Genomic DNA, 72089 nt, shown 5'->3' with positions numbered 1-72089 from the left:
CCTCCAGTCCTCTATCCAAAGTCATATAGAGCTCAAAACTCCTGGATTCTCACACTGAGAATACCAAGGTAGCCTCGTGTTGGTGTCGAATTCTATTCGAGGGTCGAGGACCGAGTTGTACTCGATTGTGATCGAGGATTTTCCAATTCGTGATGTTGGATGCATTGTTGAATGATCGAGGGATACGTGAAGAAAGGGTTCTTCAAAAATATTGTTTACTCGATCCCTTGTTTGTTCTTTAAGAAGCATGCTGTAATTTATTCTTTATGCATAATTGTTTCTATATGACTAAAAACGTTTGAATTCTTTCACAATGGAGTTTAGAACAATCTACTCGCTCACTGGTTCTTTAGTTTTAGAGTTTCTTCATCCAGGATGCATCATTGCCTTATAAGAAAAAGCTAAGGTCTTCATTGTTGACTACGTTAATTGGGGGAGCTGGGAGGAATATGTTGTAACAACATTTGATGTGTATATCAAACATATCTGGATCGATATTTAGTCGTTGATGTAGAATACTCACTAGTTCACTACACTTTATATCATTTATGACTTTCAGAGCTTTCATATGACTTCCAACATAATTGATTCTGAACTGATTCCATTCCCCAATAAATCGTACAAAGATGCGAATTAGCGTCATTGATCTGCAATCAAAAAATTGACAATTGGATTCAAATTGTTATTAAAATAAGCGATAACCCAGTAAGTTACAATAGATCACCCAGTAAGTCATATACGATCCCCAGTAAATTATAAAAGATCGCTCAGTAACTAATAAGTGATCGTCCATATTAATGTAAGTGATTGTTTAGTTGTATATAACGATTGAGAATATAATACTAAGCGATCACTGACATTATGTTTTTGTGATCTCAAATCTTTATGAAAGCGATATTGGAAGAAAAATACTTCGTAAACACTTACATTCTCTCCGTTTCTAGTTCTGACGAATGATCTTGCTCTATACCTAAAGACAAAATAAATTGTACAAAGATGAAAGCGATCGACGGGTGAGAATATTGGACTAAAACTCTAATAGAACAATGGGAGAAGAAGTTGGAACGTTTGACTGAAAGTGAATAATTGAAAGTGACTTTCCGTTCTTGATATCACTAACATTCAATGTTGTTGGTAGAATATTAGTTGAGAATAAATGCTCTGCATTGAATAAGTCTGTTAAATCCCTGAAGAAATCGTTGAAGGAGGAAGAATGTTGGCAAGTTGAGAAGAGGTTTTAAATTCGAGGGTAAATCTAGTATTTTGCATGATAAAAAGGTTATTGGCAAAAAAGTTTTTAGAAAGAAAAGTTTTTTATTTTTAGGTCATTTTGTGAAATTTTCCCCTCAACAACTCCCCAAGCCTTATCCATTAACCTGAGTCACACTCATGCTTCTTTCCTCAGCACGCCAGGCCACCACACATCTCATCTCCCCTATGAAACACAGACACAGATGCGGATACGTGCTAAGAATACGTCATTTTCTAATATATATATATATATACATACGTACACATATACATACACATATTAAATAATCCACCAAAAGGCATACTTTGAAGAACTGGATTTCTGTTCTAGGAAGAAGATGATGGCGGCAGGGACTGCGTGGGCGTTGCTTAGTCGTAGTCGAATAGTATAACGGCCGCGGACAGCATAGAACTGGGCGTGGTCAATGCTTAGATGTAGTCGAAGAAATGGGTTTTTGTTTTGGGAAGAAAACGAGGGAGATGGGGTCATGACTCGTGGGTTTGTTGCTGTGAGAATAGAGAAATAAGGAAATCAATTTTGGGTTTATTTGTTTTCTTTATATTTTTTTGCTATTAGTTGGGCTTTCTAATTTAAAATTTAAGTTTAAAAATGGGTTGTGGGCTAAAAATTGAAATCCAGTCCAAAAAATTGCCTTTGATATATTTTCTCCCTGTATGGGGAAGGGGACACGTGTGTCCAAATTTTTTTTAAAAAAACTGATACTTCATTCCACGTATTTAGACATATTAATATCAGATAAGTACATTTTAAAGTATTCATGCTTCATAGCTTCTCCCACCCATGCCTGCACGCCAGCCATCCTTCTATAAAAAGAAAACTGATCGATTTACACCGAAACCGACCACTCAGTTTAAAATAGCTTTATTTTGAACTGTGGTTTTGGATTTTCTAAACCAAATATGGCAATTTCACCGACCGATATTCATCCTTATGATTGACAGAGGGAGGAGAGATGAAAGAAATGGAAAAAGAGAGAAAAGATTATATTCTAAAATTGTTTTTTTGTTTAAAATGCTATATAATTATGTAAAATAGGTTTTAAAAAACTACCTCAAGAACTAAAATGTGTCAAACAATCTATTTAATGTTTAATTTCGAAATTATAAATGTAATTTTCATACAATCAAGATTGATTTTGAGTCATTAAAATTTTTTAAAATGACGAGTTATTTTAACTATTTCAAATTTACTCTCAAGTGTCTAATAAATTACTGCTTCAAATCTCCTAATACTTGACCTACTTAACAAACCCAAACACTAGAAAGTTTCTCTACTTACAATCGAAAATACTCACTGAAAGCTAGCTAGAAGCCATTGAACAGTTTTGTTTTGTTTTTTCTTTGTTTCAAACTGCATATCATGTCAATTCACAGCAATTCTAACCTCATACAAGACAATACTACAAAACTTCTTACAATGGTTGCCCAAAACAACAGCAGCAGAAAACAGCCAAGAGATGCAACTGTTTTTGCTTTTGTGAATTCTCTCAGCATTACAAATCTACAGAAAGCTACCTTACCTAAATCAACAGCTCTTATCATGTGATGAAAATTGAGAGCGAGTAGAATGAATCAGAAAGATCGATCATTGCAAGTGAAAACTAGCCATAATTGAACTCAATACCAATCATGAGATCACAGGCAGGAGAAATGTCGAGAACTCGCACGAGAGAATCATCGTGATGGTAAGTTGGGTGTCTCATTCACGCCAATGCTTAAACTTTGAAACTGCATTTCCTTGTCCTCAATTCTAAACAGACGAGGATACTGAGACAACTTTTGCAGGTTGAATGATTGATTAAAACCAATTTGAAATGCTGAAGTCTCTTAGCTTCCTAAGATGTCTCTCCATATCTTGTCTTGTTTTGGTCCACTCTTCTTTCTCTATCACCGTGGTCGGATCATCTCGTTCGCTCTAGATTGCATGGAGAATACAGGGGATTAGGCAATAAACAGAATATAGAATGCCAATGAAATCTGGTAGGTAAGAAAACCAATACCGAATGGATGATCTTGAAAGAGTTCCCATTATCCCGAACTACGAGCAAGTCACTTCTCCTGTCCCTATCTCTTCCTCCTGGAACTGTGACCTATATTAGAGCAAAGGGAAGTATTTTAAGCCCTTTTAACAGATGGAAAGCAGCTTGAAAACTACACTTGAACTTGAAGTTTAGAACTTATCATTAAAACAGTGCAGAACCCAAGAAAAAAGAGTCTTACCAAGACTTTTGCCCTGGTGATGGACTTGGTTTTTGAATCAATTACATATATTTCCTCAAAGTCTAGGACAAATTCTGGGTCACGCAGCCTTCGGTTTCTGAAGTGTTTCGTCAAGAAAACCTGCAAAAGAGAAATGAATTGCTTACTCAAAAGTCCTTATATCCCGTCCACATCCCCATCCCTGAAAGATAACATGAGGACCATCATGAACATAATAAACTTAATTTTGAACGCTACCAAGTCTACAAACAGCATTTCTCATATCTATGCCAGCTACTTCGATTTTAACGTTCCATGGTGAACCCCATACTCAGATTTACAAATAAATAGAAGAATCCATAAACACCCAACTTCCAAACAAAAAAAATAAAAAAGTGTCCTCCTAGTCGATGATCCGATACTAGTTGATTCACATTTCAAATCATCATCACTTTCTCTAGAAGTTATATATATAATATATATAAAATTTAAAAAAAAAAAAAAAAAAAGTGTGGATAATCACCAAAGATCTGATTCCACCCTTACCTTAAGAACCTCCTTCTCGGACTTGTATAATGGATCTCTAGGTGCATCAATGGGTGGTTCTGTGACATTGTAGCATCCATAATCACTCTGAGCACATCTAATATACTGCAGTTGTGAAGAAAATTAAGATCATACACAGCTGAAATAAAGCAGGCCTTATGCATAAAAAGTTATAAACCAAATTCCTTAAAATCCTATTTTGGTCCTTGAACTGTGATATTTGTTCCATATTGATCTATAAACTTTTAATTGTTCTGTTTAAGTCCCCTAACCTTCAATAAGGCAGTTAATCTCAAACTTTTTCATAAATTTAACTGTTAACTTTCCACCAATCATTCAACAAAAACTTAAACGACTGTCTGTAGACATTTGCTGACTGGCTGAATGAACATGCTATGCTAAGCTTCTGTTGAATTTGTTAAACATTAATGAAGATGGTTGAAATGGTTTTTCAATCCAAATTTCAGGACTAAAACAGAATAGTTTACATCTTTTCTATGTATATAAATGCAAAGAAAAAACAACAGTACCTTCTGAGGCATTGGAGCAAGAACTTTGGGGATGGCATAAACATCAGTGTCTGGAGGAGTAACATACATCTATGGCCAAGATGCACATCAACGAAAACTTCTTTTTAACTATCAAATGAATTTGAGAAAACGAAAATTGAAATGAAACCGAGCAAAATGGCCGCTAACCTCTCTGAAATCATAAACATCATTGTCGGGATCCGGCGGCTTCCTAATGAAGAAATCACAGTGCAACAAACTAATCTTATGAAATTCCTCCTCATTTATCCTATAATCCACAATCATCTCCGAATCCCAGCCCTGCGTCGATACGAAACTTTTGCTCTGGACAATCGAGATATTCTCGTCACCAACGCCGTCGGAACCCGCTGCTGCAGCCGCAGCCGCGGCTAGAGGATCGTACTCGATGTCGAAATCCTTCTTGTTGTCGACTTCCTCCATTTCCTCGTCGTCCATGTCGTAGTCATCGGGACCGCCGCTATCTCCGTCGCCGTCGTCGGAGAAGACTCGGAAAGGGTTTCTTCTAGGGGGGAAGAGAGGGGATACAGAGGGAGTGGATTTCCGATAGGGCAAGCTTGGGAGGTGGGGAAGAGAGCTTGCGGCGGAGATGGAAGAGGCTCGGAGCCGGTTGATTGTGGCCGGCAGCAACGGAGAGGAAATGAGCAAGACGGTGGAGTTCATGGGAGGATAGGCAATGGGGAGAACTCTTTGAAGTGGCCACCGGAGAATTCGAATACTCTAATATTGAGTTTGTTGATATCAAGTGGATAATATAAAAATAAAAATCTTAAAATCATATTATTAATAGACACCGATAGATTTCTATATACCTCTATCAACCTTTTTAGAGTATAGTGGCTCACTCAATGCTTGGAGTGTGTGTTAAAATAATAGGGAATAAGAGTTGTTTTATCCCAGTTTTGTTATAGTAAAATTGTTTACAACTCTATTTCCATTAACTCCGCCCATCGACCGGAAGGGATTGAATCCCGCAAGAAGCAATTTATTGTTTTTGTTCTAATTTGAAGATGAAAAATTTACAGAATTAAAACAAAGCAACAAAACGTCTCACATGTCGTTTAATACAGGTTAATTATAAAATTAGAGGTTTCGAGAAACATACCTTTGAAGACTATCAAAAAATCTTCTCCAAACCTTTTTCTCCATGGTTGTTGATAGAGATGTCCACGAAGCGGGACGAGGTCGGGGATGACATTCCCGATCCCTATCCTTAATCCCCATTTCATTCCTCATTCTCGTGAAATTCCCCATGGGAATTGGGGCGGGGATCGGGTTCCCACAGGGAATTTTTTTCGTTACCTTTTAAAAAAAAACAATTAATTTAAATCACTAATGTCAACATATTTTAATTAAATAATTAACTTTATCATTAAATTTTTTAATATGGTTAGTTTTACATGAAAATTTGAATTTAAAAATAAATTACTCAAATTTTGACCTAAAAAAGCTAATTAATTTTTTAGTAGAAAAAATTAAATATAAATCAAATTATTCACATATATAATCTAAATTTAAATATTCAATTTAAATATATTCATTATCTTTCCCAATAAATAATCAAATTTGAAATTTAAATGTAATATTTATATAATAATAATAATAACATAACATTAGATAACTATACTAAATAACTATATAGAAACTAATCGGGGCGGGCATGGGGAAGAATTTTTTTCCCACTCCTTCCCCCATTCTCTGCCTAATCGAGGATCTCCGTCCCGTTCGGGGCGAGGCCCTGCGGGACCCATCTCCATAGGAAAATTGGACATCTCTAGTTGTCGATCTCCTCCAACAGTATGGACGTCTTTCAGTCTTCCTTACTATGACTCTGGCAAATACCGACTTGTGGGAATCTCTTTTGAGAGATCAAGGGAATTTTGAGGATAGGAAGTTTTTTTCTAGAGAATTTTATTCTATTGTTATGATTTCTTTTTTTTTCTCTCTCTTTTATTTAGATAAGAGAGTAAAATTCAAAATTTGCAGAGAATAACTAACCTCTTTGTCTTTTTTGTGAAGTGGGATATCTACAACTCCTTCAAGGGAGTTATTTTAATTAAATTATATTAAATTTAATAATTTAATTAATTGAATTGAATTGATTATATCATATTGAATTAAATTAATATTTGAATTCTTATTCAAATTAATTTTTAGCCTATAGCTTTAATATGATTCTTATTCATACTAATTTGTCATTTGAATCACATTCAAACAGATTATGTCTCTCATATTATATAGTTTAATTCAGCATTAACTATATATCATAATGTATCTATATACATTACGTTAATTCTATTATATACAATTAACATATAATTCACTAAATTAATTTGAACACTTCAAATTATTCTTTTAAAATATTTGTCCTTGTTAATTCGTTGTTAGCTAGCAACGAAAACTAATGAACCTACAAATTATAAGCTCCAATGATCTGAGATTAATTAATTAAATTCTTTAATTAAATTAATCAATATTCATTAGATATGGGGCAAACTACTTTAGACCCATAGTTGCACTGCATTGTAGAACATAGATGCATCCATGGATATAACCATTACACGTAAGTCAGTTATTCAAAAGTTGTTCTTAATTACAATTGGGTTAATTGTTCGTTTTATCCCTGTAATTACCTCTTAATATTTAAGCACCATTGATCCTCTAATGAACAATTTATTTATGGTCTACCCATAAATCAAGTCCCTATCGGGCCAGTGAAAGGGTGGAACCCCATTGTTCAAGTACTCGAGTCGACACTTAAGGAAACAACTCATCTACTTACCCTAAACAGGAAGGAGATGATTCCACTTGTAAAAATTATGTTTCTAGCTCCCGATTCGATCCAGTACCCAAAATGGTATGTTTATTAAGTCAGTAACTTGCAGCTTTTACTCATGCAAATTAAATAACAAGCCCTAATAGATAGGAGTTCATAACTAACTCAGGATTAAGATCGAGTTACATATGATCATCATGTGAAATAATAATCTCTTTAATTAACGGAGTTACAAAGAGAGATTAATTTTTTCACGGTCCAATTTTATACAAACTTTTTGTATAGAATACCCCCACTCGCATGTCTCTACATGAACGATTTTGATCACATCGTTTGTAATAATTACAAAATGGGTCGTATTCATAGTGTTACTAGGATATGGCACCCAACCTTATCCATATACTATAGACCCTTCAGGTTATTACTCAACATGATCCACTTGTATGTCAACAACATACTGTTCAATTATCATGAAATAACCTTGTATATTTATTGTAGTGGATAGTTCATTGTTGCATATTTTTAATAATTAAACTGAATACTGCATTAAATAATTAACTACCAGGCTTTAAGGTGCAAATCCCAACACAACGACCAACTCCGACAACCACCTTTAACAACCAACCTTGATAACCACCTTCGACAACCAATTTTGGTGGCCAACTCCAGCAAATGCCACATTCGACACTCAATTTTGGTAACAACCACTTCCAGTGACTAGCTCCAAAGACTACTTCCAGCGTCCAACTCCGACAACCAACTCCAGCTTAGACCACCTTTTACGTCCAATTTTACCAACAAACCACCTCTGATGATCACCTCCAGTAACCACATATGACAAACTCTAATGACCAACTCCAACAAATACCACCTCTAAGCCCTCCCCCTCCCCCTTTCAGCATGACTCTCTCGACCTCAAACTCCGACTATCACTTATAGCAACCAATTCATAGTGTTTAATAGTCTTCTCTTATAGTAATATGACATTAATAGAAACACTTTCAATATAGCAAATTGAACAAACGTATGTATAAATGATTGATGTCAAAAAGTGCATATCTTTACCATCTATTGTGGTATTTTTATCTAGTAAAAGTTACTATATACATGTTATTTTCCCTTTAAATGGTTTAAATTGGTTAAAATGATCAAATATAAGTCCTTTAATGTTATAAAGTGTATTTTTTACTAATTTGGGCCCATTTTATGAATTTTCACCTTTGATTTTAACTATTTTGCATATTTTTGTTCAATACGACTATATCCTCGGATTTCATTACAACTGCATCCGAAAATCCTAATTTTTCAGATGCACGCCAAATCAATTCTAGTTGCTATTTTCTTGGTCCAAACTGTTGTTTGATGCCTAAAATGATGTGTAAACTTTCACAACATGATTTTCGACCACTCCTCAGCCAATTTGGGCCTAAAAAATATGGGAAACTTCTATTTTCAAGCATCCATATTCCACCAATGAAATGAAGCCCTCCTTGGACAAAATCTCTCCCTTCCTAATTAGAAAGCTTTAAGAATGAAAGTTCCTCTAAAGTTTGAGAGCTCCAGGTCATCCCTATCCCGTAAAAGCGTGTGGAGTGATAGTATTCATCCTTGAGAGAGGAGAATCACCCTAGGGAAAGATTAGAAGAGTGAGAGATTGCCTCAAAGCATCATTATATTGTATTTTCTAGCATTTCTTTTAGTTTCTTTTTGCAATTTTCTATCTTTATTTCTTTTCATTCATTGAATATTTATCTTTTAATCATGATTTATGAAATCAATTAATTTGTTCTTAATCATGAGCTAAATTCTCTAAAGTATTCGGTTATGTAAATACCCTATGGCTTTATGGCTTGATTAATGCTTATGCTTCATACTTCTTTGACTTATGCATTTCCTTTATTGAGTTTTTGGATAAATATTGTTAGGTTAAACTAATCACTTAATTTAGAAATCTAGTGGAGTCTTAATGTTGAGAATGTTAAGATATAAACTGATGTCACAGAGAGATATGGGATTAAGAGCCTAAAAATAGGACTGTCACGTCGCCTTAGAAATAAAGGACACCATATGATAAAGAAATTACATGTGAATTAATCTAAGATCTAAATAAACATAGAAATATAGGCATTAACGGCTTAAAGCTTCTAAAGGAACTTGATACAAGACGTAATAGGAGAAGTTAGTTCTCTATCCATGTTAAGTCACTGTCCTTGTATGACGCGGTGCCCAAGGCACATTGCCTTTTTGGCTGAAACATAATTGTATCATTGTTCAACATTATTGTTTACTACTTTTATCAATATTCTACCTCAAAATCACTTATTTATTGATCCCTTGGTTTGCATCAAAAAACTCTTTCTTAGAAAAATTGAATTGCATAAATAGTCTCGTGGATTCGACTCTTGGAATACTTAAAGATTTATTACTTCATCGACAGTGTATGCTTGCACTTAGATCTTATTTATCTTGATCACTCATATAGATTTGCTCAATCTATATAAACACCTTTGAAACCAACTTCTGTAACAAATCAAACAAAACTTTTTTTTTTTTTCCTTTTTGCAGTTTAGTTCTTAAAAATTAGAACCAATGAAATTAAATAAATCCCCAAACTTATAAAGTGTAACTTTTAAAATTGGGCCTCAAAACTGACGTATGAACAATAAGAAATAACATATAAAAAAAATATGCGAAAAATAATTTTTTTTCCAAATTGTTATCTAGTTTTATGGAAGAATAAAATAGATTCTTATACAAACAAAAACTTCAATTTAAAAAAAAAAAACAATTATTATAAAACATTATAAAAGTTATGCAACTAATTAAAAGTTTAAGTGTCAAACTTCTATAAGTTTGCAAATATTTTTTTATGAAATTATATAATTTTAAGTACCCTAATTTTATATATATATATATATATATATATATATATCTTGATTATAAATACATGTCTTAATCAATTGAGCTATGCACAAATTAAGAAATAAGTTCCGATTAATTCAAACGTTGACAAAATATGATATTTAAGATATCATCACTGTATAATAAAAAGATAGGAGAAAAAACTTAACTAAAAGAACCAACTCAGCGGCCCATACAACCCTTTAATATTCTATGTGACTTTACCAGAATCATTGTGTCTTCCACGTGGCATGTATATTACATTATGATTTAATGTTTAAAAATTAAACTACCTGACGAAACACTTTTTTTAGACAAGACTGAAACAAATTTTGAAACGAGAGACTTAACTACCATTTTAAAATCAATTTTTCCCCTTAAAATTGTTGGGAAAAAAAGAAACTTGCGCACATTTAAGCTAATCACCTAAGACAATTGGGTTGACCTTCTATATACAACTGTTAGTGTCAAAATCTATACAGGGAAGTGAGGGACAAGTAGGACATATGGCTATACCATGGGTTGATAGAAAAGAGTCATGGTTGAAAGGAATGGTAGAAGTTATGGAAGAATGAGTGAATAAGGGGAGATTGGCTTATAAAGTAGGTTTTAGGGCATGTAGGGGGATCTTATGGAATCCATTTTGGGTCTATGGGGAACAAGGTGGAAGTATATGACAATTCCTTGGAAAAGAATTACACCAAAGAAATCCATGAATCAAGTTGGGCGCATACCTAGAAAAGTAAGCCTATGATGGGCACATACCTCAAAGGAACAAGTGTGTACCTTTACTATAAATCAAGTAGGGAACAATGAGACAAGTTAGAAGCCTAGCTAGGGTACCATGTAGCCAACCATGCATTAGTAATCATCACATGGACGCATGAGGGCATGATTGGCGCATATATCAAGGGATAGGTGCATGACCTAGTTTTGGAGAGGTTCCAAGATGTCGTTATTGGACTCCGAAGGAAAAAAAAAGAAGTTACCTTGATTACATCTTGAGAGCTATGCTATAATTAGAAGAGAATACATGTTAAACACAAGGAGTTATACTATCTAAGACAAAGATGGGTGCAATCTTAGGGTGGTCAAAGACAAGTTAGGCACATACTAGGGGTTCATGGGCGCATACTAGGGCTTCATGGGTGCATACCTTAAATTTACAATCATGTTATGCTTTAATCGGAAGAGGCTATGCTACAATCAAGCTATGCTTTAATCAAAAGAGGCTATGCTATAATCAAGTCATGCTTTAATCGGAGGAAAACACTTACATGGAACTTGGTTGGCGTATAGGGGACAATTTTGGACATTTTGAAGGGAAAAAACTCTACTATAGCAAGGGAAACAAAAACCAAGAGGGAGGAAATGAGAGTTGGATGCATGGAAGAAGGGACCATGCACCCAACAAGGTCAACCATGCGTTAATCATGAGAAGGTATGCGTTTATGGGAAGTTCTTGAACATTAAGATTCAAGTTGTTAGCAAGTTAAGAGAGAATGAGATGAATCATACACCCAAGTGAGCATGAGATTGGCACAAGGTTTTACAAGATTAGGGGCAAGGAGGATGTTAAAGGAAGAAGTATGGCTATGTGATTGACAACATAGGACATAAAAACTAGAGAAACCCTAGGAAAAACTAAAGATGGACGTATAAGGGAATGAATGGGTGCATAGCAAGCCTTGTTAAACATTCCATACATAATCAAGAGAAGTCATGGTGTACCAAAAAGGAAGTTAGATCCAAGAATGGAAATACGAGGGAGTTGGATGCATGGATGGAGGGACCATGTGCCCAACAAGTGAAGCCATGCGCCCAATAAGAGGGTCATGCACCCATGGTAGGAAAGTTGAATTAATTGCAAGAAAGAGAAGTATGGTTCAGGTGGATGAAGTTTGGTTGGTTTAAGTATGAGGTGGAAGAGGGAGATGCAATGTTGGGCATGCAAAACAAGAGTTGGCCACATCAAAGGATAGCATGTGTTGGCCTTGTGGGTGATGGACACAACATGCTTTACATAAAAGTTGGTGGTGGCAAGGAAGTAGGAGGTGGCCTTCAATGGTGTTGCCACTCAAAAAGCTTGGAAGGTGGAGGTGTCATGCGTTAGTGGCAAGGAACCATGACAAGGATGAAGGGCGGACTTCTCTTTCACCTCACAACTCAAAAGTTCTTCAAAAAGAGAGTGATAAATGTGTGATTAGAGGAAGTTGGCACAAACTTGGCATCATTGGCAACATCCATGCACCGAACCTTGTGGTAGGTGGAGTTGTTTAGCATCAACAACAAGTTTCCTATCAAACCATGCACCCAACTGATATAGTGAAGTCAACCCTTGCACCCAACTATGCAGGAAAGTCAATCTTGCGACCATCAACTGTCCTTTTCTAGTTCAAAGGGTATTTTTTTTTTTTTTTTTGGATTTTTAGGGTTAGTAAACCAATTTTGAATTGTTTCAAGACTACGGTTAATCATAATCATGGAAATCTAAGTAATTACCTGGTTAATACAGGGGAAATAGGGGAATTAAGAACTTTGAAGGAAAATAGACTCTGAAACTATGAGTGGTTTATTTGATTGTTTAAATATATTTATACATATACGATAATATATATGAACAGTTTTATAAACTTGGCATGACCTAGAAATATGTTTTCTTGGATTTTAACTACTGGTTTACCATTCTTGATCTGAATGACTGATTTGACTATGGTCCGTTTGAATGCTTGTTCTTTAATGGTTTGATTGGAAACTAGAAATTGTACCTGGGATATTGTTAACATACTTCATGGACGCTTGACTAGAATTGTTAGTGTATCTGTCAGGGATTTGTCAGTGTGGTCGAGTATGTCTAGAGGGAATTGTCGACATGTACACATTCAGTGGGTTGTTTGGGGTATTGAAAATTGTTTCCTCAAACCAAGTTATGGATGATTTGTTGCATATTTGGAGGAACATGTGATCATGCCAACTTCGCATCAGTTACTAAATTGAGATCATACATTTTATGGTTGCATATTATGTGATATTGCCTTCCCAAAAATGTTTTCAAAAGCAAATACTACTTTAATTTAAACTTACCACTCACTAAGCCTTCCAACTCACGTTTTGTAAATGTTTTCTTAATTTTCCCCCAGGTATCAGGAAGAGGACGATGGTATGTGCTTAGAACAAGTCGGCAGAATGATTGCAGAAATCATCTTGTTTTGACAGTTGTAATAGGAATGTTTGGAAACATTGTACTATATTTATTACTTGTTAAACGGTAATGACATGTGAATATTTTATAATGAAATTACTCAACTATGAGTTGTAGCTGGAAAACAAGTTTTTAGATAGTAGATATTACAGAAGGATGGTGTCTGCTACCTTCGCGCCTCCTTCTAGGTTTAATATATAAACTTGAGAGGGGATGTGACTATTATAGCTGAGTCAAATTACCGCTTTATCCATATAGTTACATCTAACTTCTTAAGTACCATTGATTCCTCTAATGAACAACTAGTTTATAGTCCAACTATAAATTAATCCCTCTCGGGCCAATGAGAGGGTGAGGCCTCAATGTTCAAGACCCAGAATCAGCTCTTAATAGAGCAATTCGTCTACTTACCCTAAAGACATTAATGAGTGAATTGCATCTTGTATAGTTATATTCCCAACTCCCTATTCGAATAAATCCCCAAAATGGCAGGAGGCTTATTGAGTCAGTGAATCTAGCCACTCTCACCCATATAGATCAAAGGATCGCCCTCATAAATAGAAGTTCATAACTCATTCAAGGTTAAGGTTGAGTCACATATGGTTATCCTATGAAATGTTAATCTCTTCAATTAAGGGCATTATAAAAAGATACTAATCATTTCACAGTTCAGTCTTATACAAACTCTTTGTATAAGATACCCCCACTCACATGTCTCCACATGAACGATTAAGATCAGATCGTTTGTAACATTTACAACTTTCGTAACAATTACAAAGTGGGTCTTATTCATAATATCACTAGGATAAGGCACCCTACCTTATCCATATACTACAGACCATTTAGGTTATTACTTAAACATGATCCACCTGTATGTCAACCACATACATGTTTAAGTTACATAAAATAACCTTAGATCTTAGTTTATTTGATTGAGTAAATACAATCTAAATGTTGAATAAAATAATACCTTATTTTATTAAATAAATAGTTCATATACAAAATTTAAAAATTATGAGAACCACGAGATTTAGGACACCAACCCCAACAATAGTAACTTTGATGCTTAAGTCATCATTTAGCAAATGGTAAGAACAAGCTTTTTAGGAAAAAGAACCATGTATCTTTAGTAAGGTATAAGTGCAAGCACACACTATCGATGGAGCAATAAACTCAGAGTATTCCAAGTGTCGAATCCCACAGGACTAGATTGATTTTTAAGTTAATTATGACTATGAATCAATGAAACCAAGGTACCAAGAAAAGTTTGTATTGGTGCTTAATGAGAGAAAGCTTTAAAAACATTAAATAATGATAATTGAACAGGAGCAAACAAAGTTTCAACCTTTTGAGTGCTATGTCTTAAATGATGTGGCCGCATCACTCCTTAATAATGAATTACATATAAACTGAAAACTACGCCTGTTCGGTCTTGTGTCAAGTTCCTTTAGGTGGTTTAAGCAGCTAATGCCTAATGTTTTCATGGCTAGCTGGATCTTAGATTAATTCAAGTTCAGTTTCTTTATCCTATGGTGCCCCTTATTTCTAAGATTACGTCATAGTCCTATTTCTAGGCTTAAAGTCTCACTCCCATTGTGACATTCGTTTACACCCTAACCTTCTCAGCATTAGAACTCCGCTAGAAGGTTAAATTAAGTGGCCAATTTAACTTACTATTTTTATCTTTTAACTCAATAAAGAGAATGTGTGGTACTATGTGCTACATAACTTAAGCCATAACAACTTAGAGCATCCATATTGTTGAACCCCTAGAAAGATTTAGCCCATGATAAATGATAAAAATAACACACTTTATTAGATCATAAATCATCGCTACAATGTAAAGTTCGATTGGTGGAGATGAAAATAAAAGAACTACAATAAATAAATGAATGTAAATGTTGGAAGAATACAACTCAAGCAGTCTTGAAACTAATCCTCAATTCCTAAGTTTTTCCTTAGGTCAATTATGCTTTTTAATAAAGAATCATTCCTCACTACATGCTTTCATGGGATAAGATGACTTAGAGCCGCTACGCCTTAGAGGAGCTTTCGTTCTTGAAGCTACTGACTTAAGAAGTTGAGAAAACAACCAAAGGACTGTCTAAATGATAGAAATGGTGAATAATAGTGATGATTTCAGTGATAGAGAGTTGTTGCTTAAAGTGTGAGACTTATTTTCCTTTATATAGGCTCCAAATTGGTTAAAAGGGGCCAAAATTTACGCTCTAAGGGCTTACCAGGAAAAATCGAGGTTTCCTAATTGATTAAAACGTGAAAATCGCAACTGCTTTTAATTGGTTCAAAATCGAAAAATTAGGGCTCACTGATGCAGCCGTAGTAGATTTGCTCATGCGGCCACATCAGACAAAAATCAGCAATATGGCCTCAATCTCCTACAAAAATCCACAAAAACAACTTTAAATCAGCAAATAACATCTTTTAAGCTCAATCAAACCCTCATAAGCTCATTTGAACTAATTAGGACCGAATTTTTAGGGGAACATACATGAAAAAGTTCATTTTTCTAAGTCAAAGTGCACAAATAAAAGCCTAAAAAAACATGTTTTTCATTGCATGTATCACACCCTCAAACTTAAATATTTTCTTGTCCTCAAGAAAACATCACCAAAAGCAGTTCCCATAGCTCAAAACATGCATGCTTAGTTCGATGAATGCAAATAGTAGCAACTTTCAGAAGGGGTCTACAATCTAAGTACCTTGCATGGTTACAAATTCCCAAAGAATCCACACAATAGTTTCATTTGACCAAAGGCTCAACATCCCTTAACTATCAGCCTAAACATGCCCACAAATCTTGCTACTAATCATGGAACTTAATGAGATCCTTAACATACTACAACTTTGTCACTCACCAAGTCTCCTGAAATATAGAATTTTCACCCACCCCCAAACTTAGACTTTTGCTAGGTCTTTATTTCAATGCTATTTTTGTTTTCTTTTTCTTACCTAAGACAAACCCATTGTGTCACCCCTACCTTCGTTCCAGTTTGCCCACATGGGTTTCATGTTGTGCATCTGACTACGAAGGCTCACACTTTAGGTGTCACTAACTTCCCTTACTAACCATTTTGCTACAAAAGAAAGCATCAGTGTCATGTCTGCCTCTAGCTACTTTAGTTAGTTTGGAAAGGAGGAGTGTTGTCCTATCTTTATCTCTTTTTTTCTTTTTTTTCGGCCTAGCACACATACATACACATCTTCCCATCATAAATGCTTATATTGATTTTCAAAATTCAAAAGTTCTTTCCCCCGAATTTAAAATAAGCAATGTCCTAATTTCTTGAGAAAGAGAAACTAAAAAAAGGGGCAAAAACAAGAGGTTGATTTTATGGCTTAGGTGCAACATGCAAGGTTAGGTTCTTCTAGTGTGCTAAACTAGTGGACATGGAGAAGACTAGACTTGAGAGGTTTTACACAAATAGACAAAAATAAAACTTTTGGTTTTGTATCTTTTTGGGGTTAAACGCAAGATACGTAAAAAGACGAGATTCCCTACATATCATCATAAGCTACTTTACACCACAAACAAAATAGCATGTTTTAAACTATTTACACATAATGTTAGCCATACAAAAATAAATTTCAGTAGAACAAGAAAAAAAACTAACATAATAAAAACTAAAACTAACCTACTAACCTAATAAAAACTAAAACTAACCTAATTGTACATAAAATAAACTAAGGAAATTAAAAAATAAAATGAATTTTGAGATTATAAAGGAAGGAACAAAAGAAGGAACATGATACTCCCTAGTAAGATGGAGAATCATCATCAAGTTTTGGATTTTGCCCTTCGATAACAGCATCGTGAAGGATATGATCTGGAAAGGTGGGCACAACAGGGTAATAATTAGGACGGATAGAATTGAGGAAGCATCGGAATGCATCATCTCACTCCTTAGCACACCTCCAATATGCGCGAGACTGCTCCATGAACCTCTCCAAACAATTAGTCATATAACTCACCATAGCGGTGTTATAAACAGATGGCCATTGGCACCATATAGCTGCTAAGAAGGTGTTTTGAGTGAATTAGTTAGTGTGACAGCAGTAGAGACGGGGACAGAAGCTGAAGTAGCAGCAGGAGTAGGATATGTTTGAACAATCGAAGAAGGAACTAAGTCCTGAGTTAGTTATACTGAATGAGGAGTCTAAAAATCTGCTTTTGGTGGAGAGAGAGAAGCATCATAAAAAATGGTTTGCACAAAACTCTCAAATGGAGTTTCCTTGTCTGAAGAAGAGGAAGCATGAGACTTTGTTGCCTTGACCTTTCGGGCTGTCATATTTCTTTGCAATCTCCTAATCAAGCCAATATCAATGGCTGACTTGACTCGACAGCATTCCTCCGTCGCATCTACCACCACCCAACCCGTGCACATAGCTTGCCAATAAAAAAGGTGAAGAACAACTGCCCCCACGTTCTAGGGCCGCACTTGATACATAACATAAAATGCATGTTTTGAGGCTTTTATTTGTGCACTTTGACTTAGAAAAATGGGATTTTGCACGTGTTTTCCCTTAAATTCAATCGTAGTTAGTTTAAATAAGCTTATGAGGGTTTGATTGAGCTTAAAAAAATGTTATTTGCTGATTTAGAGTAATTGTGGATTTTGTAGGAGATTGAGGCTAGCTAATTTTTGTCTGATGTGGCTGCATCAGCAGATCTGCTGTGGCCGTATTAGTGAGCCCAAATTTTTCATATTTTGAACTAGTCAAAAGTAGTTGTGATTCTCACGTTCTAATCAGTTAAGTAGCCCCGATTTTTCCTGGTAAACCCGTAGAACGTAAATTTTGGCCTTCCTCAACCAATTTGGGGCCTATATAAAAGAGAAGAAGTCTCACATTTCAAGCAACAACTCTTCATCATGGAAATCATCAGTATTCTTCACCGTTTTTGTCATTTAGTCAGCCCTTTGGTCATTTTCTCTGCTTTTTAAGTCAGTATCTTCAAGAACGAAAGTTCCTATGAGGTGTAGTGGCTTTAGGTCATCTCATCTAGTGAAAGCGTGTAATGAGGAACAATTCTTCCTTTAAAAGGGGAATCGAACTAAGGAAAGACTTAGGAATTGAGGATTGGTTCCAAGACTCATCAAGTTGTATTCTTCCAGCATTTACATTCAATTATTTATTGTAGTTATTTTATTTTCATCCCCACCAACTGAACTCTACATTGTAGTGATAATTTATGATCTAATAAAGTGTTTTATTTGATCATTTATCATGGGCTAAATCTTACTAGGGGTTCAGCAATGTGGATGCCTAAGGGTTGTAACGGCATAAGTTATGTAGCACATCACACCATTTTATTTTACACATTCTCTTTGTTGAGTTAAAAGATAAAATCAACAAATTAAACTGGTCACTTAATTTAACTATCTAGCAGAGCTCTAATGCTGAGAAGGTTTGGGTGTAAGTGGATGTCACAAGGGATATGGGACTTCGAGCCTAGAAATAGGACTGTCTCGTCGCCTTAAAAATAAGGAGCACCATAGGAATAAAGAAACTGAACTTGAATTAGTTTAAGATACAGCTAATCATGGAAACATTATGCATTAGTTGCTTAAACCACCTAAAGGAACATGACATAAGACCGAATAGGTGTAGTTTTCTACTTATATATAATTTTATTGTTATGCCCCTATTCGATTATCATTGTTTACTGTTTTTAGAGCTTTTTCTAATTCATCACAGTACAAACTCTTCTTGGTACCTCTGTTTCATTGATTCATAGTCATAATTAACTTAAATATCAATCTAGTCTTATGGGATTCAACATTTGGAATACTCCGAGTTTATTGCTTCATCAATAGTGTATGCTTGCACTTCAACCTTACTTATCTATAACATTTTGTTGCTCATACATCTGGTCAATCAACACTCAACTATCTCTTTATTTATAATGCCTCCCAAGTTGATAGGAAGTTGCATTCTGATACTATATAGGAGCATCACGCACTCTAAAGAAATAACGGTGTCATGGGTAGTAGGCATGATTCGATGCTTGAAGAAGTAGAGCCAAATATTCAAGTGATCCTTAATGTCTCCTAGGTGCACAGTACAGCACCCTGTCAATGACAACACCCATTCAGCCTAGAGCACTCCAAACATGCGCAATGCATTTTGCACATGCTTCTCAAATGGAGCATACATCCTCATGAAGCTTTCCTCTTCATGATCATTTGGCACCGAATATACAACATTTATGGTGTTGGCTGAGAAGTCTACTTGTACCACTCTAACAGTAGAGATAACCTTCTTTGACTGCATCCCTCTATATAATTCTCCAACCAAAGCTATGCTAATGGTTGTTGGTTGCTCATAGAGAGACTCTCATTTGTAGTAGGCAATCATATGAGTGATATAAGGAGAGAGCTCTCTTTCTTGGGTAGAGAACCCATTTTCTGCAAGACATCTCTTTTTCTAAGCACCCCAATCTTCTTTTCCTCATCATCTTCGTCATCTTCATCACTAAATGATGAAATTATAATTCATGCGGCAAACTTCTCTCTCTACCTATTCAATGACCTTTCTTCTTTAGCCTTTTCTTACTTTTAGACCGCATAACCCATTTTGAAGTCATTTGCTTAAGTGTATCTTTCGTGGCTCTAACCATTTCTTCCTCTTTCGCGGCATTCTCCTCTTCTGATGGACCCATTTTAGGACCTAACATTGTAGGTAAAGAGGTCATTAAAATCCTCTTATTCTTCAACATGGCCCTTTCCCTCTTTTTATTGAAAGGATATTGCGGTCACATCAGATTCTTCAGGTTGCTCAAAAGCTACAACCTCTTCTCTTCATTGCGGTAGGACTGATGCGGTCGTATCAGAGTCCTACTACTGCTGTTGTTGTTCCCTTTCTTCTTTATTTTCTGTCGTAATTCTCCTGCGCCATATTTCGATTTCCTTTCCCACTCGATGGTGGCTCGTTCCATATCCTTCCTAATTTCTTTGTTTTTCTCCTCATCTTCTTAGCTTCTTCCTCTTTTCTTTTGTTTTTCACATCTTCCATAAAGGCTCGCTCTAAAGCTTTCGGCCTCTTCATACCTATTATTTTCCCAATATTGACACTTCCAATCATTTGCAATATTGACAACTTGCTTTATTACCTCCCTCCAAACTTCTTCAGATAATGGGTTGCTAGAACAAGCACCTCTGCTACCCTATGCATCAAACGAATTAGAGAGAGAATGAGAGTTTGAGTTCATACCTTGTTTGGTCGGAATAGGGGTCTTCGACAGCACATCCTTCTTGGCTTCTTCCTTATGAGTTCGTCTTCTCTAAGCCCTCATTTCTCTTATGTCCTTCCACTAAGATTACAAGCGAACCCTAGGTTCTTTAGGACCATGCATGGTCGCACAGTACTCAGGCAATTCCTTGGGCTCTCTTGATTTCTCAGCCGATTGATTCCTTCTCAGCTCCGTTCTTCTCTCAGGTCAATCGGACAAAGTTGAAGTAGATAAAGGTGACATTTGTTTCGTCAGTTTTTGTGTAGCTTTAGGCATTGGTGTCGCACCTTCAAATGCTCATTAATACCTTTTACAAAAGTACGTCCAGCCCGAAGATGAAGCTCGATCTCGCAAGGAAAAACTAGGGGTAGACTTCATTTTGGAAGGAAATTTGACCTTGTGTAGGTTGGATGAGAAAATCGGGACAATGAACTTCCTCATGGGTTCAGTCGTTAGCGGGTTGAGAAGGAAAGCAAGAGCAGAGTCCTTTTAGTTGAGTCAAAAGTTCAGTGTGAACTGAATGAGGGCAAGTCAAGCTATCTATGATAGGTGTGGCCCATCCTTTTCAAATGACGTTAGCTCCTTCTAGAATCTTCCTCTGACGCAGGCACATTATCTTTCTTTCCTATTTATTATCTACACACTTAAAGTGAAAAATTAAAACGTTCATCCAATTAAATAAACTCCCAAGTAGGTTTCCAGGTCAAGGTGTTTCCTATGGTCATCTTAAATACCTCTTCCTTAGACAACACCAGCCTAGACAGAGTTTATTAAAATTAAAAACTAAGAACTTTTTTTTTTACACAAAATAATGAAAAATAATGTACATATACACTAGGGAATCATCACTTACTCCAGCTTTACAAGCAAAATTGAGGCTTTCCCTTTATCCACTATCTCACCCCAGTAAGTTTTCACTCTTTGTCTGTTGACTTTGAAGACGTTGTTATTTTTATCCTCAGTTCAATAGCACCATGCGGATAAATCTTATGGATTATGAATGGTTCTAACCATCCAGATTTAAGTCTTTTTGGCAACAACCTTAGCCTGGAGTTAAATAGCAACACCTGCTGCTCTTCCTCGAACTTAGATGGTCTAATCCTCTGGTCATGGTAGCTCTTCATTTTCTCTTTACTCAGTTTTGCATTCTTATAGGCATGATAATAAAGCTCTTTTAGCTCATTCAACTGCAAAATTCTTCTGTCCTTTGCTTGTCCCATATTCATATTTAACTTTTTAATCACCTAGTATGCTTTATGTTCTCACTCCAATGGCAGGTGACACACTTTACCGAATATGATCCACTACGGTGACATTCCCAACAGAGCCTAAAAGTTGTTTTGTGAGCTCAAAGCATCTCATCTAGTCTTAGCAACCGGTCTTTCCTTGAAGGATCTGCAGTCTTTTCTAGAATACTTTTGATCTCCCGGTTTGAAAGCTCAATCAGGCCATTAGTCCGTGGATGATACGTTGTGGCAATTCGATGATTCACATTGTACTTTTGCAGTAGGCTTTCCATAGTTCAGTGATGAAGTGGGTTCCTTTATTATTAATTAGAGCTTTTGGTGTTCTGTATCTGTAGAAATTATTCTTCAAAAGGAACTTCTTCACCAGTTTGGCATCATTAGAATCAGTTGTTACCACCTTTATTCATTTCTAAACATAATCTACCGCTAGAAGGATATAAAAATTCTGAAACGATAGTGTAAAAGGTCTCATAAAGTCAATTCCCCAAACATCAAAGATCTCTACTTTAAGAATGTAATTCATCAGCATCTAGCTGTGAGCTGTCAAATTTCCTATTCTCTGGCACTTGTCACATTCTTGAGTGAATTTATGAGCGTCTCTAAAAATTTTAGGCAAAAAATAACCACTCTGTAATACCTTATATTTTGTTTTCATTCCTGTGAACTGACCTCCATACGGAGCCTTGTGACATGCTTCAAGAACAACGACTACTTTTTCATCTGTAATGCAGCATCTCCAGATCTTGTCCAGTCCCAATTTAAGTAGGGGTCATCCCAATAATGATGCTTGAGATCATGGAAAAACTTTTTCAATTTCTAACTAGTGGCTTCTAGTGGCATAACTCTAACTGCTAAGTAGTTGGCAAAATCAACATACCACGAAACGTGGTCAATAGTCAGCAACTGCTCATCGATAAAGGCATCTTTGACTTTATCCGATTCTTCCACCTTGCTTTTCAGTCACGATAAGTGATCGACTACTTGGTTTCTTTTCTATCCACAATTTCTAGGTCGAATTCTTGCAATAGCATAATCCATCTTAGCAACCTTAGCTTTGCATCATTCTTTGTGAGCAAATACTTCAATGTCGAGTGATCAGTGTGGGCAATGACTTTGGTCCCTAATAGATAGGACCTAAACTTCTCTAAACCAAACACTTCTGTAAGTAGTTCCTTTTCTATAGTTGAATAATTTTCTTGGGTTTCATTCATCGTTTTACTTGTATAGTAAATCCAGTGAATGATTTTGTCCTTCTTTTGGGCTAGCACTACTTCGATCGTGAAGTCACTTACATCACACATTAACTCGAATTGTAATGACCAGTTGGGCTCTGTCGTGATGGGTTCGGTTGTCAACACTTCTTTAAGCTTTTTGAATGCTTCTTGACACTCTTCGTTAAAAAAAAAAAAAAAATGGCCTATCAACTTCCAATAATCCGCACATGGGTCTTGAGATGTGTGAAAAGTTTTTTATGAATCTTTTGTAAAAACCTACATGGCCCAGAAAGCTTATCACATCTTTAACTAAAGTGGGAGCATGGAGCTTTAACATAAGCTCAACCTTAGCTTTATCCATTTCCAATCCTTGTTTCAATATCTTGTGCCCTAGTACAATACCTTTTGTCACCATGAAGTGACATTTTTTCCAATTAAGTACCAAATTCGTTTCTTTATAACGTTACAACGCTTGCTCTAAATTCTTCAGACAAATTTGAAATGTTTCTCCATGCACAGAGAAATTGTCCATGAATACTTCAATGGTATGCTCCTCAAGGTCTGAAAATATTGACATCATACCCCTTTAGAATGTGGATGGAGCATTGCACAACCTGATGGCTTTTTTACCCTTAATCTCAAATTAATTAATTAATCAATGTTTTGATGATAACAAACTGAATTTTTAATTACTGAAAATCTTAGTGTTTTAATATGTTCATAGCGTAGAGCTCGGAACAATGATTCCAATACCTCTTGAATCACTCAAATTGGAGCTAAAACGATGACGATATGACCGAAACAAGTCTATAGAGAAAATACCGTGGTGGATGACATGGCATAACCAGACCATTTGCATGTAGACATGTGGCAGCATATTGGTTGAATGGTGGATCATTAAGAGATTAACATATGATGGACTTTTGATTTTTTGATTGATTTAAAATAAAAAAAATGAAATTTAAAAGAAATTTAAAAGGAAATAAATTTAATATTATTTTATGTTTGTTTCTAACGGCTAGTTTTTTACATATGGTATGTTTTTTATTTTTGAATTGACTTTAAAGAGAATGAATTTAAAAAGAAAATGAATTTAATATTATTTTATGTTTGTGTCCAACGGCTAGTTTTTGACACATGGTATTTTTTTTTTAGTTTAATTTTATAAAGAAAAGAAATTTCAAAAGATTGAAAAGGAATTTAATATTATATTTTATTTGTATCTAATGACTAGTTTAGTTTAAAATCTCCACAATTGATTTTTCTTTTCCAAAATCCAATGGTCCAAATTAATTGTGGTTTCTACAAATTTTTCCATCTCTATATAAACCATCTTCCTCTCCAATTTTTAAACCAACAAATTTTACATTTCATAATCCTCCAAAACTCAAAAGTTCCATTGTTGCTCTCTCTAAGTTCCCAATTTTTTTTCTTTCATCTTATTCTTGGGAGAATGTTATTGTATTGTGAGGATAAACTTGTTGAGTGCTTAAACTTGTAAATCCACTATAGTGAGAGTTGTATTGTGTTCTTCAAAAATTCCAACATTTGTAACAGTTTGATCCTAAACCGTGGAAAGGATCGCGTTTGCTCTTGAACCCGTAAAAGAAGCGGTGGTGTAACGGTTGGACACTAATCCGTGGAAAGAGTCGGAAAGATTTTATTCAAATTCCCAAGAGGCACTTGGGAGTGGAGTAGGTCGAGTTTGACCGAACCACTAAAAATTACGGTGTCTTCTTCTTTAACTCTTTCTTTTTTATTTTTGCAATTAATTTAAGCAATTTATTATATGTTTTAGTTTGTTCTTATTTATTTGTTAAAATTTTATAGAATTAAATCATCACATTTTTTGTCATTTTATTTGTTGCATAAATTTAATTTTTCTTATTATTTATAAAAAAAAGTGTATTAATTAGTTTAATTGGGTTAATTTAGAAAAAAAAAAAGTTTAATTAAACCCTATTCAAACCCCCCTCTAGGGTTGCCATATCGATCCAACACAACCTAAATAGAATTTTCCTGAAAGCGAAGGTACCATAAGGGCATGTGAACGTTTTTTTGCTTTGATCTTCTGGTACAATAGTGATCTGGTTGTAACTCGAGTATCCATCTAGGAAGTAGTAATATCACTTTCTTGCTAACCTGTCTAGCATTTGATCAATAAATGGTAACGGGAAGTGATCCTTCTTAATGGATTTATTGAGCTTTCAATAATCCATGCAAATGCACCACCCAGTCACTGTTCTTATCGAGATCAGTTTGTTCTTCTCGTTAGTTACTACGGTCATGCCCTCTTTCTTGGGCACGTATTGGACTAGGCTAACCCATGAGTTGTCAGCAATGGAATAAATTACTCTAACATCTAATTATTTGATGATCTATTTACGCACAACCTCTTTCATATTTGGATTCAATCACCTTTGAGTTTCAACTGAATTCTTCGCTCTCTCTTCAAGGTTGATAGAATGCATGCAGAATGCATGCAGAATGCATGGCTAATTCCGCAATAACTGCTTGTTCATCTTTATCAATTCTGCAACAATGATTACTAGTAGTGTGTTGTTTTAACCAAGATATGCATACTTTAAATGTGACGGTAATGGTTTCAACTCGGTGGTTCAATTATTGATGGCTTCAGTCTCTTTGATACTTCGTGCTCTGTTGCTATGCTAGCTACTACTACTACCGTAGCGACATGCTCTATTTCTTCAATTTATTCGGGAACTGTTTCCTGAACTTCTCCAAGCACTAAATACTACACATTAATAAATAGAATATCAATATCTTCAATAAATGAAATTCATCCACATCACCAGGAGATTTCAATGCAATTAACACATGAAGTGTGATTTTTTTATCATTGACTCGCATAATTAATTCTCCTTTATGCACGTTGATCAGAGTTCTCCTTGTTGCTAAGAACGATCATCCCAAAATTATTGGCACTTCTTTATTAGCTTCGCAATCCAAAATTACTAAATCTGCAGGGAACATAAACTTATCTACTTTCACCAATACGTCTTCAATCTTCCCTATTGTTTTGGTAGTTGATCTGTTAGCTAACTAAAATATCACAATGATCGATTTTAGTTCCTTAATTCCCAATTGAGCAAAAATCGAATAAGGCTTCAAGTTAATGCTCACTCCTAAATCACATAGTGCTCTGCCTAAACTTTGCCCTCTAATAGAACACAAGATGATAAAGCTTCCTAGATCTTTCAGTTTTAGTAGGATTTTACTACTAAGGCATTGTAGCACTTGGTTAGTGCAACTGTTTCGTACTCCGACAATTTTTGCTTCTTAGATAGGTTGTTTTAGAAATTTCATATGGTTGGGCATTTCCTCTAATACTTCAACTATTGGGATGTTGATACATAGCTGCTTCGAAATGTCCAAGAACTTTTTAAATTGCATATCTTGGTTTGCCTTCGGTAATCTCTAGGGAAGAGTATTGGTGGTTTATATATCAGCACTGCATTCTTTTCTTTTGCAACTACAGAAGCCTTGCCTTCATCTTTCTTTTTGTCTTTTTCATCTATCTTCTTCCTTTCTGCAGCGGTTGGGGTCATTTCCTCCTTAGACTTGACATTAGTTGATCTTTTATCTTGGCTTTGTTCTTGTTCACCATGAAGCTTTGGTCCTTCATATTCAAGTCCATTCTTGAGTGTTACAGCCTTGCAATGTTCTTTTCCGTTTGATTTTGGAGTTTCTGTGCTACTGGGCAAAGAACCTAGAGTTCTACTCTGGATCTTTTTGGCCAAATGTCCTACTTGCATCTTCAAGTTACGAAGAGCTACATCATTTCTTGCCATATACTCCTTCAATAGATCTACCATTGGCTTTTTCAAAGGGAGGTGATGGCAATTGCACTCGCGGCTGTTGTAGTGATGCTTGCGAAAATCCCGGTGGAGCTGTTTTTACTTGTTGCTGAGATGTACTTGCACTACTTGCCCATGCAAATTCGAGTGTGATCTCCATCCTAAGTTGTAAGTATAGGAATAAGGATCCAAATGCTCTTGTGCCTTCTTGTAATCTACATAACACACCAAATGGGGGTTATACATACATTCACTAGATAAATTATTAGCAATATAAAATTCACAAGTTTGAATGTGAAGTTCATCCTAGACAACTGCAACTTTTTGTGGTCCCATCATAAAATTTTGAATCATATTTTTTATGGTTGTCCACTATTGGTTCATAGGTACAAGTGCATCCACTTCTTGTATTTTAGCTACAGTTTTTGTGATTGAACTATAATACAAGAGTACCTATAAGTGGAAGTGGATCTTTTCAATTCATTGTGACAGAATTTCCACATATACATTTACACAAACAGATACGCATTAAACAACTAAATTATCGGCATGCTTCAAGATAAGAAGACAAGAGAATGAGGAACTTACCAGTTGAAGACTTTCTTCATTTGAAATCTCGCTCTCTCCACGAACGAACTCTTCTTGCTCTCACAGAAACAACAAGCAATCGTTCAGCAATACCCCGGTCGTCTACCACGAACGGCTTCGCACAAACAGCAGGAAATGGGGACGACACCACCACTCGGAGCCCTTAGTATTCTCGGATTGAGAATCCAAAGTGTGGGTAAGATGAAAAGGTCTCGTGTACAATGATCAAGCAAATGGGAGAAGGCAACGACTATCGTATAGTCAAGATGCTTGATCGTTTAGGCGAGGTACACGATTGTGTAGGAAAAGCTATGCAATCGTCTATAAGATCGTTTAGTAAGGCTCGGGCGCTAAGCGATCGTTTAATAAAATGTAAGCGATCGTTTAGAGAAGCACGCACAGGTGTAAGCGATCGTTTAGTAAAATGGCACTATCGTATAGACTCTAAATTACTAAAGAATAGGATACAAAACACACAGTGAGTTAATTCTCTATCTCTTTGCAAAAATGAAAACAATTTTCATTTTATTATTCAGTTACAAAACCAAATTGAACTTCCCACTATCGTATGATTACGAAGAAAACGCGGGGAAATTATCCCATAATTGTCCAATTAAAATAATAATAAATATAATCATATTATATTCATAACCTATAGTTTGATATCATATATCAACCATAGTGTTTTCTCCTTTACTAGTTATAAATCATATTTATATCAAATTTCCTCCAAATTAATGTATCTCATACATTTAGTTAATCATATCATATATAATTAACCAGTTCAATTATATCATATATAATCAAGCTCCCTCTTGTCAATTTGAACATTTCAAACTGACCCAAAAACTGATTCTCAACTTGTATCCAAGCTACTAAAGGGACCTTATAGACCTATGACTCGAAGCTCCAACGATACGTGAATAGTTGACTAAACTCTTTAGCCACGAGATCCACCATCCGTTAACTGCCAGGCATTCCACTAAAGACCGATAGTTGAACTCTTTTTACCACAGATATATTTCTGTTTCAATTGGATATAGCCAATCATGAATACAATAACCCTTCACAGATACTCGTAAGTACAGTTGGACCAATTTACCGTTTTGCCCCTGTAATTACATCTTACTCCTTAAGTACCATTGATCCCTCTAATGAACAATACAACATAGTCCTACTATGTGTGAACACCTCTCGGGCCATGAGAAGATGTGTGGTGCCACATCGTTCAAGCCCCAGGATTAGTCCTTAAGGGAGCAATCTATCTACTTACCCCTGCTTCGAGGAAGGAGTGAATTCCATATTGTGTAGCTGAGTTCTCAGCTCTTAAATCAGATGAATACCCAAAGTGGTAGGTTTGAGTTGGCGACCTGGCCACTCGCACTTGTGCAAATCAAAGGACCGCCCTCGATGGCAGAAGTTCCCAACTCACTCAAGATTGAGATTATGTTACCTATGGTCATCCTAGTGAAGTGAAGTCTCTGTCATGAACGACATTATATAACGAAACGTTAACACTTTGTGGTCAGGTCTTATACAAACTCTTTTGTATAGGATGCCCCCGCTTGCACGTCCCCACATGAATGATTACGATCGGACCATCTGTAGCAAATCACAACACTTGTAACTTGTTCCACAGAGCGGGCCGCATCCGTAGTGTTACTAGGATAAGGTTTCCCTCCTGTATCCATACACTACTGGCCATTTTGGTTATCAATTAAGACATGATCCACTTGTATGTCACCACATACATGTTTAAGCTACATGATGACAACCAGGGATTTTAATTTATTGGTTTGTGGTAAAGCAAATAAAACATCCAATGTGCAAAGTCAAAAAGTGAAGTAAATATCATATATTATACATCACAAGCATTCATACAAATTGTTTACAAACTACAGGACACGAGACTTTAGGGCATCATCCCTAACAATCTTGAGCTTCGTTTATGGGCTTTTTGAGCAAAGATCCTTCCACGGATGCATTCACCATTGTTTTTTAAGCTTGATTCAACCCATTGTAAAATTGTTTCATCACGCTGCATGTTGGAAGTCCATGATGTAGGCATTTTCTCACTAACTTTTGGAATCTAATCCATACTCCATCAACAGATTCAAATCAAGATTGCATGAACGCAATGATTTCTCCTTTATATGTGGCATTTCTATTAGGCGGGAAATATTTTCCTATAAACTTATCCATAAGGTCATCCCATGTGGTAATGGAGTTGGGAGGTCACAATCGAGTCATGCTTCCACATCTCCCTGCAAAGAATAGAGAAATAGCTTAAGTCTCAGTGCATCTTCAGAAACAACATTAACTTTGAAAGAATGACAGATTCTCATAAAAAAAAATTAGATGTTTATGGGGATCTTCATTGGGTATCCCAGTGAATTGACCAAATGAGTTTAACATTTGGAACATCAAAGTTTTATTTCAAATATGGGTGCATCAATTGGTGGATCTAGAATGCAGAGTCTAAGGTTTGAAATGCAGGCACTGCATGGTCTCTAATGCCTCTGTCTTTATCTGCTATGACGATAGGATTATGGGGGTTAGGTTGTTTTGGTGGACGTTGGTCGCCAGTCTGTTGAACCTCGTTCATGGGTGGAATGGAAGTGTCACATCCTCTCTCAAGCTTATCCCCCAAGCCCGAAAGAAGGCATAAAGACAGCAGACACCACCCTTTTTGTGATGTCTACTGTCCATTCATTCTTATTTACTTGATAAATCTTATAAATCAAGTATATCCATATTGAAATTAATTTGATTACTACTACAAGTGTTTGTGCTAAATGGGTTCACAACCACACTCTTGATTCTATCTAACTCTAGAGATTCCCCAAAACAATAAGATCTAGGGTTTTGCTCTGCTGGAGTGGCAGTTGCAGGTCCTAACCTTGAGTGGCACTTCATAATGTCCTCCTCTGCTACCTGGGAGGAAGGGGGGAGGAGGGGGGGGGATGAACCGTTGGAAAACGTGAGATAGAAGCTTAATGAGTGGTATGTTTTTATAGAAAGTAGGTTTTGCTTGAAAATCATTTCGAAAAACATTTTACAGGCAACCAATCATCAGAACATACTAACATGACCATCCCCACCTGTTAGCTAAGATAACACTACATGATCATTTGGTTTTTAGGTAATCCAGCCCAACCCAAACTACAAGTTCGAGGAAACAATCCCAGTACCCAATATAGTTCACCGAATGTGCACATGTCGACAATTTCTGCTAGACATACTCAGGTACAATGATAATCCCAACCAAACATTCACGAGATATGTTAACATTTTCCAAGGTACCATTTCGATTCCTAGTCAAATCATTATAAAACATACTTCCAAACGAAATCAAAGTTAAGACATTCATCCAAGTAAAATCACAAAAAACCAGTAATTAAAATCCAATAATTCACATTTTCAGATCATGCCAAGTTTTCCAAACCATACAATCAAAAAGTCAATTTAGAATCCTGAGCTTTTCTTACTTTCCTAGTTTATCTCTTATTTTGAACCTGTGTTAGTCTAAAAGTCAACTTAGAATCTTAGGTTTAGGGCTAAAATAACTTTAGAATGCCTCTTGGTCTTAGACCTATCTTACCAACCCCAACAAATGTTAATCTAGACCTTAGAATGAACCAGAACAACTGTGGACGTAGGGGTTGCTTTCCAGCCGACTGGTTGGGCGCATGGTACTCCTCTTCAACGTAAGGTGGGCATGATCAACATATGGTGATCCTACTTCAATGATAGACCCCTCATCTAACACCTTCGTTATCTCCAACTCTTTCTCTTTAAGTCTTTTTTATGAAACTTTGTGTTATGAAATGAAATGAGGTCTCTCTAGGGTATTTATAGGCACCCAAGGGGGTCCTTGTCATCATCCTCATGCTCAACGCATGACACCTCAATTGCATGAGAAGTCTATGCGTCAACACCATACAAAGCCCAACGCATCACCTTTGACACCTGATAGCACCGGAAGTGTGCTATCTTCTTCTACTTAACTCAGAGTTGTTTAGCTACTTAATTTGTTTAAATTGATTATTTTATAGGATTCGAGTGCACAAGCAGTCGAATTAAGCGTTCGGGATAAAAAAGCGTTAAAATGATGAAGTTAGGAGCCAAATTGAACAAATGAAGAAAGAATGAAGAACTCTGCCTTGCCGAGCATCGCAACGCTCTTCATATGCTTAAGTCCAATGCTAGCTCAACGCTGGAAGACAGAATGCTCGGATGCAGGTCAGCGTTGCAACTCTTCAAAGATGTCCCACCGCCATCGTCGCACCACCATTCAACACTTCACATCAACGCTCTTGGACAAAATAGGTAGCGTTGCAACGCTCTCCCAAAGCATTGTGACACTACGTAGTTTGACGGACAGTCAGCCTCAAGCACGTGCAACCGAGCGTCAAGGTTGCTACACCGCGACAATTCTATAAAAGGGTCATTTGGGTCAGCCGATTACATCACAACACTTACACTCGATTTTGAGTGCTGCCACCATGTTCCAACTCCGTTTTAGCATACGTTTTCATAAGAATTTTGTAATAATTTCTTTCCCTTTGAACATGCATCGATTTTGAAGATGTTTTGTGGCTAAAAATAACATAGATTGGGTTTTGTAGTTTAATTTCGTTCCAATTCGAGTCTTGAGACTTTGTTATGTAATTTTGTGAGTTTATTTTAAATTTATGAGAATTTATCTTGTGCTTATTCTTCAATTGTCTTGTATAGGATAATCTGACAAATTAGCTATGCATGTATAATTGATTGTTTTGATTGGCACTAATTTGTAATCGTTAGGTAGTCGTCACCTAGAAGCAAAGGTTAAGTTTGTTGTGTTAAATTGGGATTCCATTTAGCAAGCATTTACTTTCTAACTTAGATAATTCTCACTCAATTATTGGTTAGACGATGGAAATCAATTATTTGGCTTAGCTTTGCCTTAAATCTTAATGCCTGTTGATTGATTGATTAGTTGAGGATTCTCGATTTTCCTTTAATTAACTTGATTTTATGGACTACCGGTTAGGATTCTAATCGAGTTGGCTATGTTGTAGTTCAAATTTCTCACGCATCTTTTGAATAGTCTGTGATAGAATTGAAAAGGAACGAATAAACTAAAATTACCCAAGTTAAGTATCTTGTTCAATTGATAAATTTTCGCATTCTTTCACATCGTGGACTTTTCATTTTCTTGCAATTTTTATTCACAATTTTCACAAACCTCCTCCCCCTCTTTGGTTACTTTCTACAAGTATCATTTTTTTAGGAATCCAAATTGACTCTCTGTGGTTCAACCCCAGACTTGCCGCTTATACTATTAGTTAGTATAAGTAGTTAGTTCAGTGCATATAAATATTACTTGTGTAGCACGGGTTCACGGACGACGGTGAATCCAACGGCCTACCAACACCTCCTCCTTGTATACAAGGTTTAAATGTCTTCACCATGCATAGGCCAATGCATAGATTCCCTTGAGGTGGCATTCTAACCCTTTGCATGTCCTCCCATGCGCCCATCTCATCCTTGGCTCAGCCAAGACTTCACTTGGTTGAGCCACGTACCTCACTTAGTAGTCAAATTGATTCTTAATGCCCAAGAAACTTATATTAATGCATGGTATCCTCATGTTGGGCACATGGTAACTTCACCATGCGTCCAACCCTTCCTAAGTAGTCATTTCTTGACTCTTGTTTCCTTTTCATAGCATGGTTTCCTCCCATGAGGGTTTATAACACACTATTACTCCTTCTCAAGCTCTTCTATGCATCCTCTGTTGGGTTTTATGTCCTAAAACTTGCAGTTTGTAAAATGATAAAATTTTATATAATTAATATACTTATTATTGATTTCATAAATTATATGAAAGTCTAAATCCAATAAACTAATACCATGACTATTGTATAAGTACTTGAACTTTATATGGAGACATAAGAGTGTATCAGGTTCGAGTAAATAGTCAAAATGATCTTTGGTACATGAATAAAGTTGGGTACCTTATTCTGGTAACACCATTGGATGCGGCCTACTCTGCAGTTGTTACAAATAATTGTAAAATGCTACATATGATGTGATCCTAAGTCCTATATGTTATGACATAAGGAGTGTGGGCGTCCTATGCAATGAATTTGCATAAGATCAGGACCAAGAAATAAGTCACTCTTACTTTATAACGTTGTTTATTTTTTAAGATTGACTATTTCACCTAGATGACCTAGGTAACTCAATCTTAATCTTGAGCTAACTATGAACTCCTGTTTATTCGGAATTGCCCTTAGATTTGCATAAGTGAGGGTTGGCTTAACAGCGCCGGCTCAATAAGACTCTCATTTCAGGGGTAAGACCAAATAGATAGCTAGGGACATAGGGTGCAAGACGGAGTTCACGCCTACCCGATTTAAGGATAGGAGAAAGGTTGTTCTCTCAAGTACTGAATCCAGGTCCTGAACAAAGGGTCTCATCCTCTCACTGGGTTGAGAGAGTTTGGTTTAGTGATTGGATCACAAACCAGATGTTCATTAGAGGATTAGTAGGGACTTGAGGAATAAGACGTAATCTCAAGGGTAAAACAGATATTTGACCCAGCCATTATTATGAACAACCTGTGAAGGGTCAACTTGCTGATTATGGTTAAATCATGTGGACATAATATATCTATAGTGAGGGGAGTGCAACTATGAGCTTTAGTGGAGTGACCCATCAGTTAACAAATAGGGATTAATCTTATCTAATGAGTTTAGCCAATTAATCTTGTATCGTTGAAGCCCATGATCTGTAGGTCTGCGAGGTTCCCCTACTAGCTCGTAACGGACTAACTCTAGAATAGGGTGATAAGTTAATTTGAAACATTCAAATTAGAATTAAGGGAATTAGTAATTATATGAGATATAATTACATGTTTAATTTGAGAATTAAATGGAATAGGAAAATTTATATATTTGAATATGATTTAAATATATAAAGATGAATTTGTGTAAAAATTAATTTAATATTTGATATTAAATTAATTAAGTTTTATTTAAAATTAATTTATGAAATTAATTTTATTTTTCAGTTTTAAAATAAAATTTTGATTTTTAGAGATAAAATTGAAAAAGAGAAAAAACAAAACACAAATGGAAAAATTGGGTTTTCTATTATCCATCACTTAAGTTGCTCACACAAATAGCATTCTTTTTGCCTTGTCTCCTCCAAGCATGAGCTGCAACTCATGCAACTCTCTCCTTTGTATGTTGATCTACAATATAATGAAGAGATTGGAGTGAAAATCGGGCATGCAATCTATAGAGAATTTTAGAGAAAATTCGGATTGAAGAAAGGGTTCTTCAACAAGATTACTGCAGTGAGCATTTCTCCTTCATCCCTTGATTCAAGCTTGTTTTGAGTTCCACAACTCAATCAAAAGCACCAAGAGAATAGTGGGGAAGATCTTGAGGTGGTCTAAAACAAGATTTGGAGAAGATAGCAGCTGGAGAAGGAGCTTTGAAGAAGTTCTACAAGAGGTATGTCTTGAAACTCACTTGTTTTCTACAAAAGCATGCTTTATATTTTGCCAAAACTAGTGAATTATAGTGCTTAGATGATTCTTGTGCTTCCGCTGTTGCTGATACAATCCTTCATCCCCATGGCCCCCTATGTGCCCATGTTATTCTCCATGTGCCCACATTCCAACTCTTAGGGTTTTCTCTACTCGTAGTGTCATATGTTGTTCAACACTTAGCCTCATTCTTACCACAACATCCCCATGCGCCCAATTCCTCCTCCATGCTTCCAATTTTTCCTCAACTTCCTTCTTCCTTAGTTTTCATCTCCTCCCCATAGCCTAACTTTCTTCCTTGAGCTCATGGCACTGCTATATGTCTACTCCACCTCCCCTCACCTGCGCCTAAACCTTTTTTTTCCATGCGCTCAACCTCTCTAGGCTGTGCATAGTTCAATGCATGGTTCATTCATTACTTAACTAGCTCTTCCCTAGAAGTCCACCTAACCCTAATTCTCCAAAGAAGGTTCTTCCATGCAAGCAACACATTCTAGTACGCGCCCAAGGTGTTGTTCCTATACTATGAGTTGAACTTATGTTACAAGTTTATGCTATTATGCTATGACCTACTTCTCTAACTATGCTATGAGTTGAATCCCTCTATTAACACTTAGCCAAAATTTTCCCTTTTTTTCTTATACTTATGGACTCAACTCCCATTCTCATAGCATAGTTCAGATATTTTGCCAAATTTTAGGTTCCTTAACTTAGCCTACAAGTTCTTCTTAATTTCATGGCCCAAGTGTTAGTTGGGCTTTCTTTTTAGTTCAGATTGAGGGTTTTACAAGAAGGATTGTCTCCAAGAAGGGGGTCCATTTGAATTTATCGCACGAATACGGCTTTAGCAAGACTCTCTAGTGCATCTTCTGCTCCCGACGCTTCCATTTTTATTCTCATCTCCGACACTGAAAAGTCCTTTCTATTTTAGAATCTGGTTGAAAAAGGTATGGTCTTCTTCTCATGCACCAACTCCTTCTCGCAAAACAAACAACTGAAGGGAACCTAATTCCCATGGAAGCGTGTGATCGCCTTATAATTTTTAAAAATGATTTTGTGAGAAATTAAATTTAGTGAACTTATGAAAATATTCAAAGGATAAATATACAAAAGGACTTAAGCATGCTTCTAATGAATAAGAAGAGAAGAAATAAACTCACCTTTGTGGATTCTTTTCCTTCTTCATGTTTTTCCTTCCAAAGGTCACGAACAATCTCGAGCTTCTCAACAAACAAGAACACCACCTCAAAGGCTACCTTGTTATTCTCTTAGAATAAAAAAAAGAATTAGAAGTATGGGCTCTAAGACCTTTTGATGTAGGAATTTTTAGAGAGAAATTCTTTTTGGAGAAGAGAGATTAAAGAGGAAGGGTAGAGGCTAAGTCATTTTTCACAAAAGCAAACCTTACCCTAAAAAAGGTTATAATAGTACATTTATAAGGAGAAAGGGTAACCCCTTCTCCAAGCTTTTCTACTTTCCTCCTTTTATCAAATTAATTAATTAACTATTATTTAGTTAATTAGCATACAGATTAAATAACTATATACTAAATAAAATTTAATATAAAGTTAATTAATTAATTAACATACAAATAATCACATATTATATGCATATATCTCTTCATGAATCTGATTCATATAAATCTAATATTTGAGTCCCATTCAAATACATCTCTCTTATAATATAGTTTGGATTTTAGATCATATCTAGTATAATTCACTATACTTTATATTAATCATATTAATATAAAATTCCTTTAATTAATTTAAACAATTCATATCATTCCTTTTTACTATCTTTAGCGAGCTAACAAGTGACCTTATGGACATACAAATTAGAAGCTTCAATGATATGAGATTAATTTAATTAAACTCTTTTAATAAATCAATCAATATTCATTAAATACCAATCACTTCACTAAAGATCGATAACTGCACTATTCGCATTGTAGGTGTATTTTTGTGTTCATGGATATAACCAATCAACAGTGAGTCGACCCCTCACAAATTGCTCATAACTACAGTTGGGTCAAAATACCATTTTACCTCAGTAGTTACATCTAACTCCTTAAGTACCACTAATTCCTCTAATGAACAAACAGTTTATAGTTCAGCTACAAACGAACATTTTTCAGGCGAGTGAGAGGTTGAGGTCTTATTGTTCAAGACTCGGAAGTGGCTGTTAAGAGAGAAATTTATCTACTTTCCCTATGATCAAGAAGAAGTGAATTCCTTCTTGTGTATGTGTGTTCCTAGCACCCTACTCAAACAAATTCCCAAAATGGTAGGCTTGTTGAGTCGGCTAACATAATTACTCTCATCCATACATATCAAAGGATTGCTATCATAAACAAGAGTTCACAACTTATTTAGGATTAAGGTCAAGCTACCTATGGTCATCCTGGTAAACTATTGGTTTTTTCGAGTAACGGTGTTATAAAGAGAACAATATGGCTCATATTGTCTATAACAATTACAACTCATGTAACAATTATAAAGTAGGTCGTTTCCACAGTGTTACCAAGATAAGGCATCCAACCTTATCCATTTACTGCAAACCTTTTAAGTTATAACTTGAACATGAACTACTTGTATGTCTACCACAAATTGTTCAAGTAACATCATATAACCTTGGATCTTAGTTTATTGGATTGAATTAATGAAATCTGAATATAAATAAAATACCACTTATTTTATTAAATAAATAAATTGTTCTTTCAAAATACAAGCTACAAGATATACGAGAATTAGGCAAAATCCAACAATCTCCCACTTGTCCTAAAGCGAGTGGGACATGTAATATCAAAGACAATACAATAAATTAGGGCATACAATATACCTAATAAAATCTCCCACTTGCCATAGTTTAAATGACTCATATCCCATGACTGTCCTGGTGACCCTAAAAAACCTTTAGTCGTGAGAGCCTTTGTAAATGGATCAACAACATTGTGCTCCAAAGAAATCTTTGTGATGATCACATTTCTTTGTTGCACAATCTCACTAATGAGACGATATTTGTGCTCAATATGTTTTCCTCGTTTGTGAATTCGAGGCTCCTTATAATTTGCCACAACACCAATATCATCACAATAAATGGTGATGGGTAAGGTCATGTTAGGAACGACTTCCAAATCCGTCAAAAAATTTCTGAGTCAGACAGCTTTTAGTAACTTCAGAAGCAGCTACATATTTTGCCTCCATAGTGGAATCCGCAATACATCTTTGTTTAATGCTACACCATACTATAGATCCTTCATTTAGAGTGAACACTGATCCTGATGTGGATTTCTTAGAATCCTTATCAGTTTGAAAATCAGAGCCAGTGTATCATTTAAGGTTCAAATCCTTACCGCCATACACAATTATATAGTTTCTCGTTCTTTAAAAATACTTGGAATAGTTATAACCGCTGTCCAGTGATCAAATCCTAGATTGGATTGATATTTGTTGACCATTCCCACTACATGGCAAATGTCGGGCCTAATACACAACATGGCATACATAAGGCTACCTACTGCAGATGCATAGGGAATCTATCTCATTTCCTCGACTTCTTGAGGAGTCTTAGGACTGTTGGGTTTTATGTCTTGAAACTCGTGGTTTGTAAACAATAAACATATTCTATTTTACAATAAAGTTGCTATTGAGGTTTATTCAGTAAAGATGGTATTCAATACATGAATTGCATTTAAGAACCCTAAATCTAATAAATCAATAACCCCTAGTTATAGCATGAATACTTGAACTATATGTGGAGACATAAAAATGAGCCAAATTCGAGTAATAGCTAAAACGGTCTATAGTATAGAGATAAGGCTAGATACCTTATCCTGGGGACAACTTGGATGTGGCCCACTTTATATTTGATATCTGATGTGATTTTGAATCATTCATGTGAAGGCATGCAAGTTGGGGTGTCATATGCAATGAGTTTGCATAAGATCGGACCATGAAATAGTCACTTTTACTTTATAACACTGTTTACTATTAAGACTACGATTTCAATATGATGACCTAGGTAACTCGATCTTAATCCTAAGCTAACTTTGAACTCCTGTTTATTCGAGATTATCCTTTAATCTGCATAGGTGAGAGTGGCTCGAGTTTTCCGACTCAATAAACTTACCATTTTAGAGATAAATCTGGGTAAATAGCAGGGGACATAGTCCTGCAAGTTGAAATTCACTCCTACCCGATTCTATGGATAGTAGTTAGGTTGTTCTCTTAAGTGCTGACTTCGGTTATTAAACAAGGGGCCCCATCCTCTCATTGACTCGAGAGGGACCCAGTTTGGTGGTTGGATCATAAACCAATTATTCATTAGTTGATTAGTGAAACTTAAGAAACAAAATGTAATTACAGGGGGTAAAACGGTAATTTTGTCTCAACTGTAATTACGAACTGAATGGATCAAATCCCAAGCAGAAGCATGTGATCGCCTATTGAATATTTCAACAAAATGTGACTTTGTTTGTTAAACTTTTTAACAAAGTCAATCACTTATTGCATGCTTATAAAATATTTGCCCAATTCATCATCCAGATCGGTTCCTAGGTAGAGGTGTTCTGTTTCCGTCAGCTTAAATACCTCAGCCTAGACAAGACTTTCCTTAGACAAAGATCCCTTATGGGCAATTATTTTATAAATCTAATCTCTTTTAAAATTCATTCTAATCCTATTAAAACGAATTAAAAGATTAACCTATTTTTAATCTCATTAGAAATATGTTTAACATAAGTCTAGGTGAATTAATTTTAAACTATTTAAAATTAAATTGGAGCTATGTTTGCATGCAACTCTTTATAATAAATTTTAATTCTAATTTCATTATACTTATAACTATTATAAAATAATAAATAATGAAATCTATAATTGCATTCAAAGACAATGATAAAATATAACATTTATGTATATCTAAGTAATGTCATGCTCATTGCAAGATCTATTTTAATTGAAAAACGGAACACTTATATCTAACAATTATTAAGCACACATATCCATCATGTCATCGTATATTATAACAATTATAATCTAGTATGATGCATGAACATGCTTAATGTACCATACATTTAAAATAATATAACACTTATATTAAGATGCATAAGCATGCTAATTTAATCATGCATCCAAAAAATATAACACTTACATTTTGAAATGATGCATGAACATGTTTATCCTAAGGTGGGATTTTGAATCTAAATGACATACTTTATGCACCATTCAAAAATAATTTAAATCAAACGTCTCATACATAATTAAATTAACAAAATAGGAAAGTTAACCAGCTATTGGCATTCCTAGAAAATAAAATAAAATATGAACCTAGATTTTAGAAAATCCTAAAAGAAAATAGAAAAAGAAAAAAAAAAAAAAAAAAAAAAAAAAAAAAAAAAACTACTTCTATTCAGCGGCAACAACAGATAAACCAAGGCTCAAAACACAATCCAACCATTCAAAATGAGACCTTAGGTGTCCTGAACATACTGACCAAATTTCAGTACGATCCAACAGTTAGAACTCCAGTTATCGATAAATTTGCAAAATTTGTCCCTGAAAAATCGAACTGCACTGCATTATTTTTCTCATTTTTTTTTCTTGTTTGGCTTTGTTTTCTCGGATTCTTTTCATAACAAATTTTGCCACGAAAGACACGGACATACAGACTTGATTTACAGTAAAAAAAAAAAAAAAAACATAAACATTTGGTTTTACATTGATCTCATTAACTAAAACTGTAAATCTAAATACCAAAAGCCTAAACAGTCAACCTGCAAACCACAATTAAAATCACATACATATCCTACATATATTTTAAAAGCAACCCACCATTCTATTCTGATTTTGTTTCTAAAAAATCGAAAATCAAAATTGCACAAATTGGGCTCTGACACCAACAGAAGGGATCGAATCTCAAGCGAAAGTGTGTGATTGCCTTACAATTTTGTTTTTTATTTTACATAAACAAAATACGATATAAAAATAATAACATAATGGATAAACAATCAAGATTAACATGCATTCAAGAGAAGAAGAGAGGAATAGTCCAAACTTACCTTTATAGATTCCCAAATTATTCACGATTCCTTCTGCGTCTTCTCCGAAACATCTTTTCAATGATCAAGGGACACCATCATAAGTGAAACTTTGTTATTCTCTAGGATCCCAAGAATTGGATGTGTAGTCTCGAAGACTTGGAAAAGGAAGAATAAGTAGTAGAGAAAATAAGAGAGATTTTAAGAGAATTAGTAAGAGACTATGATTCAAAATTCTCAATTCAACTGTGTCCTAACATAGGCCACGAAGACCTATTTATAGATAGGAGAGGTGACCCTCTTCTCCTAGTCTTTCCTATTTCTACTCTAGTTCTAGTTTAACTAAATAACTTTTATTTAATTAATTTGTCCAATTATCAAATAACCATATATATTAAATCCATATATATATATAATTAATTAATTAATTAACATCACATATTTATTTATCTATACTTCTCAAAAATTAATTAATTATTTAATTGACCATTAATAATTAATTAAACGACTATATTAAATCGTATTTAATATAGAATTAATCAACATATAATTATCACATATTTATATGTATACATCTCTTTAATATATGAATCTTATTCAAATATTTTTCTCTCTTAATTATAGATCACATCTATAATTAACCATATTATATTAATCTCATTAATATGCAATTGATTTGAACAATTCAAACCATTCCTCTTATATATCCTTTGATGAGCTAACAATAGGGTCTTATGGACTTACATTAGAAGCTCCAATGATATAAGATTAATTAATTAAACTCTTTAATTAAATTAATCATTTTTCATTAACTATCTGTCACTCCATTAAAGATCGATAGTTGCATTCTTTGAATTGTAGATTTATTTCTGTGTCCACAGATATAAACAATCAACAACGAGTCGACCCATCACAAATTGCTCAAAACTATAGTTGGGTCAAAATACCGTTTTACCCTTTTAGTTAATCTAATTCCTTAAATACCACTGATCCCTCTAATGAATAAACAGTTTATAGTCCAACTATAAACTAGCACCTCTCAGGACAGTAAGAGGTTGTGTAACAACCCGACCCTCTAGGACTCAAGCTAGGTCGTTACTAATGTATGCATGAATTTAAGTTAAAACGACATTCTTTTATAATGAAACAAATGCTAAATAAATGAGATAGCTAAAAAGATTTGCATTAATTTCAAATACTTAAAGTTAAATGATAGGGTACCCATAAATCATGAAAATAAATAAATAAGTCTAAAATTGAACGATAGCCTCAAATCTTAAAACTGAAAATGTAAAATATAATAGAAATATTAAAATCCGAGCGGAAGCATGTAAAACTAGTCCCCCATGGCTCAATCAAGGATTCCTCTTGTCAATCGTTGGTGCATCTCTACCCTTATCTGAAACAACAACATGAGAAAGAATGAGTATAAAAATACTCAGTAAGTAACCCCACTACTAGGGTCAGGCTAGGCATCTATGTCCTCTAGATGCCTATCTCTGGTGGAACATAAATACTCCTCTAGTCCTCGTGGAACTCATACTTGAAAAACCGATTTTTATCTTACTGTAGTTAAGTATGCTCACTACCTCTAGTAAGTCCCGTAGAACCCACAACTTCTGGTGAACCTCGAAGGAAAGCACCACCTCTAGTGAATTCTGAAGGAAACACAACCTCTGGTGGATCCTGAAGGAAACCACCACCTCTAGTGAATCTCGAAGGAAACACAACCTCTAGTGAATCCTAAAGGATAACACCACCTCTAGTTAATCCCGAAGAAAACACAACCTCTGGTGAATCCGAAGGATAACACCACCTTTAGTGAATCCCGAAGGAAGCACAACATCTAGTGGGCATCTAACTAATCAGTGAGGACACTATCACAATCTCAACATCACAAGTATCACAACATGGTTCTATAACATACATATACATCTCAACATCATAGTTCTACAACATACATATACATCTCAACATCATGTCTCTACAACATACATATACATCTCAACATCATGTCTCTACAACATACATATACATCTCAACATCCTCATATTAAATACAACCCCATGGAATCAAATATCATCTCATACTAGCATTCAAGTATCTATGTGCACAAACAATTTTTCAGATCCTCACACAAGAACATACATCGGTTATACTGTACTATCAGTCTCATGCTATCGTTTTGTCATAATATCCATCTATCATGCTAGCATATATCTAGTGCTTGGCCCGTGGGCAGTTTCCAGTAGTAAGATTACTTACCTTAATATTAGGTCGAACCAAAAAGCAATTGAATCTTTGTGAAATTCTCGAATCCTTAATCAAGCCTAAACATAAACCAAAATTTAAAATTAATAACTCGATTCTAATTCCATACACCTAAATATTACTAAATATTTCCAAATAAACTTACCTAAGGCGTGGTCGAATTCAAATTCACCTCCAAACGTTGAATTAAGCCCAAACAATTATTCAAAATAGCTTGTCTATGCGATAGACTTTCTCATTCACACGATAGTGTTGTTTGTTTACTTGATCGTCTTTGTAACGGTGAAATTTCTTCCTTGTTATACATGCACTGTGATGATAGATAATGTGCTACAACCTCATGTCCCCGACAATGGCACCATAAACTTGCAACAGTAATTTATATCATTAGTCTTTATGTGATACTACTTCTAAATATGCATTGTTAATGATATGCTTGTCGTATGCGATATAGTAATGCATGTCACAAGTTTCCTTGCGCTGAAACCAAGTATAATTCCAACACAAGTTTCTCAGAATAATCCAAGGTCGAACACAGGGATTGTTTGGTTAATGCATTACTTTTGTGATACATGCAACCGGTTTTTACAATTAATAAAGAATTGGGTTTATACAAAAATCTAAAGTGCGATGAAAATAAAATTGCGTTAATAAAATAAAGTTGCGTTGAAAATAAAATCCTAAACTAAGATGATACAAGATACAAGATACATGATACATGATACTGAGTTCGAGACTGACTATGAAGTTATACAGAGGATCGTGGTATACGATGACAAGTCTTTATGGATGAATCAGAAAGAGAAAGAGTAGATAGTAAAAACAACGTAAGTTTTTCAATTGCACTAAAGATGCAACTAAGGTTCCGCTTTCCCTTGGTGTATACCTCTCGGTGATCGGCCGCGTTCCCATATTTCTATGGTGAAACAGGGATGAACGTGATGAATGCAAGGTTGCTTCCATCTCTAGAAGTACTTCTCGCTTTAGATAACACATTCTTCCAACCTTCTCTCACTAGGCAAAATAACATCTTCACTTCTGCTTTCACGGGTGAAGATGCCGTCGAGCATGCTTTAGCTAAACTTAATTATTTCCTTAACACAAATTAATTTACTTGCTTAATTCTTGCTAATTACCCAGAGAATTAGGAAAACATCATGGAGAAAATGGATTATGGATGAACGGAAATAGATAGAGAGATGATAATGGTAATGATCATAACATTTAATACTAAGATTAAGCGGTCGATACATGGTGTGAATGAAAGATTAAAAAGATAAATACATATGATGAAATAAAGATTAGAAACGAATACAGAAAGAGTGTCAACGTCTTGACATAGATCTTGAACGGAGGTTGTGCTTGTCGGCGTGTGGAAGTAATGGAGAGGAGAGCTTCCCTATCAGGCTTGCTTTTCTGGTAGAAGTAACCTTCGCACAGAGCTTCAACGGCGGGGATTGGAAGGATTCTTTTCTTGGAGACTCACCTCTCGACTTGTCTCATAATTATCCCAGATCTACTCTGGAAATCGCTTCAGACCAGTCTCTCTCTCATATCAGTATATGCACGTCTCTATGTATTCGAGTATATCTTTCAGTGAATTTGCAGAAGCTATTTATAGGCGAAGCTTGGCTCTTTGACTTTGTGGTCCCCACTATATGGTTATGGTAGTTCCTGAAATGGCGGAGTGAATATTTCTTCTGTTACGCAATTAACCCGTCAGAAATGCACAACTGAAAGCTGTACACTTGTCAGAGTCCTCCACAAATGCGTTGCTCTTTACATCTTCGATCTATTGTCGCATGCGGTGTTATTTTTTATTACCGCATGCGGTTGAAATTGCGTTGATCGCTAGAGCTCTTGATTGATTGTCACATGTGCCGTCATTGCGTTGATCATCTCTTCATTCTCGATTGATGGGTGCAATGCGACGAGATGCGTTGTTTATTTTATCTTTGAGCCATGAACACATGCGGTGACTGATTTCCTACAAAACAGAAATTGAAACATTCTATTCTACCATCGCAAATGGTGTTAGTGGGTGTATTGACGACAATTTATAATTTTCGTATTTCTTAGCCAATTTCTATACTATCGACGCAACTTTTCTTTCTTTTAGCCGCAATATCTAAATAAAATAGTATAAATAACTTGTATTTCTACAAGTTATCACACCCCCAAATTTAAATATATGCTTATCCTCAAGCATATAACTTCTACTAAGAAAATATTGCTCAATTCCTATCCTTATGTTGCGTCGATTGGTTGCTTCGAATGCTCCACCTAGACAACATTACTTAACAATGCAATTTCCGTCCATCCTTTAATAATTCATAAGCATGCCCTACTTTATTCTTTTATACACCAAATCTCTATTAAAAAATTCTCTTTTTATTTCGAAAAGAATGTTTACCTCTTCATGCAAAAACAACTTGGTGCGTCTGTATGCGGTAGTCTAGTTTGCGTTATTTTATTAGAGACTGTTGATCATGGTTACACCCTTCATTTTGGCTTGTTCCCACGGGTGTCATGCGAACATCCAACTACGGTTGTGTGCCAATCTCAACTTCAACTCTTGATTTTCAGCTAAGTTTAACTTTTGTTGGTCAAAGGAGTTGTCCCTTATATTTTTTTTTTCATTTTTTTTCTTTTATTTCATATTCCGTCAATCTTGGAAACCCACCTTCGTTTTGGCTTGCTCCCACGGGTGTCATGCGAACATCTAACTACGAGCAGGTATGGAGAATGTGTTGCACATTTCTACGAAGCTGGTCAAATGAGCATGCAGGTCTTTTTCTTGTATCCGAATTGTCCTGCATTTTGGATCATTTGAAGCACGACCGGCCTTATCTCAAACCTTACATTCTCCGTACCGTAGGTCTTGAAATTCCAACGCTTAATTTGGTTCTGATGTGTTCCTGCGCGAAAAATACATCTGATCTCTAGGTCAGCTTAGAATTTTTGGATTAATTCCAGTACTCATAAACCATCAGACTGCTCTTCGCGATAAACAGCCAGTACAAAGAGATCTGTCCTGCAACATACCACAAGAGTATTCAACACTAACCATTACCAATCCCTGACAACGGTGCCATAAACTTGTAACGATGAAATTTCTTCCTTGTTATGCATGCACTGTGATGATAGATAATGTGCTACAAGCTCATGTCCCCAGCAACGGCGCCATAAACTTGTAACGGTAATTTATATCATTAGTCTTTATGCGATACTACTTCTAAATATGCGTTGTTAATGATATGCTTGTAGTATGCGATATAGTAATGTGTGTCACAAGTTTCCTTGCACTGAAACCAAGTATAATTCCAACACAAGTTTCTCAGAATAATCTGAAGTCGAACACAGGGATTGTTTTCATTAATGCGTTACTTTTTTTATATATGCGACCGGGTTTTACAATTAATAAAGAATTGGGAGATACATGATACATGATACTGAGTTCAAGACTAATTGTGAAGTTATACAAAGGATCGTGGTATGCGATGGCAAGTCTTTATGGATGAATCAGAAAGAAAAAAAGTAAATAGTAAAAACAACGCAAGTTTGTCAATTGTGCTAAAGATGCAACTAAGGTTCCGTTTTCTCTTGGCGTACACCTCTCGGTGATCGGCCGCGTTCCCATATTTCTATGGTGAAACGAGGATGAACGTGATGAACGCAAGGTTGCTTCCATCTCTGGACAAGATTCACATTAATGATGTACATGGGTTGGGTTGAGGGGATTTTTTGGACCAACCTGAAATTTTGGGTTGGTAGGGTTAGCAACCCGAATGACCCGAATAAGGTCTCCAACCCAACCTTAAAATTCAGGTCGGGTTGGGATGCTGGGTTATTTATTTATTTATTCTTTTTTTTTACGTTTTTTATTAACTTAAAATACTTAAATATGTGTACAACACATACTAATAATTAAAATTTCATAAAACTCAAATGTTAAATATCAAAAACTAAGATATCTATTACAAATTTCATACAAACATCATAAAAATATATATGAGTTATAATATTTATAAATAATATATACATATATATATTAATAATTCGAATTGGGTTGGGTCAAATCGAATTTTTAAAAGTGCAACCCCAACCCAACCCAACTTGAAAAGAAACATAAAAAATTCAAACCTAACCCAAAATTAAAACTAATCCAACCCAACCCTTACAATTTGGGTTGGGTAGTCTAGGTTGTTTGGGTTATCAAGTCATTTGAACACTCCTAATTTACATACTGGTAAAGAATTTTCTTCTAACTTGTTTAGCAGTCCACTCTTAACCAACCTCTTAATCCTATTTAGATTAATAGGACTTAGTCTTAAATGCCAAAGATGAGCATTTTCTTTTGGAGAAACCTTTCTTCTTTTTGTTTTATGTGGTTGCAATGTTGAACATTTCAACATTATGAAGTATTTTAAATACTAACGACCTTAGTACGTATAAGTTACTTTCGTTTGTTGCAAAACATTTAACAACACCATTTTCGAGACAAATACTTTATCAAAAATAAAAGATATATTATAAGAGTGTTTTAACAAACATGAAATTGAAATCAAGTTCCTCTCAATATTAGGAACATAGTAAACATTGCCCAACAGTATAAACTTTGAATCGAAAAATAACTTTAAGCTCCCAACTGCAACCGTCAAGACGACTTCCCCTATTCCAATCCGTAGAGTTATCCCTCCAGCCTCAAGCTGCTTCTAGGAACTAATTTCCTGTAAAGAAGTACAAACATGATTAGTGGCTCCTAAATCAAGTATCTAAATATTTTTATCATTTTCTACTAAACATATTTCTAGAACCAGTAAATCATATTTACCTTATTCTTTTTGGCCAAATATTTAGGACGATTTCTCTTCTAGTGCTCATCCTGATTGCAATGGAAGTAGGTTCCTTTTGCAACTCTAACCTTTTTGTCCCTTTGGACAGTAGTAATAGTGGTGGCTTTATTCCCCCTTTTCACCATTTTTCTTATTCCACTTCTTGAAACTAGAAGAGGACGAAGGTACAAACTTAGTTCCAGAGGTTGAACCTTTGTGGAACTTCTTATTGGATAAGGCAACATTTTCCTCCTCACTGGTCTTTTTGACTTTCATTAAAGACTCAAAAGTCTGCAACTCATTAAGAATGGTGGTAAGGTTGTAGTCAATTTTGTTCATAACACAATTGCTACGGAATTGTAGAAAATTATCTGGTAGAGATTCCAGAATAAAGCTCACTTGATTGGGCTCATTGTTGAGACCTCCGTTCATCTGGGCAACATTGAAATGAAGCATCATGTTAAGGACATGTTCCATAACAAACAATCCTTCTGCCATCCATGCATTGAAGATGAACTTAAGACCATCATGCATGGCTTGTGAGGAAGGTTTTCCAAACATGTCATATAGTGATTCTGTGATCTCGCATGCAGTCATCATGATCTCATGTTTTTTTACTAAGACTTCAGTAAAGCATGCCACAATGTAGACTTTGGCCTTATCATTGGCCTTGATCCACCTCTCATAAGCATCATGAACATTTCATGAAGCATTGGGCCCAGGGATCGGAGGGCATTCCTCTATCGGAATGAATTTAAGGTCGCCTATGACCAAGACAGTATCTATCGTATCATTCCTATTGGATCTATACCAGCACGCAGCAGAAGAAATCGGGATCTATAAGCATTCTAATTCATTAATTTTGGTTGAAAAGAAACATGCTAAAAACAGAGTTTAATGGGTTTCATGAACATACCTTGGCCAAACCAACAAAATCTCCATTTCCAACTGCAAAATCCTCTGAATCCTTGTGTAGACCACCACAAGATCTTCCCTACTATCCTCTTGGTGCTATATATTGAGTTGTGGGACTCAAAATAAGCTGAAATCAAAGGGAAAATGGAGAAAACTCACTGAACAGAACCCATTGAAGAACACCTTCTTCATCCAAAATTTTCAGCAAAAATGCAGTCGGTTCTCATGCCTTTCTTCACTCCAATCTCTTCAATATATTACAGACTATCATGCAAAGAGATGTGCTGCATGGAAGACAGCTCATGCTTGGAGTAAAGCAAAGGAAAAAGTGGGTTCCATGTAAGTTACTTTGAAGATGAACTTGAAAACCCATTTTCAAGTTTTGTGTGATTTTTCCATTTTCCAAAAATCCAAAATTGATTTAAAAATAATTTTTTATTTCTAAAATCAAAATTTATTAATTTTACAAATTAATTTCAAAAATTAATTTTCTAATAAAATTAATAAATAATTATTTAAACGTGAAGAAGAAAAATAATCCACAAAGTTAAGTTCATTTCTTCCCTTTTTCTTCATTAGAAGCATGCTTAGGTCCTTTTGTATGTTTATCATTTGAATATTTCCATGAGTTCACTGATTTTAGTTTCTCACGAAGTGGAGACTAGGTCTTTTTTCACGAAACAAACCTTACCCTAAAAAGGATCATAATAGTATATTTAAAGGGAGAGATGGTAACCCATTCTCCAAGCTTTTCCACTTTCTTCTTTTTAGCCTACTAATTAATTAACTATTATTTAATCAATTAGTATACAAATTAAATAACTATATACTAAATCAAATTTAATATAAAGTTAATTAATTAATTAACATACAAATATCACATACTTATATACATACATCTCTTTATGAATCTAATTCATACAAATCTATTATTTGAATCCCATTCAAATACATCTCTCTTATAATATAATTTGGATTATAAATCATATCTATCATAATTCACTATACTTTATATTAATCATATTAATATAAAATTCCTTTAATTAATTTGAACAATTCAAATCATTCCTTTTTACTATCCTTAGCGAGCTAACAATGGGACCTTATGGACCTACAAATTAGAAGCTCTAATGATATAAGATTAATTTAATTAAACTCTTTTAATTAAATCAATAAATATTCATTTACTACCGATCACTCTATTAAAGATCGATAGCTGCATTATTCACACTATAGATGTATTTCTATGTTAATGGATATAATAAATCAACAGTGAGTCGACCCCTCACAAATTGCTCATAACGACAGCTAAGTTAAAATATTGTTTTACCTCTGTAGTTAAATTCAACTCCTTAAGTATCACTGATTTCTCTAATAAACAAACAGTTTATAGTCCAACTATAAACGAACACTTCTCGGGCCAGTGAGAGGTCGAGATCTCATTGTTCAAGACCTGAAACCAACTATTAAGGGGGTGATTTATCAACTTTCCCTATGATCGAGGATGAGTGAATTCCTTCTTGTGTAGTTGTGTTCCCAGCTCCTTAGTCGGACAAATCCCTAAAATGGTAAGCTTATTGAGTTGGCTAATACAACCACTCTTACCCATGTGGATCAAAGGATTGCCCTCATAAATAGGAGTTCACAACTTACTCAGGATTAAGGTCAAGTCACCTATGGTCATCCTAGTGAAATATTGATTTCTTCAGGTAGAAGAGTTATAAAGAGAAACCAATTATTTCGCGGTCCGGTATTGTATAAAATCTTTATACATGATACCCCCACCCACATATCTCAACATAGACAATATAGTCCATATTGTTTGTAACATTTACAACTCATGTAACAATTACAAAGTGAGCTGTATTTATAATGTTACTAGGATAAGACACTTAACTTTATCCATCTACTGCAAACCCTTTAGGATATAATTTGAACGTGAACCACTTGTATGTCTACCACATACTGTTCAAGTTATATCACATAACCTTGGATCTTAATTTATTGGATTGAAATAATGCAGTTTGAATGTCAAATAAAATACCTCTTATTTTATTAAATAATTGATTTGTTCTTTCAAAATGCAAACTATAAGAGATATGAGATTTAGGTCACTAAATCCAACAACAATAACAAAAAGGAATTAGATTTTCCTGGAGCAGGGTCAATGCAGTCGCATTGATGAGTCACAATCAACAATAAACTAAAAATTTCACTAGTCCCCAGCAACGACACCAAAAACTCAATTAATCGGATGCATGAGCAACAAAATGTTATGTATACGTAAGGTCTAAGTGCAAGCATACACTATCAATGAAGCAATAAACTCAGAGTATTCCAAATGTCAAATCTCACATGACTAGATTGATTTCAAGTTAATCATGACTATAAATCAATGAAACAGAGGTACCAAGAAGAGTTTGTATTATGATGAATGAGATAAAGCTTTAGAAATAGTAAACAATGATAATCAAATATGGGCAAGCAAAGTTTCAACATTTCAAGTGCCATGCCTTAAATGATGAAGCCACATCACTCCTGAAAAATGAATTACACATGAACAAAAAACTACACCTATTCGGTCTTATATAAAGTTTCGTTAGGTGGTATAAGCAGCTAATGCCTAATGTTAAGTTTCTTTATCCTATGATGCCCAAGTCCTATTTCTAGGCTCGAAGTCCCATATCGCTTTGTGGCATCCGCTTACGCCCTAACCTTCTCGACATTAGAGCTTCACTAGATCGTTAAATTAAGTGGCCAATTTAACTTACCGATTTTATCTTTTAACTCGACAAGAGAATGTGTAAAATAAGATGGTTTGTTGTGCTACATAACTTAATTCATAACAACCCTAAGGCATCCACATTGTCGAACCCTTAGAAAGATTTAGCCCACAGTAAATGATAAAATAACATACTTTATTAAATCATAAATCATTGCTACAATGTAGAGTATGGTTGATGGGGATGAAAATAAAAGAACTACAATAAATAAATGAATGCAAATGCTAGAAAATACAACTCAAGGAGTCTTGGAACCAATCCTCAATTTATAAATCAAAGCGCACAAATAAAAGCCATAAAACATGTCATGTATCAACGACTCTTTATTTAGAGGGGACAAAACCCTAGGGTTCCCTTTGACCTATTTAAAATAGGATTTAGTGAGGCTGATTCAGTCTTTTGAGGTAGGTCGAGGATGTGGGGCACGAGAAGTGGATGTTGAAGGAAATCGGAAGCGAGATTTCTATGAGCAGTCGAAGAAAGATAATCCAAATCACAATCGTGAATGAACATAAAATTTATAGTCGACTTCAAACAAACGGTTATACAAGTAATACAGAAATTACAGCATGAAAAACTCAAATGAACATAGAGCAAACTCTACGCACATTTGAAGATGTGTCTCCACACTCTATTGCGCGACCGCTCGAGCAATCAGCAACCTCGAATGCTCGATCTACGCGACTGCAACATCGCAATGAACACAGCATGAACACTTCGTGCTCCTCCTCAACGATCTCCTCGGTCACGAACTCTTTCGCACCACGAACGACCTCCAAAAAACCTTGATGGTGTTGAGGTGAGTCTGACACCACCAAAAAGGCCACCTTGGTATTCTCGGTGTGAGAATCCAGAGGGTGGGCTCTATTCGGACTTGGTATGAGGCAGACGAAGGAGGAAACACCGATCGTGTACACGACCGAGCAAGTGGAAGATGGAGGAGACCTATCATATAGGTCGATGCCCAATCGTTTAGCTAAAGCTAAGCGATCGTCTAGCAAAAGCTATGCGATTGTTTAGCTCGGTCTGTCGCCTACAGACTCTACATGATCGTTTATTTTGGGTAAGTGATCGTCTAGCAAAACTATGCGATCGTTTAGTAAATACTGCACGATCATTTAGCTCACCACTACATGATCGTTTAACTCGCCCAGCCGTCGTTTAGTAAATCCGTATTTACTTGACGACTCTATGAGTTTCTTTTGCGTGAGAAATAAAAACTAAAAAAACTTTTTAGCGTCTATAAATGATCTTTTCAAAATAGGAAAATCATTTTTTTAAAAACTCACGGTTACCATGAATCCAATAACCACCCACTCATTTAGTTATTTAAAGAAAAAGAATTAATTATCCAATAATTAATATTATTATAAATATAAATGATAACCAACTTATCATACTATATTTATAACCTATAGCTTTAATATTTCATCGCGTGAAACATATAAACCATAGTTCTTTTTCTATTTCATGATACTTAATGTAAATCTCACTTACATCATACTGATTATATCATATATAATCAAAATATATCTTGTCAGTTTGAACATTTCAAATCAACACCAATAACTGATCCTCAACTGAATCTATTAAGCTACCAAGGGGACCTCATGGACCTGTAGCTCGAAGCTCCAACTGTATGTGAATAGCTGACTAAACTATTTAGTCATATGATCTACCATCTATTAACTGCCAGACACTCCAGTAAAGACCGATAGCTGAACTCTCCTTACCACAGATAGATTATGTGTCAATCTTAATCAATCAGTAGTGCGACAACCCTTCACAGATCACTGTAAGTACAGCTTGGCCAATAACCGTTATGCCATGTAGTTACATCTAACTCCTTAAGTACCATTGATCCCTCTAATGAGCATAAGTTATAGTCCTACTATGACTGAGTCCTCTCTTCCAAAGAGAAGTTGTGGCCACTATGTTCAAGCCCTAGAATCAGCCCTTGAGGGAGCAATCTCTCTACTTATCCTTACTTCGGAAAAGGAGTGAATTCCATCTTGTGGATTGAGTTCCCAACTCCCATATCAGACAAGTCCCCAAAAAGGTAAGCATGTTGAGTTGGCAATCTGGCCACTCTCACACATACTAATCAAAGAACTGCTCTCAAAGGTAAGAGTTCTCAAAACACTCGGGATTGAGGTCGTGTCCCCTATGGTCGTTTAGGTGAGATGTAAGTCTCTAGTATCAACGACGTTATATATAGAGTTTAGTCATCTCGTGGTCCAGGTCTTATACAAACTCTTTGTATAGGACATTCCTGTTCGCACGTCTCCACGTGAATGGTCAGGATCTACCATCTGTAGGAGTTTACAAACTTGCAAACCTCTACAAAGCGGGCCGTATCCGTAGTGTCACCAGGATCAGGTATCCCACCTTAATTCTTATACTATAGACCTATTTAGGTTATCCCTTAAGGCATGATCTACTTGTATATCACGTATACATGCTTAAGTTCACATAAGATAACCAAGAAGTTTTATTTATTGGATATGAGTAAATGCCATGATTAAATAATACTTATTGTATTCATTGAACAATGTGTATCTTTACAAAACAACGAGACTCTGGGAGAATTAGGACACCAATCCCAACAGATGTCCATAGAGGAGATGAATGACCTTGCCCCCAAGGCCAAGGTAAACTAACTTCCTTACCTTTTATCCCCCTCGCCCTTTTCCTGCACTATTTCAATCATCGTATAACTTGAGCATTCCCAAAATACTCCTAGTGTTATGTCCTGTTTGAAGTTTTCCATTCTTGGTAGGGATGCAAGGGTAAACCGAAAAACCCCAAAATACCAATAAAAACCGACCAAAACTGCTTCGACTTAGTTCATTACCGATTCGGTTCAATTTTTTATTTTCACATTTCAAAAATCAATTAAAATGAGTTAGTTCTGGGTCTGGTACTGAACAAGGATGAGTCCCTATGTTTCACAATGTTACATTTTTAGTCATTATGAGTTTGATTTTAATTTAGTTTATAAGTTTCAAAATGTTACAATTTTACTACAAAGACTTGAGTTTTCTTTCATATTGGAACTCAAGTTTGAAGATTTACACACTCAATGTTGATTTTTCACTAAAACTCACTTTCAATTTCTAGTGTTAATATCTCTTAATTAATTTTAAAAATAAAAAGAACTACGACTAATGGTGTTTACTATTTTCCACCACCACTAAAATTAAATTTTCATTCCATAATTATTTAAAATTAATTAATAGATATTAACATTAGAGACTGGAGTGTGTACTCAATAAGAAATTAATGTTAAAAGTGTAAATATTCAAATTTAGGAACCAAATTGAAATAAAACTTGAATCTCAAGGGTAAAATTGTATCATTTTGAAATTTAAGGACTAAATTAAAATCAAACTCAAAATGTATAACATTCTAAAACGTAGGAACCAAATAATAATTAGACAAAAAAATTAGAGACTAACAAGGTATTTTTTTCTTGTATAATTCAACCTTATTTATTTATTTATTTATTTTTTTATGAAAACTTCCTTAAAACAACTAAACATCAACATAATCTTCATGGAAAATAGAGGACGACCAATCTGAAAAGTAGAACTCCCAACAAGCTTCATATACTTCATGAACAGGAAAAGTGGAAAAAAAATAATAATAATACACCAATATAATATTTCAATATTTCATTCAACAAAAATTTAAAGTAATTATTTTAAATAGTAAAACTGTTAAAAAAATTTATAAATATAGTAAAATGTCACAATCTATTCGTGATAGACTGCAATGGACATACTTATAGATGTTGATAGCTCGTGATACATGTCTATTATGATTTATCGTGGATAGACAATGACATTTTATTATATTTATAAATAAACTTGTTACTTTTTTTTTTTTTTTATTTGAAAACACCTGTGAAAATTTAATTTTCGCCTCAAATTTAATATTAGCTAAAGCTAACGGTCGAAGAAAATATAATTAACGGTTTGACTAGGTCAAATGTACGTTGTTGTACAAGAAAATATACGGTTGACCAGTCAATGGACGGATGGGCTACATACACTAAAACCTCATCTCACAAAAGACAAAACCCTTCCCGCCATTTTCACTCTCACTCGTTCCCTCGTCTGATTTCCCACGGAATCCTCTCGCTCGTCGGAGCTCGTCGAGAAAGGTGGTAGACGAAGCAACGGCCGAGATGCTGAAGCCGAAGCCATTCGCCGGAGCTAATGTGTTTGTCTCCCGCAATCTTGTCGCTCCGGAGATGTTCGACGCTCTTCACGACGCTCTCAAGCAGAATGGGGCTGAGGTTTTCCTTTGTTGCGATCCCTCTCGAAACGGCCCTAATGATTATCATGTTATCTCCTCCCCCGATCATGTATGAAACGCCCAATCCATTTCTTGTTCAATTTATGACCCTACTTCGGATTGGCTATGTAATTATTGGTTTTTGATTATTGCTTTCAGGAAAAGTTCGAGGATCTTCGTGCGAAGGGATGCAATTTGCTAGGTATGGTTGTTGTAGGTTTAGTTAATTTGTAGTTCCGACTTTTTTTTTTTCTTTTGCGGGGATAGGATTGGAGAGCAATTTTCGACTGGAGAATGAGATTAATAGGAAATTGAATGTCTCGATTAATTTGACGAATGTTACAGTTACCGAGTTGCAGTTAAACTTTCTCAATGACGTGCGTAGTAGCCCAGTATTATATACTTCAGTGTTCTCTGTTTTCGAATAGGCAAACCTAGTTGTTTGAAATTTTCATTACAGTCCGACGCCTGGAACTTGGTGCGTCGCTGACGACTTGCATTTCTGTTCGGAAGGTCCTCAGTGCGTGATGTCATGTGCAAAAGAGCACAGACCCCTTCCTCAACAGGGTTTTACTTGCTGCCTTGCAATGGATGGTGTGAAAATTCTAGCATCCGGATTTCAGGAAGATGAAAAGGTACGTTGCAAATGTTCCTATTTCACCCCTCTTTTTTAATGACTAATTTTATTTTTGTAGAAGTATGTTTCTTAATTGTAACACAAAATTGCATTGCAGGTTGAGATAGGGAAGTTAGTTAATGCAATGGGAGGAGTATTGCATATGAAAGCATCACTAGATGTCAGCTTTGTTATTGCGAAGAATGCATTGGCTGCTAAATACAAGGTCGTGTTGCTTGACGTGATGTGTATGTGTATTTAGGCTCTTTCATTCATTTTTTTAAAATATCTCCACAAATTTTTATACTCCAAAATTTACAATTTCTGACAATTATAATTCTAAATTTGAACAAGAGGAGGGATTGAAAGACCAGATCTTGAAAGAGGATGGTTTAGGGTTGGCTCAGGTGGGGGTGGGGTTGGAAAGGAAAGGATTAGTGATAGTTGAAACATGATTATTTGAAACACTATTGTAATTTGTGACCTAGAATACTGGCAATGATATGGGAAATACTAATAATGTCATAGCCTTGTTTAAATTACCAGGAAGAATTATGAGGAAAAGGCCTGTAATCTTTATGATACTAAAAAACATTATAACAATCATGATGCAACAGCGTCGTTATCTTAAAATCTTTTGCATGCAGCATAATTGATGTCATCAATTAAGGCACAACTAATATCTAATGTCGTTTTTATTTTATTAAAGGCAAAATGACTCCAAAGAACTACTGCTTGAAATCACTTTTCTGAACTCAAAGTATTTATTCTATGCTTCATACTGAAGTCAAGTTTGTTACTTCACCACACTTTTAACTTAATGTAGGAACAATTTTTCTCTTTGAGTTTAAGAAATTGGCTGAATTTGTTCGTATTGATTGAATAAGGTAAGCTGCTGGCTATATGTTAACACTTAACTGTACGTGATAGATGAATTTAATTAACCGAAGCTTATGGATTCCTTAATCTGCATTTGCTATTTCTTCTCTTGTTTTCTACCCTAAATCCATGCTAGGTTATATTGAGACACCGTACACATATGTTCTATTTAGTTAAGGTAGGTTTTTAGTTTGATACATTACAGCAATTCTTTATGATGGATATCCTGTATGTCAAGTTTTGAAAGAAGCTGAACTTCTCTGGTTGATGGTAGAAAAATGGTCTTGAACTGAAGGTGGTGCTTCTTTTGGACATGCATGGTTATTGGATGGTTGGCATGATTTTATATTTAATTTTAAGGGCAAATATCAATTTATACCTCTAAACTTTGAGTGTTGTATCAATTAAAACTCCGAACTAATAACTGTATCAATTTAAGCCCTAAACTTCCATAAGTGTATCGATTTACCCCCTCCTCCAGATTTTGTTCCGTCAATATTATATGAAACATATGATTTGAGTCAATTAAACTCCAAAATTTTCATTATCCAATCAATTTAGACCTATAATTACGATTACATTTGGAAATCATCATTATCAAATGTGCAGTAGACTTTTTCAAATGTTGGTTTGACAAAATGGATGACTAGAGTAAATGCTTGAATGATTCTCGAAAGGAAAATTCTGATTAAGAGTCTAAAATGATTAATTTATGAAAGTTTAGGGGTTTGATTGATATAATTATAAGTTTCGCACGAGCTTTTCCAAAAAGAATGTAGTGGAGGGTGTAAATTAATACACTTATAAAAGTTCAGGGTTTAATTCTATTCTGTCTTAAATGTATTGCAAAGATTTTGACATATATGTTTATGTTATTTTCTCTGTTTGCAGTGGGCACTAAACATTTCAAAGAAACCAATTGTGACATTTGCTTGGTTACAACAATGCTGGATTGAACATCGTGTAGTGCCTCAGGAGGGATATCGAGTCCTTCCATTTTCTGGATTGAATATATCGGTATCTAGGATTCCTGCAGGTTGTGTTTTATAATATTTTACTTCTTCTCAGGGAAAATTATTCCCTTGTATTTTTTCTTGTATTTTTTCATTTTTAACATCTATAGTCCTTTTGGGGACATCTGATAATATTGTGTTTGTTCCATCATTTCTGGGTCTCAGGTGAGCGCAAGGAGATTGAAAAGCTTATCTTGCAAAATGGTGGAAGATATTCTGCCGATCTTACAAGAAAGTGCACACATTTGATATGTGATATATCCTTTTTGCAGTTTTTTTTTCTAGATCACTTTTGATATTTTCACTCTCTTTTTCGTTTGAAGCAGTCAAATTTATATACTGAACAATATTTTTCTCTTCTTCTTTTTTTTTTTTAAATAATAATAAGAAGCCTCTGGATCTTTCAAAGGGCCTCTATTTCTTTTTAAGTACTATTATTGGTTGTATTTGGCTGTAATGGTCGTAATTGCTTTATTTTATTTCATTGTATTTTGAGCGTTAAGTCTCACTCATATATGAGTATTAACTTAATCATTCATTATTCTTTCCCATCTGGTAGCAATGACCCTTCCCAATGTCAGGTGATTCACTTATGATGATAACCATGCTTTTAATGATCTTTACTGGCTGTAGTTTCTTTGCCATATCTCTTAGAACAATTTAAGAGGATGTGAAATTGACATGAATGAGATACTGCCTCATCCAAGAACAAAATTGATCACAATTTTTTGTTTCTCGACAATCTCTCTAGTCTCTGTTTCAGGTGGAGTGATGGGAATGACTAACCATTCTCACGCATGTTTGTTTGTATGGTCATTGTAAGCATGCTGCTTGCATAGTCAATCCATTTCTAATAGTTGCATAATATGTTTACTTATTGGTATTCAATATTCTTGTTTGAATAAAAAGTTTTCTTTAATGATTAAGTAAGCTCCTGAAGGTGACAAGTACAAGGTTGCACGGACATGGGGCCGTATCAATATTGTTACTCGGAAATGGTTTGATCAGTCCATAGCTAGAAAAGGTAGTAATTCGGGTTGTATATTTGAAAACAAATATGATTTTTAGATTGTTGGCAGTTAGTATTTAGTCGTCAAACAATTTTATTATTTTGCTAACTTGTTTGAAATCCTTTTTTTATCCTTTTAATTGTTAGCATGTCTTAATGAGGAGTTGTACCCTGTTGGTAGCGTTTCTGGAACTTCGAATAAAATGACAAGGGGTTGTTTGACTGCTCACAATAGCCAAGAGAAGATTACTGGGAACTTGCAAGCTGTACCATCCTCATTTATTGCTGATTCAAATTTCTCAGCAGTTTCTGGTCCTGGGTTTTCAGATATGGATTTTGAAGCTACTCTTTCACAGAGCACATCTATGTTTTCAGATGCTTCTCATTTTATAAATGAGGTTGATGTTGAAGTGCCAGTTGTGATGGGAAAGAACGAAGAAAACACTGATAATTGTATTGCAAATGACTTTCAGTCTGAAAACGACCTATATTTGTCAGCATGTAGAATAAAAGTTGTTGGGTTTGAAGCTTCTGAGATGCGGAAGATTGTGAATATGATTCTCAGAGGTGGAGGCTCCCGATACATGTTGTTCAATGACAAATTAACACACATAATAGTTGGAAATCCCTCGGAAATGTAACTATCTTTTTTACTTTAATTGCAACATAGTTTTAGTGAACTGTATCGCGTGAATTTGTGAGCTTGCCAGTGCTGTGAGCTTTTTGATTTTATTTGAATGATCTATCCGCCTATTTTGAAATTGGTTTTATCATATGTCAAATGGCAGGGAGAAAAAGGAGGTCAGAGATATTGCAGCTTCAGGAGTCATTCATGTTGTTAGAGCCAACTGGCTTGAAGATTGTGATCGTCAGAAGAAGGAGATCCCTATTCTTGGTAGACACATGGCATATGATGAACTTATTCCTAAAGGTTTGATATGTATGGTTCATATTCTAAGCTATCTGTCTTTTTGAATGGCAATCTTAAACTACCATCATGCAGAATAACTGCAAATTTCATCTGGATGCATGACCAGTATTTGTTTGGAGATCCCTAGCCTGTTTGTCTTGTTTGTCTTATTATAAATTTTCAAGCGGGTTACTTTGCAGCATCCAGTAAAACGAGCACCATCGTTATGGATCCAAATAAAGTTCCGAATGTTCATCCAAGCGTGCCATCAAATGTGTTAGAAGGAAATGTTCATGTTAGAATTGGAAAGACATCGACGACAGAGGAAAAAATTGAAGAAAAAATTGAAACAAACGTGAGTGGTGACAGGACCATGAAATTATCCCAGAAAAGCCACCAATGCGTAGCAAATGGTACAAACAAGAGTCAAGAAAAGATGTGGCGTGATTTCATGGTTCCAAGTGGGAAGTCATCATGTGTGTTTAAGGGGAAAATATTTTGTTTTTCTAGTTCCTTTCCAGAAGATCGGGTATGTTGTGAAGATTCCTTCCTCTTGTTTTGAGCAACATGATTTAAATTGTTCATTATACACCTTAGGTTTTAGATACATTATTGTGGTACATAGCATCCATTTTGTAAAAAAGAATAAAGTAGGGTCTCTGTATTCAATATCAGATGAGTTGAAAGTAGGTTATTAGTGCAGCTCTGGGAGCTGTTTCTAGTTCAAAAGTTCCAGCTCCAACTCCATGATTTTGAAAGCATGAAAATGGAGTAGATATAATTCTCGATCTGGTGTTTCTTTAACACTTCCATTGTGTTAAGAGAATGATATTAAAAAATTTAAGATAATTTGGCATTTGAAAATATTACCATTTTCATTTAGCATTGAAGAATATGCCTTTGAAAAATTTATCCATTTTATTTTTTAACATTGTAACAAAATTCCATCAACTTCTGACTTCCGTAATCCCAAATATTATATATATATATTCTGATGATCATATTTGAAACTCTTCTACTAGAGGGCTGAAATTGTAGAGTGGATAAATCAAGGGGGAGGGGAGGTTGTTGAAGATCATACAAAGCAGAAAGTGCACTTCACTGTTGAATGTCATGGTGAGATACCAAGGAGTACAGATGTTCATACTACTTACGTGTCAAGTCATTGGGTCCGATCATGTTTAGAGGTACAATTGATTGTCTTATTGTGATTTCTATTTTCGAGCTCTACTATTGGATTTTGTTTGTGTTTCCCTTTTTGGACATAAAAACTCGTCCAAAAAGTTTTGACGGAGTAGTATGTTTTATTGTCCAATTTCTCTTTGATGAAATGTCTATCAATCTCCACATGTTTTGTCCTATCATGCTGAACAGGATTATTTGCAATACTTATTGGTGCTTTATTGTCACAAAAAAGTTTCATCGGGAGTTCACTGTCTTGATGGAGATCCGTCAAAACTTTCTTCAACCAGATCTCCTCACATATCCCTAGGCTCATGGCCCTATATTCAGCTTTAGCGTTACTTCTGGCTATAACTCCTTGTTTTTTACTCCTCCAAGTAATCAAATTCCCCCACACAAAGGTGCAATACCCAGACATTGACTTTTTGTCAACAACAGAACCTACCCAGTCAGAATCGGTGTAAGCTTCAATGCAACGTTTATCAGACTTCCTGAACATCAAGCCCTTACCAAAACTTGTCTTAAGATATCTTAAAATGCGTTCAACAGCCGTCATATGTCCTCGTAGGAAGCTTGCATAAATTGACTGACAACACTCACCGCGTAAGATATATCAGGTCTAGTATGGGATAAGTAAATTAATTTCCCAACTAGTCGCTGATATCTCTCTTTATTGATGGGAACTCTGTTATCCATATTACTAAGCTTTGTATTATATTCCACAGAGGTGTCAACAGGCTTACACCTGGTCATACATGTCTCTTTAAGTAAGTCAAGAGTACACTTCGGTTGAGAGACTGAAATACCCTTTTTTGATCGAGCAACTTCGATCCCGAGAATGTATCTCAGCTTTCCAAGATCTTTAATCTCGAACTCCTCGACCATTTTCTTTTTTAGTCTCATAATCTCAGTAGCATTGTCTCCAGATAAAACTATGTCATCAACATAACAAATGAGGACTGCAATCCTCCCTTAGATCGACTTCTTTGTAAACAACGTGTGGTCTGAGTGCCCTTGATTATACCCTTGGGATTTTACAAAAGTGGTGAATCTATCAAACCAAGTCCTCGGAGACTGTTTTAACCCATACAACGACTTTCTCAGTTTGTAGACTTGATGCTTAAACTGACTCTCGAATCCCAGGAGGAGGACTCATGTAGACTTCCTTTTCCAATTCCCCATCAAGAAACACATTTTTTACATCTAGTTGATGAAGAGGCCAATCTTTGTTCTCTGCTAGTGATAACAACACCCGGACAATATTAAGCTTGGCCATGGGAGAGAAGGTTTCTGAGCCGTCTATCACGAAGGTCTGAGTAAAGTCTTTGGCAAACAGTCTAGCCCTATACCTGTCAATCGTCCTATCAGACTTGTATTTTACGATAAACACCTATTTTCATCCAACCGTCTTATGTCCTTTGGGGAGAATGACCTGATCCCACATCTTGTTCTTCTCAAGAGCCCTCATTTCTTCCACAATTGCAGCCTTACATTCAGGAACCTTCATTGCTTCATGTATGCTACTTGGTATCATTACTGTGTTTAGGCTGGTGGTGAGAGCCTTGAACTTGGGTGACAGGTTATTGTAAGACATGTAACTGTGCATAGGATACTTTGTATAGGACCTAGTGCCTTTCCTCAGGGCAATGGGAAGGTCGAGAGAAACGTCAAGATTCTTCATTTCGTCCAACTTTTCACTGCATTCGGATCACTCTCATTTTCTTATTCTTAACTTTTTTCTTTTGAACGACCTTGTTAGAGCAAAGAGGGAAGATTTCGGGAGACTCTGCTTGGCAAATTATACTGAAATAATTTAACAGAAATCATATTTCCACATTGATATTTTTGTTCCATAGTAATCTATACTCTTATGACATGGGTAGTTTTTGAATTTGTATAGGACCATTGAACCGGCCCAACCAGACATAAAAACATCCCTTTCCATGTCTTCGGATACAACCCGGTCGTCTGCTCTAGTGGTTTATCTTCTGAGGGATCTTCCACATATTCATCCTCCTTAGTACCACTTTTAGTATCTGGAGTTTCCTCAACACTGTTATTTTTAATTGTTTCTTCATTGCTCATGGTGTCCTTGGCAGAACCGTCAACTATTTTTTTCATCTTTACCCACACTGCAAACATCATTCTTAGCACAAGTACCAATATCATTAGTGGCAGGAATACAAATACCTGAAATTGATGTTGGGTCAAACTCATGGACTGGAGTCGGAGAAACGATAGGTGGCATTGTTTCCTTCCTGAGATTCTTCCTATAGTATGTTATCCATGGGACTTGATTGGTAGGAAGGACTGTGTTGACAGGCTCAGGTTCAAAAGACAACTCTAAGGGCATTGAAGATGTGTTCCAATTAGTCTTTCACTGGAATTCTCCCCCTAAAGATGACTAATGGGAAAAAACGGTTGATCCTCGAGGAAGGTAACATCCATGGAAATGAAATATTTTCGAGAGGATGGGTGATAACATTTATACCCACGCTAATAGAGTGGATACCCAACAAACACACATTTCTGAGCACGAGGGGTAAACTTCGTGCGATTAGGACCATGGGTGTGAACAAAGACTACACACCCCAAACACTCGGAGAGACACATCAGGGATAAGACGGATGGTTGGATACGACTCTTTGAAACAGTCAAGAGGATTATGGAAGTTCAGGACACGAGAAGACGTGTGATTAATTAGGTGGACGGTAGTAAGTATTGCATCCTCCCCTAAATAGGAAGGAAGAGAGGTAGATAACATGAGAGAACAAGCAACTTCCACCAAATGGCGATTCTTTCGTTCGGCCATTCCATTCTGCTGAGGAGTATAGGCACAAGAACTTTGGTGGACAGTTCTCTTTGATGCGAGGAAATTTTGGAAGGAGTTGTTAAAGAATTCACGCCCATTGTCACTTCGCAGAATTGCGATTTTTGTGTTAAACTGTGTCTCTACAGTGGTATAGAACTGTTGGAACATCGATGCCACCTCAGACTTATCTGTAAGAAGGAAAACCCAAGTAAGTCGAGTGTGGTCATCGATAAAGGTGACGAACCAGCGTTTACCGGTAGTGGTAGTGATGGGTGAGGGGCCCTAAATATCACTGTGGATAAGGGTGAAGGGCCTGGATGGTTTGTAGGGTTGAGAATAGAACGAGACACGACTCTGTTTAGCCTGAATACACACATCACACTTTAAGGATGAAATATTAACATTGCGAAACAGATGCGGAAATAAGTATTTCACGTATTGAAAACTGGGATGCCTAAGGCGAAAATGCCATAACATAAAATCATTCTCAGAAGTAGAATAACACGAAGAAACGAGACTAGTCCTATAACAATCCCTAGAGGAAGTATCATCAGTCAGGAAATAGAGTCCCCTATCGTGCGGGGCAGTGCCAATCGTCATCCCCAAGCTCAGATTTTGAAATAAAACAGAGTTTGGTGAGAAAATGGCTTGACAACTCAGATCTCTTGTAATTTTACTGACAGACAATAATTTATACGAAATCTTTGGAACATGTAAAACATCACACAACATTAAACCCTCAATCGGGGAAAGATGGCCTTTGCCTGCAACCGGAGCCAAATGACTCATCTGCAATTCTAATCCGTTTGTAAATTGATCAAATGAGCCGGTTAAATGGTTTGTAGCTCCTGAATCAACAATCCATGGTTTTTTACCATTAACACTAAGAAGGCCAAAGTACTGAACCGTATCTGACTGTGCAATGGCACTGACACCTACAACACCTGAATTATTCTGACCGTCTACTGGAGGTTGAACCTGAGGGTTTCCATTTGTCGAGTCACTCACAAAAGCACGCCCGGAGTTTGACTTGTCATGGGATTGTTGCCGTCTACTATTTGGAGGTCTCCCATGCAACTTCCAACACTGATCTTTCGTATGCCATGGCTTCTTGCTGTGTTCACAGACAGGAGGAGTCTATTCTGCTTATCATTGTCAGACCTGGAAGATTTCATAGCAAAAGCCGCGACATTTGTTGATGAGATTATCGGGTTATTCATGGCACTTGATCTGTCCTCTTTCAGACGTACCTCCGAACAAACCTCCATGAGGGAGGGTATGGGACGCTGGCCCAATATCCAGCTACAAATAGCATCGAACTTTGAATTCAACTCAGCCATAAAGTCATAAACTCGATCAGTTTCCTCAATTTTGAAGTGTTGGACTCCCCTGCAAGGACAATCCCAGACCATCTCTCGACACAAGTCCATTTCCTGCCACAGTAGAGACAATTTATTAAAGTAGGATTTCACGTCCATTGATCCTTGTTTATATTCATGGACCTGTTTGCGTAATATGTACAACTGAAAATCATTCTGTCTTTTTTAATATAATTTCTGTACGGCATCCCAAATGTCTTGGGCGGTTGTAGCATAGAGTAATGGCTTGCCAATCTGGGGTTCCATGCTGTTAACCAAAACCGATCGCAATAGAGAATCTTCTCCTTTTCAGATACGTTCCCGAGGTTCTCCTCGCCTCGGTTTCGGTATCTCTCCGTTATGTATCCAAATTTATGACGCCTTTCCAAGGCCATCTTGATTGATTGAGACCAGGAAAAATAGTTTTGACCATTCAACTTCTCTCCAATAATAAACTCTGTAGAATTTCCCATTGATCCAAACATAAAATTCGTTGTGGGTAAAGCAAGGAAAGAATTTACCGAATTCTCAGAATACATCAATATGTTAGCGGAGGGATCTGATTGGACTGTTTTTGAGTTTGTACCAAGAATGGCTCTGAGAGCTGCAATCTGCTGCTGGAGGTGGGCAAACTGATGTTGGACCTCATTTGGGCACACACTGATAGGTCCTATATTGCCCTGATTTCCTGGAACCTGTTGCGGTACAAGAGACTGAGACGAAGACTCTCCAAGTTCAAAGCCGCTTGAAGCCATCGGGATTAAACTATGACCTGCGTTGCTAATGCTTGGTGCGGCTAGAGGACCTTGCTGATAGAAGGAGGCACCATGGCTTGGCTGAAGAGAGCTGCCACTGATCGGCTCGGGTTGAGGACAGCCGTTGGGTTAGCGTGGCTGGAGGAGTTTGCAGGTCGGTTGAAGGAGTCGGTTAGGGCAGCGCCTAAAGGGAAGCCGATCTATTGGCTAAAGTTGGCGGTTGGAGCGATTGCTATTGGGCAAAGACGAACGGATGCGATCGGCGGGAATGGGTAGACGGATCGGCGTCGATTGACGGAAGAGCCACGACTGGATGGCCTTCAATCTAGTGAGCGGCGCAGGTGGGATCTGTGCTGATCGGAAGCATCGGGCCTTCGATCTGGTGAGCGGTGCAGGTGGGATCGGCGTGGATCTGAAGCGTCGGGCAAGTTTCGGCTGGGCGGCTCCATTGGTGGCAATCGGCTGAAGAAGATGAGGCAGCATGGTCTGAAGGTATCGTTCAACGGCTGCCTGTATTGTGGCTGCAATATCAACGTTTGGAGTTGATAGAGACTGTGGTTGATTTTCGTCAATGACGGCTAGGGTTTTGTTGCTATACTCTGATACCATGATGAAAAAAAGGAGAAGAAGAGAACACACAAGTTTAACGTGGAAAACCCTAGAACAGGAAGAAAAAACCACGATAGGAACTGATTTTTTATTATTTTCTGATACACTGATTACAAGAAGACTGCTCAAATAAATAGACAAGTAGGAAGCCCTAGGTGCATGATAAATTACAAAAAAGCCCCCTAGAGTAAATATTTATCTTCAACACATTTTTTTATTCTTTAATTTCCGATTTCGTAACATTGATATTTTAATGTTTAGGGGAAAGTGGTTACGTAAATTTCTCAGATGATCCATTAAGGGTGGTCAATTTTGGAAAACATATTTTGTCGCTCTGTTTTTTCTTCACTTTGTCTATATTTAGAAATATGAGTTCTATCATTTTGTGAGAGGTTTCTTTATGGACAAAATTAATAGGAGTTCAACATCTGAAGAAGTCTTTCTATGACCGTCCCTTGAACTTCAAAAGGTTTTCACTCCGTCCCTGTGGCAGCGACTAGATGCGTCTCAAATATTTTTCTGGAGGAATTGAGAAAGAATTGATGCATGCATCTGTTAAATGTGTTAAATTATGGCTTTGAAGTTTGAAGCCAATTTTGAATTGATAGCTAGAGTTGAAACTGCCATTTTTTGATGAAGTTTGATACTATTGAATCTGACGATGTTTAATTTTAATTTTAGTTTTATTATTTATTTTTACTGTTAACTTAATTATGTTCAATATTATAAACTGATATTGGAAACGACAATTGAACATTTATCTTGCTTTTGTTTGTTTACTGACTACTTCAAATAAATCCGTTGTGAAGGATGGATGCTTGTGGGATACCAATGGGCACATTCTCTATTCTCCTCTTCCTTGCCGTGTCCCTTTGTCTGGGTTTGAAAACATACGGTTCTGTGTTTCACAATATGATGATAAAGACAGAGTACTGTTAAGAAATCTGTGTTTTGTACTTGGGGCCAAGTTTGTGGAGAAGTTGACAAAGAAGGTAACACATCTAATATGTAAGTTTTCCGATGGGATGAAGTATGAGGCTGCTTGTAAATGGGGAATACATTCAATTACAGCTGAATGGATATATGAGTGTGTCAGACAGGTACCTTCAGGATTCTGGTGCTCTTCAATTATTTATGTGTTCATATACAGGCATGTCCTGATAGAAATGTAGAACCGGTTGTGTTTATCTTTCTTTTCTCTTAGACATGGAATGATATTGTTTGAATACAAATTTTTCAGAGTAAGATTGTTTCTCTTGATTTGTATCGCCCAAAAGAAGTTACAGCTCAAGACAGAGCGGCAGGCTTATGCACTGTCAGTCAGTTTCCTACTCAAACTGTCCAAAGGATAGCCAGCGAAAGTGAATCCCAGTTTCCTATCCATTCTGCTATCCCGAGAGACCAATCAACTGGAACTAACAGTAGCTCTATAGGAGAAGTTGAACAAATAAGTTTTACTAAAAAAAGGCGCAAGTTCCTTGACGAAGCTATACAAAAGCGTTCACTTTTTGTTGGAAACAGTTCCACTCATTTTGACTGCAATTTGAACTCCACAAAAGAAACTACATCAAAATCTTCTGTGGTAACTTCACACGTCCCTGATGTCGCTGCCGCAATTGAGGATTTGTTGGAGCAGACAACTAAGGTAAAATCCGGATAGGGCTTCAATACCATTACTTTTTTTTTTTTAATTAATATTCGTGAGTATCTGGACCAGCTTATGTGCATCTCGTGCATCTCGACTAATCTCCCGATACTATTGCTTTATTCTTTTTTCTTTTTTCCTCAAATCCTTTTTTTCCCCTTTCTTTTTAAAGATTCACGATCAGAAGTCACCTGGAAAGACTGACTGCGACAAAAGTGTATCCTTCTATTGGGATTTTGATTATTTAAACTTTTGGTTTCATTTGCATTTGGTTTAATCCTTAACAATACCAGATTTTCCCGCCCGACTGTTCGGGCGTTGGTCAAGACCATTCAGAAGCTCCTCCAATTGGTGGTTTATCCAACCAGTGGTCAAAAAGGTAAATTTTGACATTTTCTCCTCGATCTTCTTATAGAAAAACCATGCTGAATTGGTGTTTAATAAGAACGGTTGCTGAATGGAAATTTAGTGAGACCATCCAACAAAGTCATTATGAAAGTTGGTTTATTTCTCTTCTCTTTTCTTTTTTTTTTTTTTTAAATAGATTTTTTTTTGTATATTTTTTTAGTCTTCACTGATGAATTGTTTCCTAGAATAATAAAATTTATACTTTCTTTCAAAATAGGTTATTTTGTATAATAATATTAATTGCAGAACTCAAATAATCCAGATTGCTATTCTTAAAATCCAGCATTCAGAAATAAATGGTATCCTTGAGTAGTAATTTTTTTTCCTTATAAAAAAATCAATTTTGGAAATAATGGCAGTAGCTTATTTTTTAAAACTAGCTATTAAAGACCCCTGTATTTTGAGGTGATTTTAGCCTAATGAAAACTTTAGTGTTTATTTCCATTAAAAATATTGATTAAAAGAGCATTTCATTACTCAATCCTAAAAAGGCTACATTGAAATTACTCTGAGACTATTAAGTACAAACACAATTCAGTTTTGCCTTTGTAACCTGGATTTTGAGACTTTTGTGTCCTGTATGTGCTCAGAGCTGAAAGAAAAGAAGACGTCAACAATCCTACTACTGGAGATGGGAGTGTAGGCATATATGATGGCTTTAGTGAAACACAAACTGAGTCTCAGGTGTGTGCACATTTTTTCTTTTTGTCAATTATAATTATAACTCTATCAATTATAGTGATGGATTTTTTAAAATTGTCACCCTTTCTGTTGGCTTGATTTCAAGAGAACTAAATAAACTACAACTTATAAGATTTTAAAATCATTATTGAAGTTGAAATTGATACTAAGAAGAAACTCATTATTTAGGCCACATTTGGTAACTAGTTTTGAGTCTTTTGAAAATTAAACCCATACGCACCCCATTCAACCTCTAAATTTCTTGTTTTGTTATCTATTTTCTACCAATGTTTTCAAAAACTAAGTCAAGTTTTTAAACACTTAAAAAAAGAGTAGTTTTTAATTTTTTTTTTAAAAAAGAATTTGGCTAAGAGTTAAACTTTTTTACATAAGAAAGATGAAAACCATGACAAGAAATTGAAAGAAAATAGGCTTATTAAAAATCTAAAAACAAAAAACTAAGGCCCAATTTGGTATTTGGTAACTATTTGGTTTTTGATGTTTGAAAATTAAGCCCATAAACACTCCTACTTCTAAATTTCTTGATTTGTTTTCTATTTTTCACCAATGTTTTTAAAAACCAAGTCCAATTTTGAAAATTTAAAAAAAGTAGTATTTAAAAACTTGTTTTTGTTTTTAGAATTGGGTTAAGAATTCAACTCTTGCACTTGCACTTAAGAAAGATGCAAATTATTGTAAGGAATTAAGAGGAAGTATGCTTAACTTTCAAAAAAAAAAAAAAAAAAAAAACAAAATAGTTACCAAATAGAGCTTTAATTGTCGATTCTGGTCTGTTAACAACTCAATGCTTGTAGGTTGTGGGTTATGAAGAGGATTTGTCAGGAAGGCAAATGCTCATAGACAGAGTTCGAACTCGGAGTAGCATGACTTGAAACTACATCTGCTCTTGTAAATACACAAAGCCTTAAAGATCGTGGTAGGACTAGCTGCTGCGTTTTGAAGGTTTGATTAGAAGTCCTTTTCCAAATGAGTTTAATGTTATTCAAGCATTATTTCCATTTAGGAGTTGTAGAAAATATTTGAACCTTGATTGGTTGTATAGTTATAACCAAAAAGACCAAAAAAAAAAAAAAAAAAAAAGAAATCATTGAAAGATCAGTTTTGCATGGGGTTTTTATCCATTGTCTTGTGATTCAATGACATCTTGGCACTTGTAAGCTGGAAATTGAGCTATACTAAGCCGTTTTGCAAGTTATAGCCGTTTTGCAAGTAACACAGAAGATTTGTGGAGATTTTCGGCTAACTGATGGATGGTTATTCTACTGCCCTCTAAAAGGTAATATCTACTCATTTATTTGAATTTGGTATTTTCCAATTACGATAAGCGTGGAAAATTTCTATTGAGTTATTTTGTAACGACCCGACTTCCTAGGATTCAAGTTAGACTGTTATTACCGGCATGCATGCATAAAATTTAAAACGACACCATTTCATAACTTAATAAATACCAAATAAATAGTGAAAATAAAAAGATTGCATCAAAACTAAATAATTAAAATCTAAGTCTCAGGGTACCCAATCAAATAAAAAACAAAGAAACCAATCTAGAAAACTCTCTAAAGGTCACAAATGCAAATAACGAAACTTAGTGAGTTTGAAATACTAAACCAAGAAACGAAAACATAGGAAATCTTGAAAACATAAGCGGAAGCATATGACTAGTCCTTGTGGCTCGATCATGGATTCCACTTGTCATTCGTTGGCGTACTCTTACCCTTACCTGAAAAATAAAACATGGAAAGAATGAGTATAAAATACTCAGTACGTAATCTCACTACTGGGGTCAGGCTAGACATCTATGTCCTCTAGATGCCGATCTCTGGTGAATGTACATAATTCTCTAGCTTTCATGGAGCATAAATAAATATTTGAACTCATCCTACCGTAATTAAAAGTATCCACAACCTCTAGTGAATCCCGAAGGAAACACGGCCTTTGGTGAACTCTGAAG

At 35.7% G+C, this 72089-nt stretch overlaps 2 protein-coding genes across 4 annotated transcripts; one reads left to right on the top strand and one right to left on the bottom strand.

Annotated features, from left to right (window-relative positions):
• Positions 1-2582: 2582 nt before the first annotated feature.
• Positions 2583-5443, bottom strand: PTAC6 (plastid transcriptionally active 6). Its single transcript, XM_039040842.2, has 6 exons — positions 4716-5443; positions 4548-4616; positions 4018-4122; positions 3493-3612; positions 3273-3362; positions 2583-3187 (listed from the first exon to the last, which is right to left on the bottom strand). Exons 1-6 carry the CDS (start codon positions 5226-5228, stop codon positions 3071-3073), a joined length of 1014 nt encoding a protein of 337 aa, XP_038896770.1. The 5' UTR covers positions 5229-5443; the 3' UTR covers positions 2583-3070.
• A 50576-nt stretch (positions 5444-56019) lies between these two features.
• Positions 56020-71259, top strand: MEI1 (transcription coactivator). 3 transcript variants are annotated; one of them, XM_039042828.2, is made up of 17 exons: positions 56020-56310; positions 56400-56442; positions 56754-56875; positions 56975-57082; positions 58627-58771; positions 58914-59005; positions 59679-59772; positions 59905-60394; positions 60546-60688; positions 60868-61196; positions 61690-61854; positions 68193-68483; positions 68624-69028; positions 69201-69245; positions 69322-69407; positions 70027-70120; positions 70933-71259. In XM_039042828.2, the coding sequence occupies exons 1-17, from the start codon at positions 56131-56133 to the stop codon at positions 71008-71010; spliced, it is 2910 nt and encodes a 969-aa protein (XP_038898756.1). In that variant the 5' UTR covers positions 56020-56130; the 3' UTR covers positions 71011-71259. The 3 variants fall into 3 exon arrangements, with proteins under 3 accessions (XP_038898756.1, XP_038898755.1, XP_038898757.1); XM_039042827.2 differs by having other exon boundaries at positions 60546-60697; XM_039042829.2 differs by having other exon boundaries at positions 56170-56310; positions 56701-56875; positions 60546-60697.
• Positions 71260-72089: the final 830 nt, after the last annotated feature.

Source organism: Benincasa hispida, chromosome 9 (assembly GCF_027475165.1).
Source record: "Benincasa hispida cultivar pf3 chromosome 9, pf3_genome.v1.1, whole genome shotgun sequence".
Taxonomy (NCBI): Eukaryota; Viridiplantae; Streptophyta; class Magnoliopsida; order Cucurbitales; family Cucurbitaceae; genus Benincasa; species Benincasa hispida.
This window is presented reverse-complemented; position numbering and strand designations above follow the sequence as displayed.

What these genes read in the sequence shown, in the direction of transcription:
- MEI1 (XM_039042827.2), top strand. Translation starts at nt 56,131, where the DNA reads ATGCTGAAGCCGAAGCCATTCGCCGGAGCTAATGTGTTTGTCTCCCGC. An exon ending in GCACACATTTGATATGTGAT is followed by an intron (nt 59,006 to 59,678) that starts ATATCCTTTTTG and finishes ATGATTAAGTAA; the next exon opens with GCTCCTGAAGGTGACAAGTA. An exon ending in TATATGAGTGTGTCAGACAG is followed by an intron (nt 68,484 to 68,623) that starts GTACCTTCAGGA and finishes CAAATTTTTCAG; the next exon opens with AGTAAGATTGTTTCTCTTGA.
- PTAC6 (XM_039040842.2), bottom strand. Translation starts at nt 5,228, where the DNA reads ATGAACTCCACCGTCTTGCTCATTTCCTCTCCGTTGCTGCCGGCCACA. An exon ending in CCGAGAAGGAGGTTCTTAAG is followed by an intron (nt 3,613 to 4,017) that starts GTAAGGGTGGAA and finishes TCTCTTTTGCAG; the next exon opens with GTTTTCTTGACGAAACACTT. An exon ending in TCACCAGGGCAAAAGTCTTG is followed by an intron (nt 3,363 to 3,492) that starts GTAAGACTCTTT and finishes GCTCTAATATAG; the next exon opens with GTCACAGTTCCAGGAGGAAG.